Below are 71,874 nucleotides of genomic sequence, written 5' to 3' on the forward strand. Positions count from 1 at the left end.
AATAGTTTAAGTTGTTAGGTGAGGTTTCAGGATATGATTTATATTATTCTCTAACACACCCCCTCAAGTGAAAGCCCTTTGGGCTTGAAACTTGCACAGGCCCACATTACCTTGTGCTTAATATTTTTTATCAAATAAATGGGGATGGTGAGATTCGAACTCGTGACCGCTTGGTCATCAATGTTTTGATACCATGTCAAGGAACCATCTCAACTCAATAGCTTAACCTGTTAGGTGAGGTTTACAGGATATGATTTATATTATTCTCTAACACTCTCTATCTCCTCACCTTTTCCTTTTTTATGCAAATGGATTCTCACATCTTCTGCCGCAATCAGAACATTATAATGAGGAAGGACAACAAATCAGGAAGATTCTCCGTTAAATCTCTATGTGAGCTGTTAAGTCCCACTCATTATCCTAACAATGACTTCTCTTTTGCTGGGATCTGGAAAGGTATAGTCCCTCCTAAAGTGGAGATCTTTTACTGGATGGCTATTATTAAAAGACTCAACACCTGAGGTGTGCTGGTTAGAAGAGGTGTTTTGGATAGCTCAGACTCTAACTGTCCTATTTGTTTAGTTGAGGAAGAGTCGGTTGATCATTTAATTTTACATTGCCAAAAGCATTGGATTATCTGGTCCAAAATCATTAAGTGGTGGGGATTATCATGGTGTTGCCCAAAGAATTTTCCAGGCTTATTCTCTCAGTGGACTTTCATGGTCCATGGTAAATTTCAGAAGAAAGCATGGTTGATGTTGTTTTTCTCAGTGGCGTGGTCCCTTTGGCTTCTTCGAAATGACCTGATCTTTCAACAAAAGTCACCGAACTATGATTCAGTTTTCTTCCTTATCATCACTCGGCTATGCTTATGGTTGTAAGCACTTCATCCTGACTTTCCTTACTCCCCTTCAGACCTGTTAAGATCGGCAGAAGGTCTGATTCGTTGGTCCAATGTTCAGATTACTAGAATTGGTGTGATATGGTCTCCTCCAACCATTGACAGCTTCAAGTGGAACGCGGATGGCTCTTCTCTTGGAAAGCCTGGACTCTCAGGTATAGGTGGTGTCCTGCGAAACCACCATGGTCATCTCCTTGGTATTTTTTCCTTGCCAGTAGGGATACTAGATTCGAACATAGCTGAACTGAGAGCTGTTGTCAAAGTTGTTGAGCTCTCAGCCTCAAATTGTCTTCTTCATCATAAACATATTACTATTGAATCTGATTCTGCCAATGTAATCAGCTGGATGCACAATTCTCATAACAGGCCATGGATGCACCGAGAGCTCTTCTCCACAGTTCAGAGATTGACTAGATTTTTTGGCTCAATTACTTTTTCTCATGTTTACCGTGAGAGCAATAGTCTGGCAGATTGTATGGCTAAGCAGGGAGTGTGAAGATCCAGTGATTTCATTGCTTGGTTTTGATCAATCTCTCAGCTTATGTTTATCAGGCTGCAAAAGGTGCTCCACTTCAAAGGTTCAGATTCACTAGAGAGATGAATTGGAGACTCTTGAGAGTTTCCCCTGGATTTTGTTGTGATGGTTATCTTGTGTAGATTCCAATGTTGCTTTCTTAGGCTATATTTGTTGTTTTGTCCTCTTTGTATGGACCTTGCTTCGTTTGGTAGTTCCTGCAAAATTAATATACTGCAGGCTCTGTAATTTCACATGCCGCCAGGTCATGGCATTCAATGAAATCATATACTTCTCAACAAAAAAAAAAAAAACATTATAATGAGCTCCAAGGTGTTACGATCAGCCTCCACAGCCCAGCTATAACGGGAAATTCTTGATTTTTCAACTTGGAGCAGAGCAGAAGAAACATCTTCTCAAGCTTGTCATCAATGGAAAGTATTGACTCATTTATGCGTAAAGCATAATACAAATTTCCAGTGAATGTATTGCGGGCATTATGATATTCAAGAAGACATCAAGCTTCCACTGACTTCCGGAAGAGGAAGAAGCCATGATCAGATATTTTAAGGGCTAACAAGTTCCAAAAGTTTGATCATGTAGAATCTGACCCCATTTTTTATCGAAGCAAAGCGTCCGAAATAACTATCAACATTTTGCTTTTTCTTGGAAATTCAGATGTTATCAAAGATAATATGAAAAAAGAAGTGATCCATTTTCTTGTGAGGAATTTTGTCGAACACTCCACATGGAACCTTGATCAAGATTAATTAGTAGGTTTTTCTCGGAGGCGATTAATTTCACAATCGGAAAAACTGCCAACAGAAGAAACAAAAACTTTTTTCGTTTTTTTTATAATCATAGTTATTGTTTGCTTAATTTAAAGCTGATTATGCTGTTAAATAGATTGATATGCCTTTTGCTGACTTAATTTGGGATCATGGAAGATCCTTCATGATTTTTTGAGAAACCTAATTGGATTCGCAAACTTTATTGCCACTACGATCATGCTTTTGTTAATGGGGCTGTTCATTGACCAGCAACAAATCTTACCCTCTCATTATCAGAAAATAAAAATATAGAAACTAACATAAATAATCGACTTATGTATTTCTGAAACTTTTTTTTTATTATCTAGCATTTAATATTATATTTAGAACTTATTAGTTTTTTTTTGTTAGTTAATTTACATGTATGCACTATGTTGCTGCGGGTACGATAAAAAAAAATGAATATAAAAAGAATATTTTTTATTAGATTTTAGAAATTATTTTACATTCTTATTAAACTTTATTAAGTAGGTCAGCTTTGAAACTTTCTTATTTGATTCCTTATCTAGCACGGATTTATAATTAAACTGTGTGAGAGTTGACTCAACATGACCTAATCAACTTGGTCGATCTAAAAGCAACTCAATCAACCAATAACAAAAATTTTGAAGATGAAATTGACAAAAAAAAAACATTTTGACCCAACTTCTTACGTAGTCCAGGTTTAAAATTAAAACGTGTAAGAATTGTCCTGACATGACTCAACCGACTTAGCCAGTCCAAAAGTAACCTGGTTGATCATTAAAAAAAATATGAAAATAAAATTGACATAAAAAACCTTTATACTCGACTTCTTGCTTAGTCCGGGTTTAAAATTAAACCAAGTAAAAAAATTTCAGACATGATACAGTCGACTTGGTTAATTCAAAAACAACTCAAAAGATTGTTAAAAAAAATCTAAAGATAAAATTAAAAAACAAAATGATGAAATTTAAAGAAAAACAAAGGGAGGGAAATGAAAAGGAAAAAAAATAGTGTTTCATTGTTTATATAAATATTAAATTAGTGTTTGTGATTGTGGCAATAGTTTTATTTGAAAGTAATTTTTGCTTGTAAATGTATTAAAATAATATTTTTTTATTTTTTAAAATTTACTTTTTATATCAGCACCTCAAAACGAGTTAGAATAATAATAAAAATTAAATTTTCTTAAAAACATTTTTTTAATCTAAAAACAAACACTCTATGAAACTTCGATTAACTTTTACAAGTTTTTTTTTAGCATAGCAAGATAATGTACAAAACCTATCGGCTATTGTTGGATAGGAAGCAGAATAGTTTTGGAACTGAAGATCTGCCCATAATTTTAAATCTTTTATTATAATTTTGAGAAACAAAATAAATATTCCCAATTAAATGCCAATCGTAAATCTAAGACACCACCAAGCATTTAATATTTTTGTTTATAATTAAATATTAATCATGAGGCCATTTGACAAAAAGTGAAAAGTTGTAATCCAGAAACTGAAACTAATTATTATGGGCTGAACAAACAAGTCTCCACCATCTTTTCCGACTAGGAATGCATTAAATGAGTCTCCATTTCAATTGATTGCACGAGAGGCAACTTCCCAAGCATTAAAATTAATAAAGATTCCTTGAAATTTGTTAGCCGAAAGACATTAAATGAACCCACTAACTCTTATAATTGATTTTTCAATATACACAAAAGGTTGAGAAATATTTTTCAACTTTCTCTAAAATTACTTTTGTTGAAACGTTTTTTCTATTGAAGTCCTTTTTCACAGAGTAATTGAATAATATGTTATTTTCTCTTCCAAATGTATTCAACATATGAATCTAGGTTTTTTTTAATAATAAAAATACACTTATAAATTGATTCATTTTGAAATATATGAACAAAATCTAATTTGGCATTGAAAACACTACATACACGCATCCATTTGTATTGTTCACTGTAATTAGAACGGTCAATTAGAACCTAATAATCAGATTTCTTTATATACATTCTCTATTTATTATTTATCAACAAAAAAATTTAGATATATATAAATCATTTCTTAAGTTTCGAATATCTACTAGATATACATTATCTACTCTTATTTATGAATCAATAAAAAAATAAAATAGTTAAAAAATCTAAATATTTTATAAATACTAAGGCATGTATATATCATTTATATTTAAAAAATCTAAATATTTTATAAATATATTTGTATAGTATAAACATATATTTTGAAATAGGTTCAGGTGGATTTTGGATCGGGTTTGATAATATTCATACCATATTCTTTATTTATTGGATTCAAAAAAATACTCACTCATTTAAGTCGGGTCGATATTAATTAGGTCTAGATTGAATAGTGTAATAACATCTTTGTCCATAAAAAAAATTGATTTAGCTCCTCTGGAATTTTATTTTATTTTTAATTTTGCAAACCAGAACAGGTAGCAAAAAGATACAAAGAAATGCAATCAAATTAAGAGAGTTTATAGTTGAGGCCGAAGGAGTTGTTGGGTTGATCTTAGGTAGAAGCAATAATAAGGCGTCAAATCCATATTTAAGTTCCCCACCTGCCTCCTCCTCCTTTTCAAGCACGCTTTGATGACAACCATCTCAAAATCTGATATAAATTTACGGCAGTCGACAAGAGTGGCCATAACAGGATATTGCCCGTGATTCACTACTGTTTTGGATTAATTTTTTTAAAAAATATAGAGAATATTAAGAATAGAAAAAAGATTTAATTTTATTATTAAACTTTATCAAAAGAGTTAATTTTAAAACCACAAACCCAGCTCTTTACTTAACTCAAGTTTTTAATTAAATCTTAACTTAAATTGATCGATTTCATAGGTTTAATATTCTTTTATAAACTTTTTTATTTAATTATATAATAAAAATAGATACTCATAAAATTAAGTACTAATTTAAAAATAGATATGTTTTTTAGACAATTATCCCTATAGAAAGAAATCAAAAATCCATAATGCAGTCTATTCCATACAATATTAAAGGATGAAATAAAAAAATAATAAATTAAAAATAATTAAAAGATATATATATATATATATATATATATATATATATATCTTATCGTCAAACCTGTAAATCGGTTAAGTCATGCTAGTATGTCAAATCTGTGAATTGAGTTATGAACTCCAATGGAATTATCATTTGTTTTTTTAACTATTATTTATTTAATTATATGATAACAAAAATAGACGATTGTGAAATCAAATATCAACCCAACACCAAAATATTTTTTTTAGATGACAATAACCTCATAAAAGACAAAGTGAAACCGATTATAAAACTAAATTCTTAATTAATTTAGTATGGATAAAAAAAACTAATTAAAAAAAGTTCAATTTGTCATACATGTGAACTACGTCAACTAGCAAAACTTGTGAAATAGATCCATGGACTTTATAAAGTTTAATAACATAAATTTTTTCAAAAATTATTTTTTTAACTATATGACAAAAAATAAATAATAAAAACAATCAAGTTCAATTAACTCATAAACAGGGCAACCCGAATTACTCTTACAAACCCGCAAACCGTGTTAGCCTTATAAAAGGATAAAATAAAAATAAAAACAAATTATGAAGTCAAATTATCAACCATCCTAATATTAAAAGATAAAATTGACAAAAATAAATTTTAAAAAAAATCATAACAAAAATTCAAAAAGAAAAAGAAAGAAAAAAAGCAAAACATTATGTATTACTATTGTCATTCATAGTGCAATATGTGTTGGTGAACAGTAGTTTCCTCACACTTTTTAATTTTTATTACTTTATAAAGTTTAATAACATAAATTTTCTATAAATTTATTTTTTAAACTACATGAGAAAAAAATAAACTATAAAAAAAGTCAAGTTGAATTAAAAAAAAAAGACAATCCACCAAACTCGTAAATCAGGCAACCTGAGTTACCTTGGTAAACTTGTAAACTACGCTAACCTCATATAAAGACAAAATAAAAAGAAGCAAATTACAAAGTTAAATTCTCAACAATCTCAATTTTAAAAGATGAAATCAATAGAAATATATTTGAGAAAAAGTTATCGTAATAAAAATTCAAAAACAAAAAACAAAACATTGTGGACTATAATATAATCAAGTTCGATTAGAAAAAAAAAATACCCTACTAAACTCACAAATCGGGACAACCAGAGTTACCTTGTCAAACTCACAAATTATGTCATTGACTCCACAAAGTTTAATAACCTAGTTTTTTAAAATTATTTTTTATTTAACTAAACTTTTTTAAAAATAGACCATACTCAATGCTAGATATTTCTTTGATACCAACTCGATGCTGAAATATTTTTTTGATACATCAATAATTATATAAAAATATAAATTAAAATAAATTATCAACTCTAAATCCTCATAAATACATCATATAATCATAAAAGGATTGAATTAAAAATAAAATCAATAACTTAATGAAAAAAAAGCATCAAAATGCAATCCAAAATGTTAATGGGTGTTGAAAACAATATTTTATCTACATCTTTAACTTTATACTTAATAATAATTAATATTTAATTTAATAAAATATTAATATTTTGTTCATAATTTAAAATGACCAGTCCATTTTTTTTTCCAATAAAACAAAATACAATGCATCTTATTATCAATAAGAGTTGTATTTTTAACAATAAGAGTTGTTAAATTTATTGTATTTTTTAAATAAAAATATATTATCAATAGATTATATTATCAATAAGAGTTGTATTTTTTTGAACCTTAAATTGCAAACCGCAAAAGCTATCATATCAAACACACACCATGTATTTGATAATATAATCTATTGTATTTTTTAAATAAAAATAGATCAAATAATTTTTGTATTTTTAACAAAAAAATATTAAAACCATCAATAATCATATAAAAAAACAGTTCGAGAATAACTTTTAAAAAACAAGTTAAAAATTTATCATTTTCATTGTTTTGAAGTAGAAATAAATGCGAGGGGCTCGTAGTGGTTGTGATTCTTGTGAAAGCCAGTAAGTACCAAGGTCACTGTTTCCTAGGTTAGAAAATAAGGGCACTCTCTCTTGTCGAGTACACTAAATTTATATCAGATTTTGAGATGGTTGTCATCAAAGCGTGTCTGAAAAGGAGGAGCAGGAGACAGGTGGGAAACTTAAATATGGATTTGATGTCTGATTATTCCTTCTACCTAAGATATTGATGGTTTTTTTTTTTTTTTTTAATTTTAGTTTAGAATATAATTTATAGTTTTCTTTTAATTTATATTTAAAATTTAAAAATCATTGTACACCATAAAATTATGAAACCATTATTCACATAATACTCATTCTACATAATAAAATTTAAAATTTAAAAATTATGATTCAACTATTTTTTTTAAATCGAGTTTTAAATTAAATTATGTGATAGTTATCCTGATGTGATCTTATTTATTAGATAAGTCAGAAAAAACATTAACTCAATAATGAAAAAAATAATTAAATAAAAATCTAAAATTAAATGATAAAATTGAAATAAAAAATCTAAAAATAGAGAGTAAAAAAATCTAAAGAAAGTAAGAAACTCATATTAAATGATAAAATTAAAAAAAATAAAAAATAAGCCAAAAAACTTTAATTACTTTAATTACATGATAAAAAATACATAAATTGATTTACTATCAATATAATACTGAAAAATAAAGTTAAATAAAATCTTATATTAGAAAATAAAATAATAAAATAAAAATTTTATATTAAAAAATAAAATTAAAAAAATCCCCAATAACTAACTCTCACAAAGAAAAGGCCATAACATAAACTATTTTTTTTTGCTTTTTACAAATGTCCAACCCAATACTTTATAGTTGTACTGTTGTATTGATAATAAAAATAAAAATAACTAGATTTTTTATTATTTTATTTCTATCATCAAACTGAAATCATTAAATTAAAAATTAAAAATTAATGATGAGATTGGAAACTGTTTCCAAATAATGCAAATCATTTAATTAAAATAATGTTTCCATTTTTATCATATTTTAAACTAGACTATCATTCTATTTAAATTTAATAAAATTTACTTATAAACTAACTAGAAAAAACTATTTAGTTCATTTTATAAAACTAGAAAAAATAATTTATAATTTATTCAATTTAATATATATAACAATCATATTTTTAAAAGAACATGTAAAAATACGGTGAAATTATTTTAAACCATAGATTTAAAACCTTATTTAGATAAACTTGTAAAAGAATTTAAAAAACTTTAAATTTTTTTGAAATCAAAACAACATTTGTTTTAAATAAAAGAAATTCACAAAAAAGTCAAATGATTAGGCTCATAATGACCCGGTCAATCAGGTTTTTGAATGAGTTTTAAAACGTAAAAAATTCAATTGGAATAAAAAAAGGAGTAATAATTCAAATTTAAAAACAAAACATAACATAATCAATTAATTCTTAAAATAAAAAAGGACTGCTAACTAGACACACGTCTCAATCCTCTTTAAGAAAAAGTAACAAGAACCGTAAAAAGCGAAAATGTGGCTTTCTGGACATGTATGATTGTTGTAGTTGATTTGTTTGTTTTAAAAAATTAAAATTTTTTTATTTTAAATTATTTTAATGTAATAATATTAATGATAATTTTTAAAAGATTAAAAAAATTATTATTTTATTATATTAACGAATAAAAAATATTTTAAAAAACAACCGAAATTACTTTCTCGAATAACCTTTTATATATATACACACACGATCACTGGGTTATTGTTCTGCACTGAGTTTGAACTCATCAAGGAAGTGAAAAGCAGAGAGAATGGCAAAATCACCAGAAGTAGAACATCCACATAAGGCTTTTGGCTGGGCTGCCAAAGATAGTTCTGGGGTCCTTTCTCCCTTTCATTTCTCAAGAAGGTTATTGCTTTCTCTTTGCTTATGGTCTTTTTTCCTTTTCTTTTTCTTTTTGTATATGGTTCTTGGTTTTCTTGATTGTATGTACATATGTGTGAGTGAAAAAGATGGTAACTTTGATGGTTTATAGAGGATGTTCAACGTTTTGTGATAATGCCAAGATGAAAAAGATTGAATCTTTAGCATTTAGCACGAAGAGGTACTGAGATTTTGTAGCTTTGGTTAATCATTAGGTGAATAAGAATTTTAAATTGTAAAAATAATAAATAAGTAAAAAAGTAAGTAAATAGAGAGAGAGAGAGAGAGAGATTTAAGGGGTTGAGGTGTTAATTAAAAAATGTTTCTTTTTGGGAAGTGATAAATAAATATTGTTTGAAGAATATCTTTCTGTGAAGAGTGATAGTATATGATGGATCTATTCTAAGTGGTATGTTTTCTTTATTTTTCTCTTCTTTTTTTTAAGTTTGATGCGATCCCTTTGAGGGAAAGCTTATTTTAGCTGGTTGTTTTCATCGCAAAAGACAAATCATGGTGTGCCAAGTCATCTTTCGAAGGGGTGATTCCATGATTTTGGTGGAAAAATCTAACAAATGATGTTTATTCTAATCAATTGGTAATTTCTTTTTGTTAGATTGTATTATGGTGTACCAACTAGAGGGTACCTTTGTAATTTTTCACTGAATTTGGTGCTACAGATTATTCTAATCAATATTGATACTTGGTTCTTTACCAGCTTTGTTTTGTACTGCTTCTAGACTTATACCAGACGAATTTTGGGCACAAAATTTTTCATAAGCAATCCTGTTATTGTTGTTATTTCAAGTTCTTGCTTGTATTATTGGCAGGGACAATGGAGTTGAAGATGTGACCATAAAAATCCTGTACTGTGGAGTTTGCCATTCGGACTTGCACGCTGCCAAGAATGAATGGGGGTTTTCCAGATATCCTTTGGTTCCTGGGTATGATCTTCATATCACATTCACAAAATAGGTTCTACTCGTTCTATCAGCCAAAGCTGATAATTGATTTTGTGCATTGAGAGTGTGATGCAATATTCATTCCCTTTTCAAAAATTTTATTCTTATCGTTATTTGCTGAATCATGCCTGCCCATAATAACTGTTATTTGCACATAAGCCACTAATGCAAAGCCAGATCCTTTTTGTTGTCAAAGTTCTACCGTTTTAAGGATGGTCTTTATGAAGTTCCAAAGAAAATAACACTTATGTTGCTTACCATCTGAAACTGCCTTGAGGCTGTCTTCTGCATCTCTACATTGAGAAATGCTGAAACACTCTCCATGTGAGCATATGCCGAACATCAATTAGTATTGATTGCTTCTAAATGTGTAATGCCCTGGACATGATATTGAACTATTTTGTTACTTGAGAGTTTGTACCTCGGCTGCAGAGAAGGTGCTTAAACAACTTTTAGTCTGACTGAATGCTAACTGCTGGGGACGCTTATCTATACACTAGCAATGCCATTGTTCTGCCAACTGCTAGATGATTTTACTTCGATGCTGTCCCCAAGAATGCCACTCCTAGATTTATAATTGCTGAAATTGAATTCTTTGTTTACCTCATTTTTAGTTCTTTCCATTGAATACATACAGCCAAAGAACTGTTCTGCTGAGTGTTGGATGATTGGCTAAGATATAGTGTGCTGTAAGGATTTTATTCTTAGGTTTATGATTGCAGATACTGAACTTACGCTTAACTTATTTGCAAAATACTCTTAGGACTTAGTAATTTCCTTGTGTCACAAATGGAGTGAAGGATTAAAATCTGACCTTTTATGTATGTGGTGCCTGGTGCACTTTGTGTTGGACATGATGGAGGTATAACAAATTTTGAATTTTTTCTTGTGCTATTTGCATGTTAAGTAATTTGGAAGATAATAAATGCCATTGCTTTTCCGCAGGCATGAAATTGTTGGTATTGTGACAAAAATTGGAAGCAATGTGAAGAAGTTCAAAGTGGACGATCAGGTTGGTGTTGGAGTACTGGTGAACTCCTGTAAGTCATGCGAGTATTGCGACCAGGACTTGGAGAATTACTGCCCTAAAATGATATTTACATACAATGCCCAAAACCATGATGGGACAAAAACTTATGGTGGTTATTCTGATACAATTGTGGTTGACCAGCACTTTGTACTCCGTATTCCTGATAGCATGCCTGCTGATGGGGCTGCACCACTATTATGTGCTGGGATCACAGTGTACAGCCCAATGAAATATTATGGAATGACAGAACCAGGGAAGCATTTGGGAATCGTAGGATTGGGGGGGCTTGGACATGTTGCTGTGAAGATTGGTAAGGCCTTTGGTTTGAAAGTTACAGTCATCAGTTCATCATCAAGAAAGGAGAGCGAAGCACTTGATAGACTTGGTGCTGATTCATTCCTTGTGAGCAGTGACCCTGAGAAAATGAAGGTATGCGGTATCACTCACAAATTAATAACAGATTGAACCACTAAATAATAACACAGTAAAAGTTAAGGTTTAGGGTGACTAATTAATATGACCTGTGTCCTTGTATTTCTTATTTGCAGTTGTTAAAGGTTCTAGAATTTGATTGATGTTTGGTATGCAGTGGATATATATTAACAAATCGGGGCTTGTATTCAATTTGAGTGCAAGTCTAGTTCCACCTTTTGAAATTCATTCCCTCACTGAAGAAAGAAGACTTGTATGAGGATATGAATTTTGCTTATTACTTTGTTTAAATTACCCTCAACATGTCCGTGTTAACATGTGTAGAGGCACACTTGTATTTGTTATTTATAAATTGAACTGTTCCAGCTTACCCTAATAGCTTAAGATTTTAGAGTAGATACCGGTTGCTAACTCAAATCTTTCATGAAGTTTAGACCGATATGTTTACTGCATGGCATTACCATTTACCAGAGATCCTGATGATTTGTGATGCTTTTTTTGCAGGCAGCATTTGGCACTATGGATTACATCATTGACACTGTGTCTGCAGTTCATGCCTTGGCTCCACTTCTTAGTCTGCTGAAGACAAATGGAAAACTTGTTACTTTGGGCTTGCCTGAGAAGCCCCTTGAGCTGCCTATCTTCCCTTTGGTCTTGGGTAAGTTTCTCCATTCCTGATCCCCAAATTCAGGGGATCGCATGTTGATGAGTCAACCTGGTCTGTGCTTTCTGAATTAAGATTAAGTACTTTTGAGTAAATGGAACTTAAGCTGTAACAAACCACCTACAAACCTCATTGTGTTTCTCAGTCACCATAACCTCTAAAACGTAGCCTTACAAACATGACATTGGCTTGAAAATCTGTATTATACTAGTGACCATCTTCTTCTTGCAGGGCGAAAGCTAGTTGGTGGAAGTGATATTGGAGGGGTGAAAGAGACTCAAGAGATGTTGGACTTCTGTGCGAAGCACAATATTACCTCAGATGTTGAGGTGATCCGAATGGATCAAATCAACACAGCCATGGATAGGCTTGCCAAATCGGATGTCAGGTACCGGTTTGTGATTGATGTGGCCAACTCCCTGTCACAATCTCAGTTATGAAGCCCTCGATTCCTCTCTTGGTCTTTCAGCTAAAACCAAGTCACGATATGCTTCGTATACTGTCCCTTCTCTGTTCCGAGGCATGGATAATGGAATAAGGTTTAATAAGGTTTTTAGCACCAGATCTTTTTACATTTTGCGCTCCTTGGAGTGGTAGAACATTTGAAGTTCTGTTGTCTCGGACTTGTGTTTCTGTTTGTTTTAATTATATCTGATCGCCTAGTAATGATTCGATAACAAGCACAAAAAGTTTTTTTTTTTTTTTCCCTTGGATACAATTGGCCATGCAGGTATTTTTAATCTTCATAGTAATGGCATGGCATCCTCAGACACAAAATTGGTAGGGCTTTCATGAGAAGTGTATGGAGGGTAGCTTTGCTCTTAATCAAAGCAGAATTGAACAAGTCTATTGTCTAATGGTAAAAATACAACAAATTGTCAAAAAAATAAAATAAAAAAATAGTGAGTGGATTTGCAACAATAAACTATTACTGCTACTCTACTTAAGGAATCGAACATGTTTATGGTGCTTTAAGAAGCTTCTTGGGTTTTTTCAAACTCTTTTTATGCTTTTTTTTTTTATTTCTATCTTTTAATTTTTGAACTAATTATCATAATTTTTTTCCAAACACCACATCTGATAAAAATAGTGTAAAAAAACAGAGTTTTTAAAAATTAGATAGTATTGTAAGTTAAGTTCTGAAGTTTGGATCTATTTAATATATTTTTATTTTTAAATTAAAAAAATTAGCTTCAAAATGTTTTGAAGCCAGATAATGTTTAACTGGTTGTTAGGGTTGTTTTTTAAACATATTAAGTTAATTAAGTTATAAGTTTATTTTAATGCAAATTAATTTTAAATCTGCATTAAACAAGATTATACAAATTAATTTTAAATCTATATTAAACAAGAAGGTTATATAAGAAGTCAAGTCATTTAATAATAATATTAAATAATTTTTTTAAAAAATCTTATCTATCAATTTTTTTCTTTCAATGAATTTTCTTTTTCGTTTTTGTTCCTTCAATTTTATCTTTAAATTGAACTTATATTTATAATTTGTTAAACATCTTGATATTTAGTTGATATTAAATTTTACGAGTGTTTATTTTTATTATCATGTCATCGAGTAAAAAAAGTTTTTTTTAAAAATTATTAAATCTAATAGAGTCCATGATTTTGGTTGTGAGTTTGATGAATTAAGTCATGATGCCTAGATTAATTTAATATATAATCATTTTAATATTAAAAAAACTATTTTTTTTTTGTAGTTGTATCTTGAATTCCATTTTTCTTAATCTGAATCCTTTTCCTAAAAAAAATCCCTTTTTTTTTGGATTGGATCTATCTACTTGATTAATTTTATATAATATATCAAAACACGCATTATCTGAATTCTATTGAAAGCAAAAATAAAATGTGAATTTTCAGCCACAAAAGCTGAAATTCAAGGCAAATTGGAACCATTAACTATTGACCAAAAACTGAAAAATTCTCAATATTTATGCCTTGAAGATGCATCTTGAAAAATTTTTAAGTCAAAATAAACCTTTTATCAATCACTCGGGTTATCTTTGGACCCTTCAAGATTACTAAGTCACATTGAAACAACTCTTACACGATTAAATTTAAAACTAGGATTAGGTAAAGAGTTGAGTTTTTTAAGTTGACATGTTGGGTCAGGTTTAATAATAATATCAAAGAATTCACTACAGCATGAAAAGTTTAAAAGTTTTTTGACCCAAACCCAACCTGCAATGTACATCTCTCACAAATTATTGTGGATTGAGATAATCAATTTTTTTTTTAAAAAATTTGATTGTCGAACTTTGTTTTTGCATAATTGAACCCTTTTAAACCCAAATTGATGTCCGATTGCTTTTTTTTTTTAATTATTATTTATTTAAAGAAAGAGTTGAATTGAAAGATAGATAACCAAAATGAAAAAGATAGGGAAATAAATGGCAACTTTGATTTTTGGACAAAAAATTTATTTTGGTCCTTTTGTTTTTGTTTAATACGTGATTGGTCGTTTTAGTTGTTAAAAATTTAATTTTGATACCCAATATTATTTCCTTCAAATATAGAAAATTTGAAAATAGTTAAAACATAGAAGACACGTATCTGTGTCTTTTAAAAGACAGAAATTTACTTTAAAATTATTTTAAAAATAGATTTATTTTATGTTTTTGCCTGGCTTTCCAACCAAATATTTTTTTATATTTTATGTATTTATTCTTTTTATCATATGACACTAACGAAACGCATCCAAATTCTCTGAAAGGAAGAGGATGGAAAGGAAAGATGAAAATGAGTTGGAAACATCACTTGCTTTGCGTCTGCTATCCATTATTCCGATGACTCAGGATCCTTCTGCCATTGAAGATTGGCAGCCACACCAAGGAAAAGGATGAGAAAGACTGAGGAGCACGTAATGACATTCAACAATAATGAACATGAGCTTCAGCTGTCAGCTTGATCTACCTTCGGAAACACGTGCGAATGAAAATGATTTGTTGAAGTCGTCTCAACCTAACATATATTAATCCACCCACTAAGTTAAAGCAAACAAATTCAAGATATAATAATTTTATTCTTTTTATTATTATTATTATGTAATGAAAATGATTTGTTTTTTTTAATTGTGCATAAACTAAGACCTTGTTTGTTTTATGAGAAGAGATTTTCTGCAAACTATTTTTCAAACTTTTCTGTGTTTGTTTGTCATTAGAAAAATTGGTTAATGAAAAACACTTTCCAGTCAAAGAAAAATTTGGCTTGGTTTTCAGGATAGTATTTTCCTTTTATTTTAGGCGGAAAACACTTTGCAGAAATTATGAAAAATTTAGAAATGTCATGTTATTTGCTGATTATATCAAATTTGATCCTCAAACTTTTGATTGCTATATATTTTGTTTTGAAACTTTTTTTTCAATTTTATCCCTTAGAATTTGATTTAATTTGATTTTTATATCAACTTTGGTCTTCATTTTTATGATTGTTATTTGATTTTCTTAATTGAATTTTTTTATCTATTAGATTTGGTCATCATTCTTTTAATTGTTATTTATTTTATTTGAAATAATTTATGAAATTATATATTTTTTTAATTTCACCATCTTTCAACTTTTTTATCTGTTAGATTACTTTGATCTCTATTATTTTGATTGTTATTTATTTTATTTGAGATAATTTATGAAATTAGATTTTTTTAAATTTTATTCTCATTTAACCTTTTAATTTGTAAGATTTGTGTCTCATTATTTTAATAAACTTGAAAAAAAAATTAACAATTTATTTTTTAGCTCATTTTTCATGACATAGCCAAACACTGGAAAATATTTTCCAACTTATTTTCCATGATACTACCAAACATCAAAAAATAATTTACTTTTCAGAAACCTATTTTCCAAAAAAACTACTTTTAAAAAAGAATCTATTTTCCAAACGAATCTTACACTTTTAATTATAATTAGAAGAAAAACAACAAACAATGTTAGACATTGCAAAACGAATGCAGTAGCCGAATAAAAATTTCACCCATGTACAGAGGCATTGGTCCAACCGATAAGGAGCCATGGAAAGATCCAATTGAACAACTTTAATAATTGAATGCTATTAATTGTTATCCTATCATTTTCCATGAAAAAACCTCTTAAAAATAAATAATAAAACTAAAACGTATTCTATTTTATTTAGCAAATGCTAGTTTTGTACTCAAGCCATGGGTGGAGTTTTTAAGTTATTTCTTAACACAAGAAAAGAAAATAATTGCTGTTTTCATCTATCAAAATTTTTTTAAATAAAAAAAGTAAAGATGTTGTTTATACTTTATAGAATAAATTAAAAAATATATGGATTGATAAATCAAAAAACAATTGTTAAAACTAATTAAATATTAAAATAACAAGAATTGCTAAAACTAATAGGCCTGACAAAACAGGCCAACCCATACACTTGACCTGTAATGAAAAGGCTTATGCCAATCTCTGTAGAAGAGCATTGCTATGGTGTTGGTATAAACGCCCCAAAAAATCGCCATCAGACGCCGCACGGGGGACGTGCGACATCAGGTGTTATAAAATGACGACTCCACTAGGAACTGTTATTGGATTAAGCTTTGCATTTTGTTTGTCAATTGTTATAATGTTTTTTATGTTGTGTTTATTTGGTTATCGCTTTTTACAGCTTTAGTACACATCCCTATTATCATGCATCACTTAAAGAGCACATACCTTAAAATTTAGGATATGTGGAGAAGTAACGGTACCATAATGACTTTAGCCCTAGTAAGACTCGTGAAACTATCCAACTTTCGCTTGATTGTTTACTCGATAGTGGTCGATACACCAATTTGATACCACTCAGGGCCTCTATCTTTACACTGCTTGTAAACCTCATATTGACCTCTCGAGGACGATCACTAAGCATGCGAAAGTTCCTTTTCAGACTATATAACAACTCACCCCATGCACTTAATGGCCAGAACCTACCTTTTAGGTTGTTCCTTGTGTAATGTCACTAAGGCAAGCCCAACATGTGGCATCTTGAATTCTAAGACCATTGGGTGACAAATGGTCGTCATATAGAAATTTTAAAAGGGTCAGAGTTGTTACAGTTGACAAAAGGAAACTGTCTTGAATTGGAAGCCGAAAGCTTATCAAAAGCTCAAACTTAGACAAGATTAGACAAGGATCCCCCCTGTTGGCATGATGACGATATCAGGTTCTTAAAATCCATGAATAATGACCGTTGTCACATTGAATATGTATTTTTCTTGTTGATAACATCATCACTTTTGCATAATTGCATGATTTTCATTTAGCAGGTTGAAATATAGGTTCCTCATTGAAATGCACCTATAACACTTGACTGCAAAAAAGACAAATGGAAAACGAAAAAGAGCCCAGTTGGAAGCCCAACACCAAAAAAAGTTGGAAAGTCTTAGAGAAGAAGTCGCAAGGCTTACTAGTCTACTTGAACAGGCCTCGGGATCTAAACCCGGAGAACCAACATTTACAACTTAGCCTCTATAGATGCCTACAACTCCTTTCAATTCATAGAATTTGGGGGCAAATAAGGTGCCACCTGAATCTCAATAAGCTATGTATTTCTAATTTGCTTAACTAGCATATCCCATAAGAATGTCATCTTTCATGGACTTTACAGTGAAGAAATCTCAAAAGAATAAGATGGTAAAAGAAAGTGGTCTGAAAAATTTGGCAACCCTAGAGGAAAGGATGAGGGCAATTGAAGGAACTAACCTATATGATCCTATAAAAGCTACTGAGATGTGTTTGGTGCCCAATGTGGTCATTCCCAAAAAGTTTAGAGTGCCAGAATTTATCAAATATATTGGAACTCAATGCCCTATAACTCATCTCAAAGCATACTGCAACAAAATGGCTAAGGTAATTTATGATGAGAAACTGTTGATTCATTTTTTTCAAAATAGCTTGAGTTATGCTACCCTCACTTGATATATGTGGGTGGATAATACCAAGGTGAAAAAAGTGGAAGGATTTATTGATGCCTTCATTAGGCAATATAAGCTCATTACAGACGTGACCTCTGATAGGTTAAGCTTGTAAGCTATGAAGAAGGATAACAAAGAGTCCATAAGGGAATACACCTAAAAATAGCATGAGGTAGCTGCACAGGTTAATCCTTCTTTGTTAGAAAAATAGATGATCAGTTTATTTTCAACCACCTTTAAGGCCCCTTACTTTGAATATTTGGTTAGAAGCTCGACACAACATTTCACTGACCTGGTTGTTATAGCTGAGAGGATTGAAAAGGTCATCGAGTTATGTAAGATTGTTAACTCGATTGAGGAGAAAGGTTTTACTGGAAAAAAGAAGGAACTGAGGTTCACAATATCGAAGGTGGTTACAAAGGCAAGAGAAAAAACTATCAAAACAAAAACACCTACCCCTTCTATAGCTAACTTCTCCATACTGATTCCAGAAATCAACTTTCTTGAAGATAAAGCTACAGTGTCATTAAGCCAAATAATGCTCTACATTTGACCCCAATTGACTATTAGAATGACACCTCTGTTGATGAGTTTGTTGGGGAGGAACGATTGGAAAATTCCAATCAATGGTTGCTAAGTGTTTAGCCTTTTTCATGTATTACATTGCTAGTAATCATAGCTCAAAATGTTGGCATAAGACCTTTGTTGTTGAACTTTTTTAAAAAAGTTTCAATGAAATAGTGGGTTTATCTTTCAATTGTGTCTTTTTCTTTGATTTGCAATCAAATATTATTCATTTTCATAAATCCTGAAAAAGGTTCCCTATAAGAACTCACAAATACACATTTGAAGCCCTACATGATCTCATAGACTCAATTCATTTCTTATACCAAAATCTTTTCCCCTAGTGGAATTTTGAAAAAATTGAACTTGCTTTTTTATTTTAGAAATGATTTGATGTTTATTTAAAACAACATTTTGACATTTTATTTATAGAATGACAATTGACTTAAGCAATTCCTTCATTGAGGTGACCAAATTCTAAACCAAAATGTATGGATAGAAGATGAACAGTCACCCTCACACCATGACTCTTGAGCCAGGTGTTTTAAATGTATACATAATGGTTTGTAGTGAATTCGTTGTTCATGAACTCATGAAATGTATATGTTTGCAAAGACCAAACCATTACACTAGATGAGATTAAAGTCTATTGATTTTAATTGCTTGCATTTGAAGATGAATTGGGAATATTAGGAATTTTTAAACTAAAAGAGGGAGAGAGTATAGCGAAAAATAATTTTTAAACATTTCATATATAATAAGGGCAATATTAGGAAATTTTAAATTATGAAGGTGGAAGGGGAACATGGATGAATTATAAGGGTAAAAATAAAATTTAGTCTGTGAGGTTATGTTTGGCATGGTGTTAATGACACTTAGAATCTACCCTTACAAAATTATGTTTGTTTGTTATATTTATGAATATATTTTTTTTTTTTGGGAAAGGGTCAATTATTAAGAAGGGTAATGCGTATTATGTAAATTGGTGTTTTTAGAATTTAAAATTTACCCTCAAATTTTAATCAATGACCTCTTTTGTCTTAAAATATATATTAAATATTTTTTTTATTTCTCTCTTACCACTTACCACTAATAATTTAATTATTTTCTCTCTTTTCGATAACATTTAATCTTTTAATTTATTAACACATAAAAAAACTTAAAAACGAACTTTTATATCCTTTAAAAGTTGAAACTATTATGTAATAATTACTTCCAATAATCCATCACTATTTTTTAATCTCATGTTGAATTCCCCCTAGATACAGTTTAGCTGGGAAAAGTAGCTGAACGTTCCTTTTCCATTTCCAAAGCATCACCGGACCCATCCCTTTGTTTTCTTCTGTTCTTTTTTATATGAACTGGAGCCCATGGCTAACGTTGAAGAAACCCAAATTGCACTAGCGAGTTTATTTGAAATCTTAGTTGACTTGGATTTTATAAAAAATATAAAAATTAATATAATTAAAACTTGGATTAATCTATAATTTGATTGATCTAATCAAAGTTTGTTTATTTTGAAATTGATATTATTTTAATTTTTTTAAAAATTTAAATAACTCAATAAATTTGTAACCTAAATTTTATATCAAGCCCATTCTTAAGTTGGGGTTTAATATTTGATGACCATGACTTTTGTGTGCATGTCATATAAATACAAAATACAAAAAATGCACAGTAAACTCAACTCAATTCAAGATTTAAGTGATTCTAAGAAAAAATAAAATTTATGTAAAAAAATTAAATGCAAAATTAATACTACTTTAATAGTTTATTTAGCCTTATGGGTAATAATAACCTTTAAACATCCTCTCCTTTTCTCAACTACCCCGTGCGTCTTGACTTTTGAGACGATTACATGCTTTGCCAGTTCTGTGTCTAAGGGAACCGTTAATTGGTATATCCGTCTTTTATAAAAATTTTGAATTTTATGTTTTTAAATTATTTTAATAATTATATTAAAAATAATTTTAAAATATTAATAAAATTTATTTTAATATATTTTCGAATAAAAAACATCAACATCACTACTTGAACTGTTCTAGAAGCACAGAAATAGTCTTCTGAGGACATTTAACTGATGAATTAGACAACTTCCGGTCATTATTATTAGACAACATCCATATTCGACTTATCTTCTTCCCTCCACTACTTTGTCAACATTACCTTATCGTTACTGAACTTCTGAGAAGGATCAAAACGTTAGCTCTTTGTCCAGATCATAATTGTTTTAGCTTTCCTTTGTTGATGTATATTAGGACAACAAAAAAAGAGTGTCCTTGTGTAAATTATCAAAATTTTGGAAGAAAATGGTTTCTTCATCTAATTGTTGGAAGTATGATGTTTTCTTGAGTTTCAGAGGCCAAGAGACCCGTAATACTTTTACAGCCCATCTATATCATGCTCTGTGCAACAAAGGAATCAATGCTTTCATTGATGACAAGCTTGAGAGGGGAGAACACATTACTTCTCAACTCTACCGGGTTATTGAAGACTCAAGGATTTCTCTTCTAATATTCTCTGAAAACTATGCAAGGTCTATTTATTGTTTGGATGAGCTGGTGAAGATACTTGAATGTAAAGAATCAAAGGGGCAAGTTGTTTTTCCTGTGTTTTATAATGTGGATCCTTCAGATGTCGAAGAACAAAATGGAAGTTTCGGAGAGGCCTTGCTTTTCCATGAAACCTATTGGGGGATTGATACAGAGAGGGTGCAGAAATGGAGGGAAGCTCTGACAAAAGCAGCTCAATTGTCTGGATGGCATTTAAACAATGGGTAAATTCTTGTTACTCCTCACGCTTGTTGTTTCCTTCTTCTTTTTTAACTTTTTGTTTAGGTTTGCAATACATCTCCTACTTAGGAAGTTTGGAATTCCCAAAGCTAAACAGCTAGAGTGAATTGAATGATTTAGCAGCTGCAGCTGGTGGTTCTAGTTTGCTTTGTAACATGCCTGATACAACAACGAAAATACTAGAAAACTAATGATGGTTTTTTAAGATAAGATTTATGACAGATAAGTCAGTTGCCATTTAGCCCCATAATGCAAGAATTCAATTTGGAGATTTTAGTTTCATCTTAGGTTCATTTGACATTTTCTGTTATTTCTTATGAACATTGTATGATTGTAAATTGTTTGAACTTTCTTCTTTAGTTGTTAAGACATGGTGTTGTGGTAAAATACGACCATGAACAGAAACAAAATAAAACTTAAGACGTCTATAAATATTGTTTTTAAGAATATTTTCTCACCACAGTGCTATTCTTTAGGATTTAACAAGTTCCTTCTCTATAACAAAAGTCACAGAAACAACCAGACCAAAAACGAAAAGAAATGACAACAAATATTGTAAACATGAGGAACTAATATGGTTTTCGGCACTGTGTGATTATAAGAGTGTAAGGTATATATAGGTTGTTAATATGTAACATATAGGTAGAAAATAAATTAGAGAATTAAAGAATTATTATAACAATTCAAAAAATAAAAAAAGCTGTTAGAAAATTAAAGAGTTGTAGTTATTAAAAAGTTTTGAAATAAAACAGCTATCATGATGTTATGATTGTTAGAAAATTATAGCCGGAAACCAAAGGTTTAAAAAGTGTAAGCGTTGCCTCACACGCAAAGGGAGGCAATTAAAGGTTTTTCTCTTGCTCGACTCAACCTTAAACATGCAAGTTTACTATCATTTTCTTGTTGGTTATTATCAAATTTTATAGTTCACTGTATAAATATTAGACGGAAATCTTATTTTTTTAATGTGAGATAGAAAGTTCTATATATACTTTATGTTCATAAAAAGTTGTTTTTTTTTAATGTAAAATAAAGCTTTTTAAAATAGTCTTCATTATTTACAACAGTAGTTGTAGTTTCATTATTCAGAGAGGTTTTAAGTTCACATTCCCCCCCAAAACTATCAAACTAGTAAAGATGTATATTCTTAATTATGGAACAGGCCATTGAGCCTATTATTGTTTATAGTTTTTTGTTTTTTTTTTTTTTTTTGTGAAATCAGCTTTTCAAGCAATCAATGAAAGACCTATAAATGCTATGTTAAAGATGCACAAATGTTGTTATCTAAGTAGATAGAGTCTGCGAGTAAATAGTATGCAAGGAATTGAAAAACAAATGATGCAAATTGGAGTAAGCAACCTCTGACAGAGTCATTAGAATGTGTAGAAACAACGAAATAGGATTCAGGAAAATCACATTTTTTTTATTTATTTTTTGGCTTTGCCCTGCTTTATTAAATTCTTCTTTTGCCTCACAACTTTCAGGAATGAGGCTAAATTTATTTGGAGAATTGTTGAAAAGGTGTTGTCACAATTGAATCACACATCCTTGCACATTGCTGCATACCAAGTTGGATTGAATAACCATATTGAAGAAATAAATCATATGCTAAATACCAGGTCAGATGGTGTTTGTATGGTAGGACTCTGTGGAATTGGTGGAGTTGGTAAGACAACCATTTCGAAAGCTGTTTACAACTTAATTGCTAATCAATTTGAAGGCAGCTGTTTCCTTTCAAATGTCAGAGAAATCTCAAAGCAACATGGTCTTCTTCGTCTACAAGAGACACTTCTTTATGAGATCCTAGGGGATAAAAATTTAGTCCTGGGAAGTGTTGATAGAGGAATTAATGTGATAAGGGATAGGCTTCGCAATAAAAAGGTGCTTATTGTCATTGATGATGCGGATAATTTAGACCAACTTAAGCAATTAGCTGGAGAGCCTGACTGGTTTGGCTTGGGAAGTAGAGTTATTATAACAACTAGAGATGAACATCTGCTAGTTGCTCATGGAGTGGAAAGATTATATAAGGTGAAGGAATTATGTCCTGATGATGCTCTTATGCTTTTTTCTTGGAATGCCTTTAGGAATCCCCATCCTTCTGAAGATCATTTGGAGGTTTCACTTCGGGCAGTGAGATACGCCCAGGGCCTTCCGCTGGCTCTTGTCGTGTTGGGCTCTTTTCTGTATGGAAGAAGCATACGTGAATGGGAAAGTGAATTGGATAGATTAAAAAAAATTCCCAATAAACAAATTTACGAAGTGCTTAAAATAAGTTTTGATGGACTTGAGTATCATGAGAAGACCATTTTTCTGGACATTGCATGCTTCTTTAAAGGGCAAGAAAAAGATTATGTGATAAAAATACTAGATGCTTGTGATGTCAACCCTGATATTGGCATACAGGTTCTCATAGAGAAGTCTTTGATATATATTGAAAACAATAAGATCCAGATGCACGAATTGCTTCAATCAATGGGTAGGCAAATTGTTCACCAAGAATCTCCTAATATACCTGGAAGACGCAGCAGGCTCTGGTTTCATGAGGATGTTCTCCATGTGCTGACAGAAAATATCGTAAGAAGTATTCTTGTTTCTTCTTCTTTTCCTAACCATGGCATTGAATACAAATCAAAACCTTTAGTTCCTCTTGAACTGTAAGTTTTCCTTATTATTCAATTCAATAACGTTCTAAACTTGGTTTGTTAGGGATCCTGTGAAATTGAAGGCATAATTCTAGACTTGCCTAAAGCAGAAAAGTTGTGCTTGAGTGCTGATACTTTCACAAAGATGAAAAGGCTTAGGATACTTATTGTCCATAATGTACACGTTTTCGGAGTCCTGGAAAATCTACCCAATGAGTTAAGGTGGCTTGAATGGCCTGAATGTCCCATAGAGTCAATGCCATCAACGTTTCATGCTAGGAAACTCGTTGTACTTAACATGCAACGCAGTTGCATCAGACAGTTAGGGGAAGGCTTCATGCTCAAGGTATAATAATGACTAAGATTTTGTTGTGGAATATTGCCATGGGATCTCCTGGATGCTAATTCGTTTTTTATTTTTTTCTACTCTCTCCTCTCTATTTATCTCTGTTGTACAGGATTACAGTTATTTAAAGCATATTGATTTCCGGGATTGTGAATTTTTGACAGAAACACCTGACTTCTCAACCATCCTAAATCTTGAGAGATTGAATCTTGAAGGTTGTACGAGTTTAGTTAAGATCCATAACTCCATTGGATGCCTTGACAAACTTGTTTTCTTGAGCCTTGAATTCTGTTCAAACCTAAAGAGTCTTTCAAGTAGCCTCAGATTAAGATCTTTACAGACACTTCTCCTTACTGGTTGCTCAAAACTTGAGAAGTTCCCAAACATTGAGGACAGAATGACAAGTGTAGAGAGAGTTTGTTTGAATGAGACTGCTATAGAAGAGCTTCCTTCATCAATTGAAAATCTTGTTGGGCTTCAAGTTCTAACTCTATCATTTTGCAGAAACCTTTCTAGCATTCCAAGTAGCATTTATATGTTGCAGCATCTTAAGCATCTGCTTCTTGAAGGGTGCTCAAATCTTAAGAATTTTCCAGAGAATGTGGGGAACGAAAGACAGCCAATCTTTTCCATGGTGTCCTTGAAGTTAAATTATGGCTCAAAGTGGTTTCCAAGGCTAACATGTCTAGATCTAAAGAACTGCAATTTGTTAGAAGTTGATTTCCTCATGAATCCTGATTGCTTTTCCATGTTGAAGGATTTAGATCTATCAGGAAACAGTTTTTTTAGGCTTCCAACAAGCATCTGCAGTTTCAAGAAATTGAGACGCCTTAAATTGGTGAACTGCAAATGGCTTCGAGAAATTCCACAGCTTCCGCCAAGTATCAAGTGTATTGGTGCCCGAGATTGCATATCACTGGAAAGATTTTCACAATTAACAAGGGTATTCAAGATTAGTAAAGCTGAGAGATTAAAAAGGCTTCATGATCTCGACTTCTCCAACTGCCATAAACTTGCTGAGAATCCATTAAGTAGTTTGACAAGTATAGCATTGGCGAATACATCACTTGATGAGGTTTGTCTCCCCGTCCACATACTTTCTGACCTGTATATGCATGTGTGTCTTGTTAGAGAATAAAATAAATTATATCATGAGATCTCACTTAACAGCTTAAGCTTTAGAGTTGAATTGATTCTTTGACATAGTATCAGAGCCTTGATGACCAAGTAGTCTCGAGTTCAAATCTCATCATCCCTATTTATTTGATAAAAATTAAACACAAGGTAATGTGAGTTTATGCAAGTTTCAAGTCCAAAGGGTTTTCACTTGAGGACAGGAGCGGAGGCAAAGGAGGGCAAGTAGGGGCCGGGCCCCCCAAAACATTTTAATTTTTTTTATTAGGTAATAAGTATGAGCTGGAGGTGTTAATTCTCGTGCTTGCAATCTTGCCAAACAGGTTTGCCTTTTAGTTTTTATCTTTGTGTTTGTTATGTGTTCTAGGTGGTTGCATTCCATGTATGGTTCCTTTCATTGATCAAGATACACACACAAATTATTTTACAAGTCATTTATAATAATTTTACTTTATTTTTATGTAAAAATAAAATAAAAATGACATGGCAAAATTTGACTGATAGAATTTTTTTATTTAAAAAAGGTGGCCTTATTAACAGTAATTAAATGTAACTTTATTTTTGATTTTTTATTTATTCTTGACCGACGTGAAAAGAAAAAAAATATAAGGTCATTACCTTGTGTAGCCCTAATATAAATCTTGCAGCCGATAAAAACACAAATAAAAACACAAATCATGAGTAAAATTTTTCTATAAAAAAAATTGAAGCAGAGCCACCAATTAATTTATCTTTCATCAAATAAAACAAGGTAAATTAAATTTAAATCTATTTTTGTTTTATTTTGAGATGTTTGTTAATAATTTGATGAGGTTTTTTTCTATAATTCTACCATTTTTGCTCATTTTGTTTCTCAAATCTGCTAGTTCTACTAATTGTTTTTTGAATTCTTGTTATGGTGATTTTTTTTCTGATTAATTAGATATATTTTATTGGTTTGTTTTGATTATACTAGATTTTTTTTATGTTTTGTTTTAAGCAGAGCCACCAAAATTATCAATTTTTCTCAAGATATATGTTTTGATTTTAGAACATGTCATCCAATCATGTACCCAATCATCCAAAGTTAAAGAACATGTCATCGATTGCTGATTTATGTCAAGGATTGGTTGAAACAAAAAAATCAACAATTTATTCGCTAGTTAACAGCTTGATTCGACTTATTTTGACTCTTCCTGTTTCGACAACAACTACTGAACGAGCTTTTTCAGCGATAAAGATTGTTAAAATAAGACTTCACAATCGGATGGAGGATGATTTTCTTGTAAATTATTTGATTGTCTATATAGAAAAAGAAATTGTTGAAAGATTCACAATTGATATGATAATCGATGATTTCTATTTTATGAAAGAACAATGAGCACAATTAAAATAAATATATAAGAATCATTCTTTATTATTTTTTGCTTTATTTCAAAGTTTATCTAACATAAATAATGCTTCGTTTTAGTTAATGTTTCTTATATACTTTGTATGTTTATATTTGATAGATATAAAGACCAACAACATTAAAGTGATGGATACATTATGAAGATGAAATTAACTTCATTGCTTTGACTCAATTTGATATTACTCCAAACCTTTTACATTATAATAAGGTCATTATATATTTGTAGTAAGTTATTTGAATAAAACTAAATTATGCAGGTTTCGTTTTACAACTCATGTACAATACATTAAAACAAATATTATATCTTGTTATATTAATTTTGGTTCCTCCTAATAAATAATTCTAGCTCCGCCCCTGTTTGAGGAGGTGTGTTACAGAATAAAATAAATCATATCCTAAAACTTCACCTAACAGCTTAAACTTTTGGGTTGAATTGATTATTTCACTTTCTAGCACCAAGTATTTACGTAACCCACTTTTTCAGGACGGTGATGTTCTTGATGCAAATAGTGATGGATTCTGTGAGAACTTCAGAATTGAAGTATTTCTTCCTGGAAGTGAGATTCCAGATTGGATGAGCTATTACAGTGATGAAAGTTACTTGTCATTCTTAGTTCCTTCACATATGTACGGGGAAATAATAGCTGTGGTTCTCTGCACCATTTTAAGTTTAGAGGATGATGTGACTGCGAATATTTCCCGTGAAGTTTTCATCAATGGTCAGACCGTAATTTCTTTTTCGAGACAGTTCTTTTCGTTGGAGTCAGATCACATGTGGCTCTACTATCTTCCATGTCGTATGATCCAGGGATTTAATTCATTGCAGAATGACTGGAGCCGATTTGAGGTTTCATTTAGAATCCTTGGAGCGCCAATGAATGCAACCCTTAAAGGGTGTGGGGTTCATCTTGTGTACAAGAATGGTGAGAAGGTGAATTTTCCAAGCCTGATTTATGGGAATGAAGATGATCATGACACCTCTTTGAGTACATACAACGAAAGTATCAACTTCTCAGAGACGTGTACTTCACTATCACTAGATCTAATGCGAAGCTGCAGTGATGGTGGGGAGTTCGAGGAATACCAGCAATCATCACTTAAATGGCAGCACCAACCTCTCCGCTTAGACTCCAGTGAGGTCCCAACTGTGACCCTTTCTTCTCCAATGGTTCAACTGATTCACCAAGACTCTTTCAACGGCTTAAATGGTTTTTTGAGGAGGAAGAGAAAACTGGAGGAGTGTGAAGATCATGATCCTTCTTCTTCCGGCAACAAGCATCAGAAGTTTAGATTTACTGGTAGTAGCCAAGGCCTATCTTTGACTGATAGAAATGAGTTACACCTTTCGTTGGCTTTATCATTGCAAATCACTGGTGGACCTGTGACTCCTGATCCATCGGGCATTGAATAATTGGAAGAAACCCTCGATAACAACTGTATATCTAAAGTGTTTGGTTAGCATCCCAAGATAGATAGAAGAACCGAAAACAGTTGAAACATAGGAGACAGTTGAAAAATTAGAGAGATGAGAAAGACTGAGGAGCACGTAATGGAATTCAACAATGATGGATGAACAGTTAGAGTTATCCCTTACGTGATCCATGCGACCAACTGTTCTGATAACACAGGAACCTGAGGATGTCGAAGAGATGGAACAATTACAAACACATCATCAAAAAAAGAAGAAGAAGATTTCACAAGAACGTTTTCAATCAAATTAGATTCTCATACATTTGATCCTATCTAAGAATAGTTGAGACTTGAACAATTAAAAACACAAATTAACTTCAATCTTTAATTTCTCATATTTTCTTCATCAACCATCGTACATTTGGTCCTATCTAATTTAACTGGCATGGAATTAGCTTTAACTTTAAGGTTGAATTAATTAAGTAATTTTAAACTTCAATGTCCGAAGTGAAACATTTTAAATTTACAGGGATGAAAATGTAAGAAATGAAAAAGAAATGGCGGAGAAGCTACGTTGAAGTCGTCTCAACCCAACATATAATCCACCCACTAACTTAAAGCAAACAAATTCAAGATATAATAATTTTATTTTATTATTATGTAATGAAAATGATTTGTTTTTTACTGTGCATAAACTAAATAGGCCTTTGATTATAATTAAGAAAAAAAAAAAAACAATGTTAGGCATTGCAAAACATATGCAGTAGCCTAATAAAAATTTCACCCTTGTACAGAGGCACTGGTCCAACCAATAAGGAGCCATGGAAAGATCCAATTGAACAACTTTAATAATTGAATGCTATTGTTATCTTATCATTTTCCATGAAAAACACTCTTAAAAATAAATAATAAAACTAAAACGTTTTATATTTTGTTAGATTTATTTTTTTAGATTGATGTTAAATCATGTTAAGAGAGCAATAAGCTTTGGAGACCTTCATACAAGTTTTGGAACTATTTATCCGACCTTCCGACTTGCCTGTAAAGTTTTAGGTCTTCTAGGAGACGACGAAGAATGGATTACGACTTTTTTTAGGCTGCTGTAACAGCTTCATCTCCACAACTTAGACAATATTTTGTTAGCATCATCCTTTTTTGCGAAGTTGCTAACCCAAAAAGTCTTCTTGATAAAGTTTGGCATTTGATGCATGATGATATTGAATACCAGCTAAGATCCTCCCTTTCAATGCCAATTCTTCGGTTATTCAATGAAGAACTTATGAATTATATGTTGTATGAACTTGAACAACTTTTTAATGCCTCTACAACATCTCTTAAAGATCATAAATTGCTGGTGCCAAATGGTTTTTTAATGAATGAAACTACAAACAAGCTTCTAAGAGAGGAGCTTAAGTACTATGATATCACAGAACTTAGAAATAATCATTTATCTTCTGTTCCTCGATCAGCTAAACCAATGCCAAAAGAGAATCTATGATTTTTCTGTAGAACATGTAATTGCTAAGAAACAAGCTCTTATACTTGTCCATGCATGGACATGGGGTCAAAGAAAACTTTTTTATGGCATACAACTATTAATCGTATTAGATCAGAAGGGTTACTTGTGCTTGTTGTTGCGTCATCTGGCGTTGCTTCTCTTTTACTTCCTGGTGGACGTACAACTCATTCAAGGTTTAAAATTTTCACCAGATCCTTCCTGTCATCCCAAGGGGAACAGAAGAAAATATTACAAATGCTGCTTTAAACAGCTCACCAGTACTTTGGCTAAGTTTTACAATTCTCCTGCTTAAAGAAAATATGTGATTATCAGCTCATGGGCTGAATCCTTTGGAAAAAGAATAGCTCGATTAATTTGCTCAATGGATGCTAATGATTGGTGATGGAAAGTATGTGATTTTCCAATTCCTGATGATGAAGATCTAGTTTTTATCAAAATCCCACAACATCTTCAGCTTGATCATTTAGGTAATCTAATTGCATTTATGGTTTCAGCCATTTATCCAAATATTGAAAGAACTCATCTTGACGCAAACCATTTTATAGAAAAGGCCATAGTAACATAAAAAAACATTACACTTACTGTAATCAATCATTTCATCTTTCTTTTTTTAATTAACGTGAGTGTTCGGGCAGCTTGCGTATACCTCGACTAATCCCACGAGCCCTGAAGTTAACGACCATGTAAACCTCTAGTAGCTATTATATTAGCAACCACATGGTTCAAACTTAAACAATCAATCATTTAATCATTAATATTGCACATGGTGATTATCATATTTATTTCAGCTCTAATTTTGTTAAAATACTTAGTTGACAATTTTTAAACAATGCTATAAAAAAATCTTTTTGTAACAAATAATGCTTATTTTATTCATTGGAAAAAAAATATTTAATCCTGATTATAACAATTCATATCTTTATTTTTTGTAAGTCCACATATAAACTCTCTATTGATACATTATATGATTACAATTTTTCATTGGTTTTCTTTGCTATCAATTGCTTTTTAAAAAGTTTGCCTTTTACACCCCATGTTTTTTTTCTTCTAAAAATAATTCTAGCATTTTAGTGGAGGTGAAGGTAGAGGTAAACGCAAGCTGTAATAATAATAATAAAAAAAGAGATGCAGCTTACTTCAGTTCAAATATAAGTGAGGGTGATTGCCTTGAGATAAGAACTTTTACACATGAGAATCGTCTCATCAACACTGTAATTGACAATGAAATGAATATATATCGACTTTAAGGCAGATGTCAAAATTAGTCACCTTAATTCTCTTACACCTTCTGTTCCATGCTACTACAATCTCATTGATTTTGCGCATGTCCTGACCAGAGGACAAGGATCACAAGTGCGCGCCTACAGGTATTCCTTCAAAATAATTTTGACATATACAATAATTCAAACACTCGTGTACTCCCAGCTTATAATAGTTGCAAAAAAGCTTCATAGATATACTTGGGAGACGAAAAGGAACACAACTAATCGAGAAAGTTTTTGTTCAAGCTAGGTCAATCACTTGAAGATAAAAGAGAATTCATTCTTTAGAATGTAAGGTATATTAAGCATGTAACCTTTTTTTCCCTTCCGAGTTCAATACTTTCATAATCATTATAACCATTTTATTCCTTTTTTAAGAGGTGAGGAGCGTCGTGTTACTTTATGGGGTGACGTTGCTCAAAGCTTCGATGATTCTATCCTTGCCACTGTCGAGTCTCCTGTCATTGCTATTTTCTCAGGATTTTGGGCCATTGAGTTTTGAGGTTTTCTATAATAGATCTATATGGCTACTTCACTGCAACATTCTAATTCTTTACAGAATTGGATATGTTTCTATTAATTCCTTTTTTCATAAAAAAAAAATAGCAAATAACTGTCACTTCTTTTCTCTTTTCAGGCAATGCAAACTTAACAGGCACAACAGCTTCCCTTTAGTATTTCAGCCCAGACATACCAGAGCTTTTACCATATAAACATTAGCATGTTGTCTCATTTTCTAATGAGTATTCATATACACCTCTTTTTATTCCATTATTAACTCTCTGCTTTCTGTTCCATGGTTTTTTCCATTGATTTAGCTATGGCCAAATGCTCGTGAAGATTCAACAATTTCCTCCATCCATGCATGCTGTGTTGTCTTTGGAAGATAAAATCAATGAAAATAGAAAAACAATCAAATAAATTCTATGCATGGATCCATTTGAGCATAAAGTCTCTCCTTTATTTCTTTATTCTTCCTTTCTTATTATCTTACTTGCACACTTACATCAACATTTCCTTCCTTGCAAACTCATCAGCTTCAACAATTTAATGATTTCCATCTATGCCTGCAGAACACACGTTCCACATACAAGGCTTCTATTGCTGACCATGACCTTTTCAATGGATGGTGGTTCGAGAGCTGTCCAAGTTGCAACAAATCACTCTCAGGAACCGGTAACAATCTAAAATGCATAGAACATAGCTCTCCAAGCTCCACTCCTATTCCATGGTGAATACAAAACACCAACCACTACTTTTTTTCAACAAATACAAATTCAATCTTCCTTGGTCTTTTTTCTAATCTTATATATGTTGCTTACTTTCAAAAAACTGCTCCTTTTTGGATTTCATGAGGTACAAGATTAATTGTGTCGTGACAGATGGAAAATATGTCAAACTTTTTGCTTTCTGGCAAACCTGCTGAAAATTTCTTTAAGGCCTCGTCTCATCACTGTCTATGATAGAAAGTTTAGCAATCTTTATATCATCCCCCAACAAATGCTTGAAGTCCTCAACAAAACTGAAATTCTTCAGCTGTGTTTTGGAGCCTATATATTAGCACTAAATAGGTGTGACATCTATGTAAAAAATGTGCTTGATGACAGCTCAGACCAGTCACTAATCAACCTCGCTGCACAAGCTGAAGCAGGACCTTCAGAGGTTTCCCTTCCTATAACAGCAGTTGATACACTGTGTTTAACACCTCCAACACCTACTTTGATAGTTCCTTTCAGTGCTAGCTTTGTTCAAATGCACCCATCTTCTTCATCCTCATTTCATAGCATTACTTCTTGCAAAAAAAAAAAAAACCAGAAAGCTCTCTACCACAAGCGAAGAGAGCTCTGACCTTCACTGATCCACCTGCACAAAATATGTAAGCCTACTTTTCTTACCTAAATTACAATGAAACATCAGGAAAAAAAAGACTAAACATACTATATAGCTTTCTAACCCTTGAAAAAGGAATGTCTAAAGATTTTTACTTTTTGCACCTTCAATTCCTAGAAATCTAAACAAGAATGATTTAGATATATCATTGCTTGCTTCATAAAACTCTAATGATCTTTAATTGCATGCATTTCATTATTCACTTTCAGGTTCTTCAGTTTCTTTATCTATTTAGTTAAGACATGTCTATCACACTAGAACTAATAATGCACGGTTGGCTTTTGTGCTCTTGATCTAAAGTTGTCCCTGCATCACATTTTCGCTACGGATTTCCATCTCACTATGGTGCTTTTCAAGTGTTTACATGGCTTTATCAACAACACTTTCTAGTTCACACACAACCATCTTATCGAATTCATTTTAGCAATTTAATTACATCTGCTGTCGATAAAACCAATGTTATTGGCAGTTTAACATTTAACAAATCACTTGGCAGTTGCTAAGCTTGCATACATGAATATATGGTTAAATAATGAGAAAATATTTAGCACATGACAATGACTTCACAGAACCTTTCATTTTACTATATATGAACTATATATTTTGCACCAGCTTACGCCAGTTCTTAAGATTGCAAAAGACCCCCACAAACGCTACAACGTTGGGCTCAATATTTTAGATTGTTATGACTTAGTTTTTTTACCTTGTAAATTAACAACCACATCAGACTCTATGCATGGTATTCGATTGATGCCTGAAACATCTCATCCACTTTATAGCTTAGTTTTAACCATACTTTTTATCCATCCATTCCACGAACATCACCATTTTCAACTACTGCTTTTTTTTAAAAAAAAGCCAAGTTTACTAATTTCAGCACTCATTCTTAGATTCTTCTTCTATCAAACATTTAGTTTTTGTGCTCCAATTGTCGTCAATATACGTTGATAGATTGACCATTGTTGCAGATGTCGTAGATCTCCAACGACAAAACGATCAACACCAACAATGTTTTGCTTATTATAATATGAGCCTCCTGTGGCTTTTCTCTTGCTGTTGAACCAGATTTTGTTATGAAAACTGCTCTTTTAAAACAGATGCCCCTGGTTTGTTTAGGGTTCATGCAGCCTTTTGTTTTTATCAGCCTTTCAACTCAAACAATGTTTCATTATACTGCAGTTGCTAACTCTGGAATGATAATGCACTGCGTGTTTACATTAAATTAACTCCCTGCATATCCAGTTTATTGAAAAGCTCTATATATCAACTTAAACTATCCATCACATTCTACCATTAAGCAAAAAAACTATAAACGCGTTGGATATCTATCATAGATGCTTACAATGCACACCCCTTAACATTTCACTGTAGACCAGCTAGCTATTCAAAAAATTTCTTTCACTTTGACCCTTTCTAAACCAAATTCAAAGTCAATTGAATTGAATTTATCAACGAAAGCCAAAATATAAAATTGAAAGCCGAAAGAGTAAAATAAAAAACATGTTTTCAAAGTTTTTTTTGTTCCAGGGTTCGATTAATACACTTCCCTATTTAATTTTGTTTGAAAAATTTCTTTTAAATAACAGTTATTTGTTTTTTCATTTTGGTGCAAGGTTTCTTTTGTGGTTTGCTTTATTTTTTTGGATGATTTTTTTTTTAAAATACAAAAAATAAATAATATTTATAATATGTATAGTTTTACAAAACATTTTTTAAAATTTTATTTTATTCAATCAATTTAATATATGTATCTATTTCTATATGACAATTTAAACCTATAAAAATAAATATTCTAATTAACAAATTTATAAAACAAAATCAAGCTTATTTTAATATATTAAATATTATGAAATACATTTTTATCTTTTAATTTTTATTTTTTAAAATTATTAATTATGTTTTTTTAAATCAGTAACACACATAATACTTAATTTATTTAAATATATTTATAAATAAACTTTTTTTATTTTTACTTGAAATTCTTTCAGATGTAAAAAAACATGTCAGAAAACTAGTCTGTACAACGTTTTTTCACTGAAAAATAAAATCTTGCCCGCTGCAAAGCACGGGTTGTAGTGGCTGCGGCAACAAGGCAAGCTCAAGGGTAATAGAGAGAGTTTCCTTTCATTTTCTCTCCGAGCGTCCGAGCATTTATTTGCGATGCATGCAAGTTAAATCCAAGGTAAGGCAACTTCTAGCTATAAGAAAGAAATTAGAATCTTTTTTTGAAGCATTAAAATTATAAAAGTTTAGAGAAAAAACAAAACGTTAATAATCTTGAACTCTTTTAAATAAAGGTTAAATTCCCAAGCCTAGCAATTGTTACATACCGCCATGTAGAGTTCTTCTCTTTGTTAGAACAACGCCTACTCTCCAATAATGGCCTCTCGTCACCCTCTCCGTCTAATCACCCTCCGCTTACGACGAATTGTTAGTACCAGATGGCATGCCACAACTCATGCCTGCCCGGTCTCGCGAGTTTATAAAGCATATATACTTAAAGGTGTTATATTTACAAATTAAATAAGTAATAAAAATTAAAAATATGATAAAACTAATATTACATGAAAAAAAAAAGTTATGTTAGTGATAAAAAACTTAAAGACTGAATAGAATAATTTGTAACAATTCATAGTGTTTTGTAAGAAAAGGTACAGTGTTTTCCTCACATGATTTAGCTTTAATTGTAAAAAAAAAAATTACAAAGTTAAATTCTCAACCACCTTAATATTAAAAAAAAATAAAATCAACAAAGACAATATTAGAAAAAATCATAACAAAAAAAAAACCATGTGGGGAAACACTGTAGCAATTCACGGTGTTTTGTGAAGAAAGCTACAGTACTTTCCCCGCATGATTTAGCTTTATTGTAATTATACTTCTCAACCAGCTTAATATTAAAAAAATAAAATCGACAAAGATAATTTTTGAAAAAGACAGAACAAAAAAAAACCATGTGGGAAAACATTGTAGCAATCCAAATGTTGTAAAGAAAAAAATTATATAGCTAAATTCTCAACCAGCTCAATATTAAAATAATAAAATCGATAAAGATAATTTTAAGAAAACTAATAACAAAAAAACAATAAAAAAAATCATGTGGAAAAACACTGTAACAATCCACAGTGGTTAATGATAATAATAACAGTAACAATAACAATAACAATAATAATAATAATAATTTTTAATTTTATCTATCAAATCAATCTATGGTTGTTTTTCAATATTGATAATATTTTTTTTCAAATTTATTAATTATTTTATTAATAATATTAATTTTAATAAAATAATAATATTTTTAATACAAATAATAATATTTTTAGTATTAAAACTATTAATTATAATAAAAATAATAATAATTGTAACACAAATAATACTATTTTTAATATTAATACTTTTAATTATAATGAAAATAATAATATTTATAACACAAATAATACTATTTTTAATATTAATACTTTTAATTATAATAAAAACAACAATATTTATAATACAAATAATAATATTTAGAAACCTAAGACTATAGAACATTAGGTCCTAACGCAGGACCCAAGAGAATTAAATCCTGACACGAGACCTATGAGAATCGGGTCTGCCGCAGGACCTATCCGCCTTAGATCCTGACGCAGGACCCAATTCTCTTGGGTCCGGACAGTGAACTCATTAGCTTTGGCTCCTCCGCTGGACTCAAGAGAATTGGGTCCTCCGTAGGACCCATTACCCATAATAATAATATTTTTAATATAAATACTATTAATTATAAGAAAAATAATAAAATTTGTAACACAAACAATACTATTTTTAATATTAATACTTTTAATTATATTAAAAATAATAATATTTATAATACAAATAATAATATTTAGAAACCAAAAACTCTAGAACCTTAGGTCCTGACGCCGGACCCAAGAGAATTAGGTCCTCTGTAAGACTCATTAACTTTGGGTCCTGACGCAAGACCCATTACCCTTGGGTCCTGACACCAGATCCAAGAGAATTAGGTCCTCTGCAAGACTCATTAACCTTGGGTCCTGACGCAAGACCCATTACCCTTGGGTCCTGACACCGGACCCAAGAGAATTGGGTCTTGACGCGAGATCCATTAGCCTTGAGTCCATTACCAATGAGTCCAGACCAAGTGGAGCGGGTCTGCAGACCCCATGCATGTTGTATATGCGAGTCTGCAGACCTAGACGCATGGTTTTCAGACCGCTTGCCGGGGTCTGCAATCAGAGACGCGGGTTTGGCATTAGCACCCAGGGCATACAGCCCCGACGCTAGGTGTCTGTAGCCTAGGGCACAACCCCACCCCCCATAGCCTTTGAAACTCTATGTGGCATGGCATGACAGCCCCAACACCAGATGTCTGCAGTTTGGAGCTTGTTACCCCACCATGCCCTACCAAAATTTACACTGACTGTTTTCTCCCAAACCATTCCTTCAATGCTAAATGCATCTCAATGAAAATACAACCCTACTCTACCTCTACAGTCTTTGCAACTCTTTGTGGCAAGGGCAGCTCTGCTACTACATTGCTATAGTGCCATGAATCTTGGTGAAGATGACTTTCGCTAACATCGTTCCAATTCAAAGTACAACAAATTTTGACGAACAAGACTTTTCCCATATAATTTAGCTTATAATTATCTCGTTTGACTTGTCTCCTTGGATGACACCTCCTCTCTTGTTAATAATTATCTTCTCCTATTTTTTTTTCGCTCCGTGGTACAATGAGACATAATAATCAATGATTCAATTTTTCAAGTAATCATGGTTAAAGTTATTCAAATTAATAAAAAAACAAATATGAACATAAAAAAAGATTAAGATTTTCATTAATCATAATATTTTGAAGTATTACTTTAATCTAAATATAAAAAAATTATATATAAATTAAACTAAAAATACTATTTTACTTTTAATAAATATATATATATATATATATATATATATATATATATTTCTTACCATCTCCACCCCTTATGATGAATTGTTAGAGAATTTGGCAGTGTGGTTGCGGTTGCTTTTCAAATAACTTTTCGTGCCGAAATGCATGCCAATGATGTTTTTTTATTTTTAAAAAAATATTTTTAACATCGACATATCAAAACGATCTAAAACATATAAAATATATTAAATTTTAACAAAAAAAAATTTAAATTTTTAAAAATACGATTTGCACCGCGTTTCCAATTATATTCGTATTAGTTGGTCTCCTGGGTTGGTACGGTAACTTATTTGTTCACTTGCAAAAACAAAATCCCTATCAGAAAGAAAAAAAAAACCTCTGATATTTAAATTAATTAATGTAAGTAGAGATGAGTGTGTGGAGCAAAAGAGTAACGCGAGAGGCTAGAAAAATATGTGTGGAGGAGAGCAACAGGTGAAAAGCAATGATTATGGTACTTGTATATTTTGCTTTCAGCAGAATTCTACAAGGAATTTGTAAGGTATTGTGCTTTGGAGAGAAATCAGTCTATCATTCGATTAAAGAAAGTGGCTTTAAATAGCCTTTACAAAGCAACATAAATGGAAGATTTTGTGCAATTAACACCCTGACAACTAGGAATTTATTGCAACTAACACCCTAACAATTAGGGATCTTATTTTAACAAGTCAATTCAACTGAAACTAAAAATAACTTATCATTCCCTCTCTTAAACTAAATGCTTTTAAGTATTTAGTTTATCTGAAACCTCACATACTCTCAGCATCTGTCGCAATTTCTGAAACTGATCTAACTTCAGTGGTTTAGTCATCACATCAGCTACTTGTTCCTTTGTGCCACAGAATTCCAGCTTAATAACACCATCTTTAACCAAGTCCCGTAGAAAGTGGAACCTCACATCTATGTGCTTGCTTCTACCATGCATGACCGGATTTTTTGAAATTTTAATGGCAGAGCTGCTGTCACTCATGATTACAGTGCTTCCTTACTGCTGATAGCCAATTTTCTCTAGTATCCTTCTCATCCATATAGTCTGACATGCACAATTTGCAGCTGCCACAAACTCAGCCTCAGTGGTTGATAACGTGACCAATGGTTGCTTCCTTGATGACCATGCAACAGCTCCTGAGTTCATCAAAAACACATATCCAGATGTGCTTTTTCGATCCTCAATATCTCCTGGATAATCACTATCAGTGAATGCAAGGAGTTCTTCAGCTTCTCCCTTCTTGTAGAATATCCCATAATTCACTGTCCCTTTTAGATATCTCAGTGTTCTCTTGGCTGCTTGCAGGTGTAGTTCAGTAGGCTTAAACATGTAACGACTAATTAAGCTTACACTGAACATAATATCAGGTCTGGTTGTGGTGAGGTACATAAGGCTGCCAACTATCTGCTTGAAATAAGTTTCATTGATTCTGACTCCTCCTTCATCACTATGCAATTTTGAACCTGGTATAATTGGACTACCCACAGCATTGCTATTTTCCATGTTGAACCGTTTTAGAACATCCATTGCATATTTCTTTTGGTAAATATATATGCCATCAACAGTTTGCAAGACTTCTATACCAAGAAAAAATCTCATACCTCCCAAATCAGACATATCAAATTCCCTTAACATGGACTCTTTAAATCTACTCATCATAATATCATCATCACCAGTATATATCAAGTCATCCACATAAATACTTACAATGAGAATCATACCTTTACTGCTGGTTTTAACAAACAATGTTTGTTCACTGTGACATCTCTGAAATCCTTCACTTACAAAGTGTGCTTCAATTCTACTAAACCAAGCTCTTGGAGCTTGTTTTAGTCCATATAAGGCCTTCTGCAATTTATACACTTTGTGCTCATTCCCTTTCTGCTCATACCCCTTTGGCTGCTCTACATAGACATCCTCACTTAATGTTCCATGAAGAAAGGCAGATTTTACGTCTAGTTGGAAAATCTTCCATCCTCGCTGGGCTGCCAAAGCAATGATCATGCGAACTGTGTCCATTCTAGCTACGGGAGCAAAAACCTCAGTATAATCCACTCCTTGTTGCTGGGAATAGCCCTTAGCTACCAGCCTTGCTTTGTATTTGTCTACCCCTCCAAATTCATTGAATTTGGTCTTATAGATCCATTTAACCCCAATCATCTTGGCACCTGCGGGCAGCTCAGTTAGCTTCCATGTTTCATTCCTCTCGATTGACTCCATCTCAGCATCCATTGCCAGCCGCCATTTAGGACTTAGTTGAGCTTCTTCAAAACTGGTTGGATCTGCACATACAACTTGAGCCAAATTAGCTTCAAAGTCCTCATCAGAGAAGGCCTCTCCAGTGACATAGTCATTCAAGTATGATGGGGTTAGTGACATAGTCATTCAAGTATGATGGGGTTCGATGAGGTCTTCTTCCTTCACTGCCATTTGTTTCTGTTGTTGACCTCTCATTGCCAGTACTGTCTGCTCTATTAGCTGCTGTTGACCCCTCATTTCCAGCTGTTGACCCCTCATTTCCAGTGTTATCTGCTTCATTAGCAACATCACTAACATCAGCATTATCTCTCATGCCATTATTTTCAGCATCTTCACTTGTATTAGCATCATCTCCATCATCTCCAGAATCAGTATTTCCAGTATCATCTTCAAATACAGCATCATCACCCCATTCCAGATTCATCAAAACCTGTTCTTCAACACTTTTATCCCATTCCCATTGTTTTTCTTCTTCAAAAATAACATCTCGACTGACTACAATCCTTTTTTAGATAGGATCATATAATCGATATGCTTTAGATTCATCACTAACCCCCAAGAGAATACAAGGAAGACTTTTATCAGTCAACTTAGTTCTTCTAGCATCAGGAATATGGGCATATGATAGACACCCGAACACTCTAAAGTGTTCCACAACAGGTTTTACTCCACACCATGCTTCCTGTGGGGTAATGTCTTTTACAGCCAAGGTGGGACTCCTATTCAATACATATATTGCCCAGGTTACAGCCTCGGGCCAAAAATTCTTTGGGATTTTCTTTTCAGACAGCATGCTTCTTACTAAATTCATTACTGTTCTATTTTTCCGTTCTGCGACTCCATTTTGTTGTGGAGTGTATGCTGCAGTTAACTGTCTCTTAATACCATGTTGTTTGCAAAAATCATCAAACTCTTGTCCATTAAATTCCCCCCCCTCTATCAGTACGCAAACATTTAATGGACAAACCAGTTTCATTCTCAACATGTTTCTTAAAGCATTTAAACATGTTCAAAGTTGCAGACTTCTCACTCAAAAAATATATCCATGCTTTTCTACTGAAATCATCAATAAAACACAATGAATACCTCTTCTTGCTGTTAGAGATTGGAGAAATTGGACCACAAATGTCCGCATGTATCAGCTGCAATCGTTGTGTGGCTCTCCATATGCTTCTCCTCGAAATTGGCCTTCTGTGTTGTTTCCCCAGAATGCAGGCAGTACATGTCACGGTTGATGCAGGTAGTTGTGGAAGACCATGGATCATATTTTTAGCTTGTAGTAATTTTAAGCCTTTATGGCTTAAATGCCCATACCTGCAGTGCCAAAGATGAGCTATGTCTGAAGTTGTTGTCTGAAAACATGTAATCTTCTCCTTCGTGTGCTGAGTATTTGTCAGCAATAAGAACATCCGGTTTGCTGTCATCTCAGACTGTATCACAAGGCCTTTCTGTGGATGATATATATGACATTTTCCTGTCTTGAACAGAATCTCAAAACCTCGCTCTTGTAATTGCCCAATACTTAGGAGACTGTTCTTCAGTTCTGGAACATAGAACACCTCAGTGATGACAAAGCTGTTTCTATTTAGAAGTAATCTCACTCTTCCTTTCCCAAGAACAGACATCTTGGTATTGTTTCCCAACTTCACGGTCTCCCGAAATGACTCATCTATTTCACAGAATGCAGCCTTGTTTCCACTCATATGATTTGAACAGCCTGAATCTAGAAACCAAAGATCTCCTTGAGTTGCCTGGCTCATCTCAACAAATGACATTAAAAGCATTTCTTCGTGCTCATTCAACTGAGCATAATTGGCCTCCTTCTCCCAAGCTGGGCACTCATATTGAAAGTGCCCAAGCTGATGGCACTTGTAGCATTCAACGGTAGCTTTGTTCAAAGCTTGACGACCTCTCCCTCTGCCTCTGCCTCTATAATCACCTCTGCCTCATCCTCGGCTTCCATATCTATCACCTACTGTCACTTTGAATGCCTGTTCCTCACCATGGCTTCTTGAAAATTTTTGTTCATGCACAGTGAGCGAACTTTGCAATTCGTCAATGGTGAGAGTGTCAATATCCTTAGATTCTTCAATTGAAACAACTACATAGTTGAATTTTTCAATTAAAGTTCTAAGGATCTTTTCCACAATAATAGTATCCTTCATCTGTTCTCCATTACTCCTCATTTTGTTCGCTATACTCAGGACACGAGCAAAATATTCAGTAATAGTTTCACTTACTTTCATTTCCAGAACTTCAAAATCTCTTCTTAAAGCTTGAAGAGTGGATCGTTTGACCCTTGCGCTGCCTTCAAACTTCTTTTTCATGGAATCCCAAATCTGTTTTGAGGTTCGCTTCTCCAGGATTTGTTCAAGGATTGTTCTGTCGATGGACTGGAACAAATAATTCTTGACCTTGAGATCCTTCACCATCAAATCATCCAATTGCTTGTGCTGTTCTTCAGATAACACCACGTTGGCCACTGGTTCTGGGTAACCAGTTTCAATCAAGCTCCAATACCCTTTGGAACTCAAAAGGTTTTCCATGAGCATGCTCCAATGGTCATAATGACCATCGAAACGTGGGATAGCTGGTTGTAAAAAACTCTTCTCTTCACTCATCTCGCTTTTCGCTCTGTGTTTGGGTCTCTCAAGAGAAAACAACTGCTGTGTTTTCTTCTTCTCGCTCTGTGTTTAGATCGCTCAAATGGTCTCTCTTTTCTCTCTGTGTCTGGATCTCTCAAGGAAGAACAACTGCTTGTGTTTTTTTTCTTTCGGCTAGGGCAAGCTCTGATACCAATTTGTAAGGTATTGTGCTTTGGAGAGAAATCAGTCTATCATTCGATTAAAGAAAGTGGCTTTAAATAGCCTTTACAAAGCAACAGAAATGGAAGATTTTGTGCAATTAACACCCTGACAACTAGGAATTTATTGCAACTAACACCCTAACAATTAGGGATCTTATTTTAACAAGTCAATTCAACTGAAACTAAAAATAACTTATCAGAATTAACTATTGAAAATTGAATGTTCAATCTATCATATTTAATTTAAGATATTTATAAACTTTAATCTGTAATGATTATGAGTATTTGAAAAATTGAGGTATTAGTTATTGTATGTTAATGTACCATTGACGGAGAGGATAGATAGTGTACGGAAGAGACAATGGGGGAAGATGATTATTTACAAGAGAGGAGGTGCCGTCAAGGAGACAAGTTAAAGGAGATGACTATCGCGAGATTGTGAGTGTTATACAAATCCAGTCATTGTAAGCACATCAAGTGTTAGTGAATTCACCACATTCAACACCCAAGGTTTTTTTTTTATTATTATTATTAACATGTTATTCAAGTTAGCTTACGTGTACCTCGATTAATCTTATAGATCCTGAAGTTAATGATCATGTAAACTTTCAGTGACCTTAAGTTTTGTAAAACTCGAACTGGTGATCTCTGAAAATCAAATCTAAAACTTAACCAATTAAACTACACCCCTCAGAATTAAAAAACAATTCTTATTCAATCCCGAAAGTTTTACACTTTATCAATGATAATTGAGAATTATCCTCATAAAAAAATCACCTGATAATGTGTTTTGTGCTGTGAACCAAATGCTATCTAAAAAAAATAAAAATAAAAGTTGAATTAATAATCTTGAATGATTAAATTTTGAAAAGGAATGGTAGGACACTCCTTGAACACTCTCTCTTTTAATGTACCTTATCGTATTTAACTTTTTAAAGAGTTACAGGCAACCGTTCTCTTTTGTTGTTCTTTCTTTTTAAGACTTTTTTTTTTTTTTTTGTCATTTGTGAAGATAGTAATAACTCATGGGAGAACATAGATTTAATAAAATTAGATTGCTATTATTACTATCTTGTTACCAACTCCAATCCCAATTAATCATTATTATTATTATTATTATTATTTTCATTATAATTTCACCTCAACTACTATCATTAATTTTAGGATATATAAGATTAGTCGAGATACACATAAACTAACCCGAATATCCACATTACCAACTCCAATCTAAATTAATTATTATTATTATTTTTATCATAATTTCACCACAACTACCATCTCATCACCCCAACACTACTACCATTATTAACATTATAATCATTATCACAATTAATATTATTATCTTTATATTATTTTATTATCACCCTAATTTTACACAAGTACTTATTAGATATTATAAAAAAAAGTGTATTCAAAATTTTATACAAAATAAATACTTTTATTAAATATATATATATATATATATATATATATATATATATGAATTAACAATATCTAAATGGTGTGGGGGAATCACTGTTCCCCCACACCTAAATCACTGTGGATTATAACAGTAATTTACTGTGCTTTTTTTCTTCTTTTTTTTTTGTATTTTTTCATTTTTTTTCCAACTTTCCCTCTTTTTTTTCCAACTTTGTTTTTTTTCTTTTTTATTTCCATTTAATTTTTTTAAAAAAAAATTATCTTTGTTGATTTTACTTTTTAAATATTGATATGGTTAAAAATTCCGCTTTGTAATTTTTTTCCTTTAAAATACTGTGGATTGCTACGATGTTTTCCCACATAGTTTTTCTATTTTATTTTTTTATTTTTTTCAAAATTATATTTATCAATTTTTTTTATATTGAACTGATTGAGAATTTAGTTTTGTAATTTTTTCTTTTAAACATTGTTGATTGCTACAATATTTCTCTGCATGATTTTTTTTGTTTTTGTTTTTTTTTTATGATTTTCTCTAAAATTATCTTTTTCTTATTTTATTTTTTAATATTAAGCTGGTTAAAAATTATAGTTACAATATGTGAGGAAATCAATGTACCTTTCCTCGCAAATTACTGTAGATTGCTACAGTGTTTTTTCTCATATGGTTTTTTTTTTCTGTTTTGTTATATTTTTCTCTAAAATTGTCTTTGTCAATTTTATTTTTTAAATATTAAGCTAAGAATTGCAATTACAAGTAAATATAAGTTTTTCCTCACAAAACACTATGGATTGATACAGTTTTTTCTCACATGGTTTTTTCCAGTTTCTTTTGTGTTTTCTTTTTTTGTAATATTTTTTTCAAAAATTATCTTTGTTGATTTTTTTTAATATTGAGTTGGTTAGAATTTAACTTTGTAATAAAACTTAATCATGTGGGGAAAGCATTGTAGCTTTCCTCACAAAACATTGTTGAAAATTACAATTACAAGTCATTACAAATAAGGTTAAATCATGTGGGGAAGCACTGTAGCTTTCATCATAAAATACTATGAATTACTACAGTATTTCCAACATGATTTTTTCCCCCTTTTTTGTGTTTTTTTTAATATTTTTTTTCCTAAAATTGTCTCTGTCGATTTGATTTTTTTAATATTGAGTTGATTAAGAATTTAGTTTTATAATTTTTTTTCTTTAAAACACTGTGAATTATTGCAGTGTTTTCCCATATTATTTTATTATTATTTTTTCCAAAATTATCTTTGTCCATTTTTTTTTAATATTAAGTTGGTTAAGAATTATAATTAAAATAAAGCTAAATCATATTGGGAAAGTGTAGTAGTTTTTCTCACAAAACACTATGGATTGCTACAATATTTCTCTAAACGGTTTTTTATTTTATTTTATTGAGGAAAACACTGTATTTTTCCCCACAAAACATTGTCAATTGCTACAACGTTTTTTCTCATGGGTTTTTTTCCTTCCAGAATTATCTTTGTTCGTTTTTTTTTAATATTAAGTTGGTAGAGAATTTAGCTTTATATTTTTTTTTGCTTTTTATTAACAGAAAAGCTAAATCATATGGTGAAAGTACTGTATCTTTCCTTCCAAAACACTTTGGATTGCTACAAATTATTTTTTTCAGTCTCTAAGTTTTGATCACCAACACAACTTTTTTTTCCGTCATAAAATATCGGCTCCATCATACATTTAGTTTCTATTATCTATCTAGCGCTGGTTCACAATTATAACACTATTAAATATATTTGTTTTATAAACTCGCGGCAGCGCGCGGACATGCATCTCGTATAACTAACCAAACACATGTATTATCTAAACAAAAATTTACATTTTTACATTTTTTTTAAAATTTATGATGTAATAAATTAATAATCTATCAAAATTAAGCCTACTTTATTTACATTTTACTGTAAAATTTCCCCCAAAATAAAACACACACAAAAGAAACCCCAAACAAACAAAAGCCAAACCTCTCTCCTTCTCCACGAAACCTCCCCCTCCCTCCCTCTCTCGCTCCGGTGACCCCCTCCTCCTGCGCTCCGGGGTCGCCACCCAAAATTCTAACCCCCCAGAATTCTATCCCCTCAATTATAATCATCAACCATGTCAGAAATCCCAAACACAGATCCAGAAGGCATAGATTCAGTCCGTATGACATGGAACAACTGGCCCAGAACCAAAGTCGAAGCATCCAAATGCGTTATCCCTTTAGCCGCATCAATCTCCCCTATACGTCCACACTCAGAAATCCCTACTCTCACTTACCCTCCTCTCCGTTGCAAAACCTGCACATCCATCATGAATTGCTTCTCGCGTGTCGATTTCACCGCTAAGATCTGGATCTGTCCTTTCTGCTACCAACGCAACCATTTTCCTCCCCACTATTCCATGATCTCCGAGACCAATCTCCCAGCTGAGTTGTATAGCCAGTATACGACGATAGAGTATACTTTAGGTGATAAGAATCATAACCCAGTTGGGGAAATTGATGCTAAGTCTGCGTTTGTGTTTGTTTTGGATACTTGTATGATTGAGGAAGAATTTGAGTATGTGAAATCGGAGGTTAAGAGGGCAATTGGGTTGTTACCGGAGAATGCAATGGTGGGTTTTGTGTCTTTTGGGACACAAGTGCAAGTTCATGAATTGGGGTTTAGTGATATGTCGAAAGTTTATGTTTTTAGAGGGACTAAAGAGATTAGTAAAGATCAGGTTATGGAGCAGTTAGGTATTGGTGTTGCTGGCAGGAGGAATGTTCCTGGTGCTGGTGTTGGTGGGTATCAGCAGCAGAAGGGGATGCATGTGCAGAATTCAGGTGTGACCCGGTTTTTATTGCCGGCATCTGACTGTGAATTTACGCTCAATTCGGTGCGTTATGATAGCGTTTTTTAATTTGATATGTAGATTGTTTGTAGTTTTAGGAAAATTGGGGCTTGATTTGGTTACGATTTGGGATGTGACTTGTTTGTTGATCAAGGAAAATTGGAATTTTATTGCTTGGTGATTGAAGAAAATTGTGATTTTTTTTTTGTTTTTTCTGTCTATTTTTTATTTGAGATGTAGATTTTGTGTTGTTAATTGAGGAAAAACGGTTTTTTTGGTCATCTTTAGCTCTTGGATGAGTTGCAAACGGATCAATGGCCGGTGGCACCAGGAACTCGGGCATCAAGGTGTACTGGAGTAGCATTGAGTGTTGCAGCTGGATTGCTTGGAGCTTGTTTGCCTGGTACTGGAGCTAGAATTGTAGCTTTAGTTGGTGGTCCTTGCACTGAAGGGCCAGGCACGGTAATGCCTTTTGAACTTGATCTAGATCTTTTGATTTTCCCTTCAATTTTTTATTATTTTCATTGAGTTGATTGCTTTCAATGTATTCTTAAATCTGATCAATGCATGCTAATCAAATATCAATGTGCATCACTCATTGCCTGATGGTTTCACATTATTTATTGGTGATATGTTTTCAGATTGAGTTATGGATCTCTTTTGTTTCTTTTCGTGCGGAAAAGGAACTCCTTTTTAACATCAAATCTATTGCCTAATGTCCAAGAAGGATGCTTTTTTTTCTTTCTCCATGATGTTTTTTTGTTATGTGGTATTTCACTAAACGTTGGATCATAAGTCAAACTACGATAGATTTATAATGATGATGGTGGCGCCAGTGCACGGTTTGATTGCATAACTTATTAGCTCTCTCTTTCTCCCCCCCCCCCCCCCCCCCCCACCATTCCCCAGTGTTCATGACTATTGCTAGGATCACACTGTACGGTCTAAAGTTAAAACCTCTTATGGATGCCGTGTTGGATCGACATTTAGTGGTTGCTATACTTACTATCCTACATATTGATTTTGTTACACATGGAAGAACAATCCATGTTCCCCATGACATTTTAAAATGCATAGATCAGATGCCATTCCAGGTTCTGTGTTTGGCCTCAATACATTTCTATGCTGTGTTATCTCTATGAAGCAATCTCTTGGTGCTAGATTGAAGTGAGAATAGCTTATTGAGATGTGGGTTTTATTTTTCAAATCGAAATTTGCTAGTTTTTGTTTCATCATTTCTTGGTGATTATGAAGATGCTGATCATTTTGAAGTTCTGCAGATTATATCAAAAGACTTGTCTGATCCTGTACGTTCCCACAAGGATCTTGATAAGGATGCAGCACCATATTTTAAGAAAGCAGTCAAATTTTATGATAGTCTTGCAAAGCAGCTTGTCAGTCAGGGTCATGTTTTGGACCTTTTTGCATCTGCTTTGGATCAGGTATTTCTTGTTCATGCTTTAAATCTTATAAAGACATCTACAATTCGTTGCCTCACTAATGTAAAGTTGGCCCACTAACGTACAGTGGAAGAAAAATATAACAATTGGAAGAGAGTGCTTATCAGAACAATTGATAAACTACAAATATTGTTTTTCCCCATTTTCCCCATTCATTCAAGTGTTTTCTTAATGAATCCATTTCTGCTTACATTAAATGCAAAGCAAGATTTATTGAAAAGAAGAAGCTACAAGCTCTTTAATTTTCGAAAAAGAAAAGACATATATGGCAGTGTCTTCACTTATCATTTTGACCTGTGACTGCTGCATTTCTCAGGTTGGGGTTGCAGAAATGAAAGTTGCGGTAGAAAGAACTGGTGGTCTTGTTGTTCTCTCAGAAAGTTTTGGACATTCTGTGTTTAAGGACTCCTTCAAGCGTGTATTTGAAAATGGAGAACATTCTCTTGGCCTCTGTTTTAAGTGAGTCATCATTGTAAAACAAATTGTTGTTGTTATGGAATTGATGTTTGATCTTGCTTACTCTGAAGTCTGAACAGATAGATGCATGACGTGCTTTGTTTTCCCCTTAGTCAGTTAGCTTCCGCATGTACTTTTTCATTTCCTGGACTATGTTTAGGCTGTGATATGATTTCTCTTATATATTTGCAGTGGAACACTAGAGATTAACTGTTCAAAGGACATCAAAATTCAGGGGATTATTGGACCTTGCACCTCTATGGAGAAGGTTGAACCATCTACAGCCATTGATTTTTTGTTTTCTTTATTTTGTTTTTGGATCTTATGCAGGCAAAAAATGTGATTTTGTTCTTTTCTCTCCATTAAATTAAAGCTAGATTGGTTTTGATACTAATTATTACTAGAGCCTTGCAGAAAGGACCTAGTGTTGCTGATACTGTCATTGGTGAAGGGAATACAACGGCTTGGAAGATGTGTGGCCTTGATAAGAGTACTTGTCTGACTGTCTTCTTTGATCTTTCATCGAGTGAAAAGTCAAATAATCCTGGAGCTATGAATCCACAGTTATACTTACAGTTTCTCACAAGGTATGTGGTGGAGAGTGTCCTCTGTCTTCTTTCTTTTCTTCTCTATGCTATGCCCACTTCTTTTTTTGACAGCATCCATCTGGTGATCACATACTGTACATTTTTGTTTTATTGCAGTTATCAAAATCCCGAGGGTCTTATGTTGCTCCGGGTTACAACCGTCACTCGAAGATGGGTAGATAGTGCTGCTAACTCTGAGGTTGGTTATGTTCTATAGATATAGCAGATTTGTTGTGTGAGGTTATGTTCAGTTGTTGAGGTGCCTCCTTGTTTGCTTGATTGAAAATAAAAATAGTACCATTTTGTTGTCTTGTTTAGGATATACAATCTGTCAGCTTCTTTGCTTTAGTTAGATATGCCCTATAGAATCCAGGTGATGCAGATTTAAACTTTGATTATGCAGTCCTTTGATTCCTTTAGAATTTGTAAAATGTTTCCCTCGGTCAAGAGCCTGTATCTTTAGATGTATGGTGTCTGGTCTCTCAAATGCTAAGTTTCTTCGTGTATCTTGCACTGTTTATTAAAATGGATCAACTGAGGAATTAGTGCTTATATGGATGATTTTTTCCACACTTGCAGGAATTAGTTCAAGGTTTTGACCAAGAGACTGCAGCTGTGGTAATGGCGAGATTAACATCTCTGAAAATGGAGGCAGAGGTACTTCCAAAATTTCTTTGTTTTACATTTCTTATTTGGTTTTTCATTTACTGCATATGCTGTTCTTACCTAAACTTCTCTTTTTCTTAAATATCCAATTGGCCATGGTAATGTTGTTGATCCTGTTTGTTGTCAGTTTGGTACTGTTCCATGTCTGCCTAAATAAGTACAAGGAATTAACTAGTTTTGTATTTGAATTTTTTCCCAAGGATTACCTATTGTTTCAATATTTATATGCCCTCGTTTCAGCAGATGCTTTCTTGTAATGCCATCTTCGCTACCATCCTTTATTTACAGTTTTCTTGGTGCTAATTGTGTCCCACTTTGTAAAAGCAGCAATTCATTGTTGATTCCTTTGCAATTTTTTTGTATGTAGCTCCTAAGATATTATTTCCTAACTCACTCTTGCTGGGGTTTCTCTCACAGGAAGGATTTGATGCCACTAGGTGGTTAGACCGAAATCTCATTCGTGTCTGTTCCAGATTTGGTGAATATCGGAAGGATGATCCAACATCCTTTACATTGAACTCGTTTTTCTCTTTCTTCCCTCAGTTTCTGTTTAATCTGCGAAGATCGCAATTTGTACAGGTAACTAATTGACATTGAGTCCATCTGCTATTCTGATTCTCATTTTTGTTTTATGCTTAATTGAAGTATTTTCACATGTGTGCCTTTTAAGGGTTTGTTATATGTTCCTTTATTTGATTTCATCAGGTTTTCAATAACAGCCCCGATGAGACAGCTTATTTCCGCATGTTGTTAAACCGTGAAAACATTACCAATGCCGCTGTCATGATTCAACCATCTCTCATATCATATTCATTCAACTCACTGCCTCAACCTGCATTATTGGATGTCGCTTCTATTGGTGCTGATCGTATTCTCTTACTTGATTCATACTTCAGTGTTGTCATATTTCATGGAATGACAATAGCTCAGTGGCGTAACTTGGGTTACCAGAATCAGCCAGAGCACCAGGTATGCTGCTCGTTGCTTTGTGGTACCTTCACAGTGGCCTAAATTTGAGATGAACTTAGAACCCTAAGCTATTTATTCTGCAATGGCATGTAAGCCATATATCATGTATTTTGATTACCCTTTGGCTCTTATGGGATTTTGAGTCCTTAGGAGCGACATTGACAGTTATACGAGTGTTCATTGCTTGAGGATCTCCCAGATGTGAGTTTTGCTGTTAATTATTGACATGATAATGAAAATCTTGCTCCTGTATATACTAAACCTCTCATCTCAGAGAGGATGTTTTGAAATTAAAACTAGCTAGATGTATAGAAGATGCTGGGATATGAATCCCTCCATAAATTTACTTTTTGATATAAATGTCTGCAAATTTTCTTTTGTTTCGCATCATACTTGTCATGTGCAAAACTAGGAGAAAATGTCAAGATGTGTTTTCTATGAGTGCATGGGTGATGAACACAGATGTAATCATGTTGATTTTTCCTTTAAATTTCTTGGCTAGTTTTATTTTTTAAAAACTTTTTTGATCAAATTGGATTGTTCAATTTCAATATGGCTAGAATTTTACCAGTGGACCTTCAGTCTAATTGGTGCCTCCTAGTAAGGAGGTCCTGAATTTTGAGTTACAGAACTGTTGAATTAAAGAAATCAAGAGGAATTCAAGAACTGTTGGGTTACAAGTGGCATTTTGTATGGATTTTCTTAATGTATTGTTAATTATTTATACCCCCAGGTTTTTAGTAGAATTATGAAGCACTTAAACTCATGTTTTAGCTATTCTTTCCTTAAGTAGTGCCCTAAAGCCAATTCTGTGGGAGGTACTGTGCAGATATGGGAATGTCTTCGGTTCCTTCTTTTGTTAACTCTCATTGTAACTGTAACACTTCCTTTCTCCGCAGGCATTTGCACAACTATTGCAAGCACCCAAAGAAGATGCCCAAATGATCATTCATGATCGTTTCCCTGTTCCTAGATTGGTTGTATGTGATCAGCATGGATCCCAGGTTAGTTTTTTCTTGCTCCCCCTCCTTTTCTTCAAAAATTAATTCATTGCCCAAAGAGCAATAAAATACCATGATATGTAGTTTTGTTAACTTCATATTGGATGCCTTGAATGGACTGCTGCATTTAGTGCACTGGAAGGTTTGTTATTTCATAAAACTCACTCTTCCTTTTCTCATGTCACACTGAGCAGGCAAGGTTCTTATTGGCAAAATTGAACCCATCAGCTACATACAATAATGCCAATGAGATGGCAGCTGGGTCGGACATAATATTCACAGATGATGTGAGCCTTCAAGTCTTCTTTGAGCATCTTCAGAGGTTAGCTGTGCAGTCTTGACAGTTCTACTATAGGTTTTCACTGTGGAGAAATTCCCTTGAGTGTGAGATCTGTATACCTTTGTTTATCCTTCCTCTCCATTCCATTCTCTCCCTTTCTTTCCATTGTTTTAAGCACAGAAGATGGAACCCCATGTTATTCAAAAATAATGAGAGCTTATCATTCTTTGGGGGTGCCGGGAGGTATTTGGTCACTTGAAACAATAAGGAACACGAAGTTCAGTTAAGTTCTAGAGAAAGGAGAGGATGCTGGAATTGAGAGCAGGAGGGATCCTTTTTTCAGTACTGGGGCCGATGAAAAACATACTTTGACAGAACTTTTATTGTTTCTTATATTCTTATGTCTTCTCTCAGGTCAAATGTGTTTTGTATTGAGATTTTAAGTTATATACTGAAATGGGATTGATGCTCCTAGGTTGAAAGGTTCAGGAACTGGACGTTTCATTTTTGTTTTGCTCTAAGAAATACACAATTTCCATACCCTCCCTCCCTCCCTCTTTCTGTCTCTGCGTTTTGTAACTATACAATTGTTGTGCTATGACGTTAGGTTTCTTTGGGCAGCTGGACCTTAAAAAATTGCAGGAAGATTCTTCCATAGCATGTATGTTTTGAGTCACCGCAGAATGGGAGGAGAAAGTGTGAAGAGAATCAACCTTGGGGAGAAATCCTTTCATTTAGTTTTCTATTTTTCAAGACAAACAAGAGAGCTGTGTTTCATACAACGTGTGTTTTTATTCGCAGGTTAATCACTGAAATTTTAGTGTTTCAAGTTTTTCAACTTCAGAAGTTTTTTCTTTTTCTTTCTATAGCCTAATTTAGATGAAATGTAAAATGCAGAGAAAATATATGCATAATTTAAGTTTTTGGTAATTTTTATTTTGATTTAAAAGTTAAAGAGATAATTATTGGTTTGGGGGGTGGGGGGGGGGGGGGGGGGGGGGGGGGGGGGTTGGTGATGGTTTTTAACCATGATTTTGCTTGAAAAGGTAGATCATGTTTAAGAGAGAAATTATTTCTTGGATTTTATTTTTTACAAGTTAACAAATTAAATTGACAAAAATCTGCATCACACTTTTATAGAGTTGGAATGCACCTGGACTCTTATTTTTTTAGAAGTGAAAGATATTTGCTCAAGGTGCTCTCAAAAACAAAGTGGCGGGCAATAAGAAGTTTTCCGCATAGTTTTCCCCTTACTCGGTCTAATTTTATGCATGCGGGTATACCATTTTTTTATTTTTTTGGTTAATTGCTCATATTAAAATTTACTATATAAATATTAAAACATTTTATTTTTTAATATGAGATTCAAAACTCATTAGTATTTATATTTTATATTCACAAAAAAAATTGTGTTTTTACAATGTAGGATAATATATCTTTTTAGTTTAAATACTTGTAAATTTAAAGTAAATTTATATATATATAGTTGAAAAGAAAATAAAATAAAATAATGCCTCCAAAATGATTTTTAAAGTAAATTTCTGTATTAATAAGAAGTATATAGAAACATATCTTTTTTATCTTATTATTTTTATATTTTTATTCCAAAATAGTATCAAAATGCTACTTTACAACCCACAAATTAGGGGTGAGTAAAAAAACTGAAAAACTGATTAAACCGAGAAAACCGGAAAAAAATAACCGAAAAAACCGAACCGTAAAAAAAACCGATTAAAATTTTAAAAAAACCGGCCGGTTCGGTTCGGTTTTAGTTTTATAAGCAAAAAACCAAGAAAACCGAGCCGAACCGAATCCAAACCGAAAAAACCGAGCCAAACCTGAAAAAAACCGAGCCAAACCGAAAAAACCGAGCCAAAACCGGAAAAACCGAGCCAAACCGGTTTGAACCGGTTTTTGTCCTAAAAAACCAAACCGAACAGAAACCGGTCGGTTTGAACCGGTTTCGGTTTTTTTTAAAAAAAAAATTTCGGTGTGGTTACTTTTTTTGAAAAAAACCGAACCAAACCGAAAATGATCACCCCTACCCACAATGCTTCCATCCATGCCAAGTTATCCTAACTTTACTTCATTCTCAGGTGTAGTCTTTAATTGTGCCGCTAAATATTAAGAACCCTTAATCATCTAATCTGCTCTCCTATTTAATATGTGGAGGTTCAGGAAATGATAAATGTTTGGATTTGGATTTGGATTTAGATGAAAAATAAATAAATAAAAACTATTTGTTATCTCCATGTCTACCATCCATCTCCTCCTTTTTCTCTTGAAGTTGGCCTTTCAATCTCATAAATACCCTGTAATTTAGTGTAATATTATTGTAGATGCTTTAAATTATAAATTATCCAATTATAGAAAAAATGAATTATCCATATTTTCAATTACACTACGAATCTTTCTTTTGTGTGTGTATATATATATTGTCATATTCTTCAATTTTTGAAGTACATAATATATTTGAATTTTTGTTTCGCGTTGTTTTTCATCAATTTTTATATTTGCGGTGAAACAAACACAATAAGGTATTTGGTAACAAACCAAACTGTGTTTTGTATTGCAGGGCCTACTAAAAAATTAAGTTTGAAACACAGTTTTTATGAAGCAGTTTTTACATATTTTTATAACTGAATTTCATAAAATCCTATTTGTTTTTGCGTTTCAAGAGCGCTTTTGAAAAAAATTTGAATTTTTTTATTTTTTTCATTGCTTCAAATTGATATGTTTTTTTATGTTTTCAGATCATTTTGATGTGCTGATATAAAAAATAATTTTTAAAAAATAAATAAAAAATATTATTTTGATATATTTCCAAATAAAAAAACACTTTGAAAAGCAACTGCAACCACACTTACACCAAATATTTTATACATGTTTTTTTGCTACACAAAAACTTCAACCATAATTTTTACCAAACACATATATAAATCCAACTAACCATATATATCTAATCATATTTTTTTAAAATTTATTTTTTAAAATCACAACCACAAAAATTATCTCAAAAACAACCACAGTCTTATATCAGCAGCAGCAAGAGGCTGTTATTTCAATCTTCAAATTGAGGGCCATGGGCTGAAATCACTAGCCAGAAAGCACTATCAAAGTTGAAATTTAGTCCTCCTTAGCAGAGGACACAGCAGGAAGTTCTCCACAGTCATAGTGCACAAGTCTACCAACCCAGCCAAAAACGTACTTATAAAATACTCTATCCCTCAAGAACTTCATCCACCATTTTGATCCACCTTGCTGCACCCACCCTGATAAATACGACCCTATGACCAGCCCAACAGCGCGCCACCTCCTTTCCTTGACATAATCATTTATGGCTTTAGCCATGTCTCCTGGAACAACCAGTCCTCCATTTTTTATGACTGAATTGCCGATGTGCCTGCCCAATACCACAGCATCTTCTAGTGCTAAACCACCACCTTGTCCTAGGTCAGGTGTCATGGGGTGCATAGCATCACCCGCCACTGTGATATTTCCCTTGTTAAAATTCCCAAATATGATGCCCCATGGATGCCTAAACATCAACGGTGCCCATGTTATTGTCGAAAGATCGGCATGGCGGACCACGTCTAGGTATACCGAGGGAAAACTCTCTGTATGCTTCTCAAGTACTTGTCTTTGTATTTGCTCTGGATCTCTTGTCATGTTTTCCTCTGAAATGAAAGTTACTTCATAAATTTCCACTGAAATGATCTGGCTTGAGCCAACATTTGTGCTGGCTAGCTAAAATGAGAAAGAAAAAAGGTTTAAGAGTGCTGACCTTTGCAGGTTAAAAACCAGTAAAATTCCCTATCATTTAGAGGAACAAAACCAGCCCTTTTGCCCTCATCCACAAACTGCTGAGCTTCTTGCTTAAATCCGTAGCCTTGAGGAAAAATTGCCAAACCGCGCACCGCTGATCGCCCTGAATGGACTGGTTCTGCCAGTCCTAACCAACGTGCTACTACTGAGTGCAGCCCATCGCAGCCTATCAGAACCTTAGACTTGATTATAGTCCCATCTTCCAAATGCACTACAGCAATGGAAGCACCACCTCCTTGTTCTTCACTTTCAATGGCAGCTAGCTTGGACGAGAACCGAATTGAGTCAGCTAGCAATTCCTCTGCCAGTGCCTCTAACAACGCTTTACGGTGAACTGCCCTAGGTCCATGTCCTGCAGGGAAGAGGACTTGTTGAACATCTCCAGTACTTACATTGGTTACATGTACCCTAAATTATGAGAGAAAAAAAGCAGACCAGAAGTTAATCGATCATACAAAGTATATATGTCGTAAAATTCAAAATCAAGAAAAGAAAAGAATTGATGTATACACTGAAACAATTTATTACTTGAATAAAGGATCGTAAATGCGGGTGAGCTTGTGAGAAACACCAAGAGCATCAAGGGCAAGCCAAGCATTTGGAAACAGGGATATGGCTGCACCGGTGGACCTTAGCCCTTGTGATCTCTCTAACACCAAAGCTCGAACCCCGACTCTTTTCAAAGCCACTGCTGTTGCCAACCCTGCAATGCCTGCTCCGACTATCACCACATCCTCTGTCATTTCCATCTCTCCCTTCATCTATGTCTTTGTGCATAGCAAGATGGGTATTTATATCCCTACGTGCTTGGATTGCCCTTGGCCGACATGCATTCATTCCGTATCACGCAAGTAATATCATTTTGAATTGTCAGCGCTCCTAATATGAGAAGATTCCAGTAACATTTTGAAGTTGACAGCTTCTATTTGTATAATATTATTTTGAATCTTGAATCACAGGTCAGCCGATCAATTCTGTCCATTAGAAGGAAATCTACAAATAAAAATTGGTTGTAGGGTTTTTTTTTTTTTTAAAAAAAAAAGCAAACGTCAAAATGAAATCCTATAACCATGACACCTGAACTATAACATCACATTTCGTTTGAACATAATTATTAGGCCCGACTCCAACTGATGGGTTGATTCAGATCTTTAACCGGGTTTGAAGGAGACCACCCTATTAAAGACCCTTTTCTAAAGAATCCAAAGAGGTTAATCTAAAAATAATTAGGCTAACATATGTTCTTTTTTTATTTTTATTTACGTGGGTGTCCGGGCCAGCTTGCGCGCACCACGACTAATCCCACGGCCCACTGAACACCCTGCAAACCCAGTGGGCATGTAAAGCACCGCGAGGGTGACAGGCGTGCACATGAGGACTCGAACCCAGGAGCAGCAGGAGGAGACAAGCCCCTCCTACCGCCAGGCCAAGACCCTCAGTGCGGCTAACATATGTTCTTTGACCGGAAGATGTTGGTATTCCTCAAAAATTAATAATTTTTTCTCTTACCAAACAGAAAAATCAATCCATAAAAACCTATCCCCCACGCACTTTTATAGAGTCTGAATACACCTAGACTCACATATTTCTTTTAGAGTTGAAAAATATTTGCTTTTGTGGGTGTTACCCAGGATAAAGTAATTTTTTTTCTTAACAAAGAAAAAATTTAATTCAGAGGTGGAAAAGTGGGTGTTTCACGTAGATAGTAGGGGTAATTATTTTCGGTTCAGTTTTTATAAAAAAAAATAAGCAAACTGAATTTTTTTTAAAAAAACCGAAACCAGTTCAAACCGACCGGTTTCGGTTCGGTTCGGTTTTTTAGAACAAAACCAGTCAAACCGGTTTGGCTCGGTTTTTTCGGTTTGCTCGGTTTTTTCCGGTTTGGCTCGGTTTTTTCCTGGTTTGGCTCGGTTTTTTCCCGGTTTGGGTTCGGTTCAGTTTTTTCGGTTTTAGGCTTATAAAACCGGAACCGAACCGGTCGGTTTTTTTAAAATTTTAATCGGTTTTTTTTCACGGTTCGGTTTTTTTGGTTATTTTTTTTCTAGTTTTCTCGGTCTTTCGGTTTTTTTGCTCAACCCTAATAGATAGCCTCGTGTAAAGGAGAGCAAATTTTATGAGTGTTTATATTCTTGGTTTTATTAGTTATTAGTCATTAACTATATAAATATTAGAAGAATATTTTATTTTTTCAATATGGAATCGGAAACTTATTATTATATATATTCTATATTTATAAAAAGAAAGTTGTATTTTTCTAATGTGGGATAATAAATCTTTTTTATTTAAATACTTCAACTTAAAAGCAAAAGATAATATCTTTTGACTATGAGATAAAAAATCTTTTAAAGTTTATTAATTATTTAGAGCATATATAACCTACATCTACATGGATTGTTTTTTAACTTTTTCATGTGAGATATTAAAACCTCAATATTTTTTTATTTTTCTGGGTTGACCCGAGTCCCAGCCCCTTAAAGTTTTTTTTTTAATTGATTTTTTTTAATTTCATCCTTTAACATTATGTTGATTGGGAATTAATTGGACTTTATAATTTATTTTAATTTTTTTTATATGGGTTTTATCATAGTTTAATAATCCGAAATATAGATTTGACAGATTAACTCAGGTTAATCTATCACTATGTAAAGTGAACAATATGCCCTTAACATGAAACTTGTAATAATTTTATTATTTTTATTTATTTAATAAAAATAAATTATAAAATAATATAAATTTGTATAAATTTTAAACTTAAAAAACTTTAAAATATATTAAAAAACAATATAAATTTATAGCCCTGGAGTTCTCGAAGTCTGACCTTGACCCAGCTGGGTATGCATATGACGTATCTGACAAGTAAGAATGTGAGGGAGAAGACATTGAAGGCGGCTTCCTTTGGGAGACGTGTTTTTACCTCCTGATGTTTTAAAATTCTTCCACTTTGGAAGTGTTTTTTAGATTCCAGTATCATTTTCAAATTGACAACTTCCATTTCTGCCATTGCACATCTGAGCCAAGCAATTTTTGTTATGATTATTATCCATATTCATATTTGGAAACGTTATATTTTTTTTCTACTACTAACGTAAAGATTAGAATAGATAATCATAAAACTCTAAGGGGTATAGCTCAACTGGTTATGTTCTAAGTTTGTTCTCTATAGATCACCAGTTTGAGTCTTATAAATTTCAGGATCACTGGAGGCTTACATGATCATTAATTTTAAGACCCGGACATCCATGTTAATAATAATAATAAAAAAAAAAAGAAATCAAAAAAGGAGGGAGGAAATCTTCCCTTTACAAGAACTGCTCTCTTAATTGTTGCAATTTGCATGGGTATAATAAGGCTTGTAAGCCTATCTGTGTGCACAAAGTCAAAACCTTAATGGTGTTTGGTTTTAAGACTTAAAAGGCCCACTATTGACTTGGATAAATAATGGGCTTGTTGCAATTATTTTGGATATTAATGGGCCATTGCTTTCTATGCAGAAAAATCACTCAAATCAGTTTTATCAAAGAGTGAAAATGACATGAGTTAAAATATAAAAACAAGGTTTCATTCAAATGTACCAGGCTAATTTTCTATTAAAATATATAATCCAAACAGAAATAATTGTAAAAAAATTTATTGAGTTAAAAAAAATGATTGAGCAATAATCATCTGATTTCTAGTTATAAAATTTAGATTAATGATGTATTGATTTAGAACTCGACCAACTGAAATGTACATGAGTTTTGGTTAAAAAAATAGAAATAACTCGGTCTGATCTAGTAAAAAACTAGAGTCAATACATGACCCGATTATCCTGGAAAAAAAATCAATCAAAACTCATTAATGTTTTTAAAAAGTAAATTATTTAAAATAATATTGTTTTAATTTTTATTTTTTTGAAAAAATTAAAGAGTCACCCGTAATCTATATTCCAAAGTTAACATTCGAGTGGAATTTTATAACTTTCATAAATAATACTTGGTGATTCTCATATCTAGTCAAGTATGGCTCCTATTCTTGCTGTAAAGCTTCGTGGTCTATGAACGATGATTGAAGCATTCTCAAGGAGGAGTAAGATTTTATTTGAAGCAAGTATCTTATTCATTTCCAGTACAAGAACTTCCAGTTCTGTATGGTGAGGCTTCTGCTTTACGATGAAACTATAAGCATAAGTGTAATGACCATCAATTATTCTTGTATAATATATTTAATCCAAACATTTTGGGTGGGCTTTGATTTTTCTACAAAGGAGAATCGGATTTTAGATTTGATTGACAACCTACCTCTTGGATATTCTTTCATGTAGTGGTATCTTGAACAGGAGAAAAATAATTAATTATAAATGCTAAAACGCTTGTTCAAATTATATTTTAATTACTTGTTTATTAATTTGTCCTAGCTTGCTGTTCAAAATATATCTAAAATCCCCTCGCAGCACATCCATGTGGGATGTGGAGCATTGCAATTTTTTCCTTCTTGAAATTCTACTAAATCGTATCATAAATTTACAATCACATTTTACGATTAAGATCTAGATGATAAAATGGAGTTCTTATGCTAGTTAGGGTTGGCTTTCACATCATTTTGTCAAACCCATGCATCAAATAAAGATTTAAGACGGGTTTGATAATGCAGGGTAGAAAATGATTTTAAAAAATATTAAAATAGTTTTTTATATTAACATATTAAAATCTTTAAAAAATACTAAACTAGGTAAGTTTATACCAGCTCTGAGGTTTATGGGACTTGAATTGGTAATTTCTGGAGAACAAAACCAAAACTTGACTAAATCTATTTTTTCTTTTTATAAAATGTGGGGTTGAAGCAAAGGGTACAGTCTCCTACAACGCAATCGTCTTTTTAATAACCGCCTCCCTACAATCCCCGACACCAGAATCCACTCCTCGCACCGAATCACAATAATCACTCATCGATGTCGGCACATCACCATCACATTCCACGTTCCTCTCACATTCACTAGCCATGTCAACATTCTGTTTTTGCTTCTTTACGGTCCAAGTTTCATGTGGTTTCTCCACCTTCAGCTTGAGGGGATGTATTATGATATGTGATGTAATATAGAAAATATTGTATTTTTCTATATATATTTATCCTGCGCAGCACGCTACACAGTAACTATTGTATGTTGTCCTAATTATATATACAGAAGAGATGGCTACAGATTATGTATGCCCTTCAATCAATTACAGTTTATGCTTCAACTATCTATTTTTTTTCTTTTTATAAAATGTGGGGTTGGAGAAGAGGGTTTTTTATTTTATTTTAAGAATTAATAAATATGAATGCTATTTGATAACATAAACCATCATAAATTTATGTTAAGTCACGGTACGTAATGAAATTTAGAGGACTGTAATCGTTGCTCTTTCAATCAAACGTTAGGAGAGAGAGGCAACATATTTTATCAAGACAAAGACAACAACACTTGTTTACATGTCTGTGTAAAGACAACGGAGAAATCGCCAAAGAGATAGATTTGACCTTATAGGCCAATCAAAAGTTTCGGCTATGGTGGAGAGCACCTTTTACGTAGAAAATTACAAGGCTCAATGAGCTGAATGAATGGTGCCTCCTCGCATGTGTTCTTGCTGAAAACTATCTCTATAGCTTAAGCATTTCAAGGCTTTACACATTTTCCTGCATTTTTATAATGTCAAACAAATTCAAAGAGAAGAATAATATCTCCATTTATAGTATTTAATCAGTGGATTCCAGATCATGCACGATTATATATATATATATATATATATATATATATATATATATATATATATATATATTCTTTTATTAAGAGTGATTATTTTCGGTTCGGTTTGATTTTTATCAAAAAAAGTAACTAAACCGGTTTTTTTAAACCGAAACCGGTTCAAACCGACAGGTTTTGGTTCGGTTCGATTATTTTAGAACAAAAACCTATTCAAACTGACCAGTTTTGGTTTGGCTCGGTTTTTTTCTTTTTGGGTTCAGTTCGGTTTTTTCGGTTTCAGACTTATAAAACCAAAACCAAACCGGTCGGTTTTTTTAAAATTATAATAAATTTAATTGATTTTTTTTACAATTCAGTTTTTTCAGTTATTTTTTTAATTTTCTCAATTTAATCAATTTTTCAGTTTTTTTAACAACACCTATCTCCTATCGTTTTCTATATTGTATTAGAAATTTACGTTCTAAATTCAAATTTTGATTGAATATATAATATATAAAATAGAAAGGGCAGATCAAGGGTTTTTGGTCAACGTAAATTCAAAATTGATTAAATTTAACTTATTTTAGATAATTATTATTTTTAATCATTATAAAAAAAAACTATGTAGATAAAAATTATATAAATTTTGATTTATCTAGTTTAGATCTATACTTGAACTGAATAATATATCAAAATATATATTAAATTACATAAACTTCTTCAATATACCTTTCATGAATATAAACAGATTAAGTACAATGGAGCACTAATTATTAATCCCATATAACATATAACCATGACCCCATAAAAAAAATGAAAAAAAATTAGAATCTTCTTTAGTTGTCTATGCTATCTCCATCTATTATATTTTAATTACCTGGTTAGGAGTACTTGTTCGATATGATTGAATTACTGTCTTGCCAGTTTTTAAATATTTTTTTGTTTTAAATTAATTTTTTTATATTTTTAATCATTTCAAGATTATCAAAAATAAAATTTAATAAATAAAAAAATTATTTTAATGCATTTCTAAGAAAAAAACACTTTGAAAAACAACCTCTACTAGTGTTCCAAACACTCCGGAGTGTGGTAAATGTTGTTTTTCAAAGTATTTTTTTACTTTGAAATGCATTAAAATAATATTAATTTTATTTTTTAAAATTTATTTTTAATATCAGCACGTCAAAATAATTTAAAAACAAAAAAAAATTAATTTGAACCTAAAATATTTCATTTTTTTTATAAAATATAGTTGGACCACAATATCAAACATACCTAATACGCAAACTAAGCATAATTAAACTTACCAGCTTTTTAAATTTTGAGATATCAATACAAGTGGATTTGTTATCTATATTAATGTTTTAAATCTGAATTAAAAAGCAAATTATTAGCAAACAAGATTTCTTCATATATGGGATGGTATCAAACAAAAAGGCAACTGGATTGAGACGCAGTCATGATCATGATCATGTTTTTAATACCATTTATCTGTTTAAAAACTTGACCCCACTCCCTCCACGGGTTGATTTGTCAACTAGGTGATTTGATATCTAGGTCCATCGGGTTTTAATAGCTAGGTTAGAATTTGTTAATTTTTATTTTATTTTTTAAATTATTATTATTATTTATTTATTATATATATAAAAAAATAGAATTTGTTCCGGCTTTAAAAACTATAATTTCATATAATTTAAAATGTCATTTTACATTTTTCGTCGACACGAGTGGGAACAAACCGAAATAACTGGCTTGTTTCACCAATTGTTCTTTTCCATTAAAAACTCTTTTATTGATTTTTTTACTACTTCACTCATAATATTTATTACATTTGATCCAACTTAATTATGTATTATCTTTTTTATTAAATACCGGTACTTGATATTTAAAAAAATTAATCCATTAATTCAATAATAACATTTTTTTTCTTTTCAAAAGATATTGAATATTTTAAAGTGATTTAACTATACATACTCTATATTATATGTTTATGTGTGCATATATTAAGTATAAAGCTAAAAAATGCGGGGAAGATATTGAATATTTTAAAGTGATTTAACTTTATATTATTTTTTTTTCACATCCATTAGCATTATGGATTACTATTATAATTTATATTTTTTTCTTTATTTTCACCTTTTTTTTCTTTGGTTATTGATTTTTTTAACTTAGTTTTTATATTATATGTTTATTGAGATTTAAAGCTAATAATTTATTTTAATTTATCTTTTATATGGTTATTACGGTATTAAAAAAATATCTCAACATCAAGCTGATATAAAAAAATATCATAGCAATGCGATATAGTCTGTTTCTTAAAAAGTTTAGTCCGATTCACAACGGAGCGTAATCAAGTTTGCTATTACATATTCTAAAATATGTATTAATTTAATAATATCATATATGATAAATATTTATTTGGTCTAGTAGCTAGGTGTTATATAATACAAATATAAAAATAGATATTTTATATATTTTAAAACAAAATTAGAAATATAAAATTGAAATGAACCCATAATAAAACTTTTTATAACAATTAAAAATGAGGTAATGGTATTGAAGATTCTAGTGGCATCACCCATCCTATGGGTACAAGGTGAAAACCGGTTCATCATTATTGAAAGCAAAAGAAAGCACAATTCTCTCTCTATCCATCCACTAGAAACCAAAGTTGGCTTTTTTTTAAGAGGAGGAGACCAGAACCAGATCATAGAATGGCATACGTCAGCAGAACCCGAAATCAAAAGGACAGATATAAAATAAGAGGAAAAAAAAAAACAACCATCTTTATTTTACAAAGAATATACCATAGTTTGTCTCAACAACCCAAATAAAAAAATTGATCTAAAATCTTAGCTGATTATTTTTAAGAAAATAAAAATTGATTTAATAAATCTTATTTAACTTTTTTTTAAAAAAATATTGTTTTAATTAATACATATCAATTCAAGTTAATTTTCAAATTTATGTTTGATATTGTAATGTAGAATAATTTTTTTAAAAAAATTTTACTTGCAGACATTATAATTTTTTTTAATTTTTTATATGAATGAATTAAAATGATTAAAAATATTAAATTATTAATTCTTTTAAATAAATCACATTTTTATAGAGGGTTCAAAAACGGAATTGGCATGGTCAGATTAATAATTTTGCTTTATTTTTTTTTTAATATTAAAACCATGTTATTTTAAGTGTAAAAAAAGGAAATTCCTTTATGCCATTAATCATTCACAACTCAAAAAACAAACACAACAATACTATAGAAGTTTCTCCTCTAACCCAACCCAACTTTCTTTCTGTTTAACTCTTCCTTCTAAAGCTCAAATCTTTTTCCACTTCCATTGATAAAAAGACAAGCTTTTGTTGTTTGAAAGCTCATTATTTGATGAAGAAAATCTTGGTGAAACTTTTTGTTACAAGTTTTGAGGTTTAGATCAAAATGGGTTTTGTTTACAACAAATTTTTTGTTATTTTCTTGTCCAAATTTTCTGTTTTGTATCCTAATCTTGTCTAGATCTGTTGATGGTGTGTTCAGTTTTTTTCTGTTACTAGAAACAAGAAAGCCCATTTGTCTATATTTTTGGCAGGTCATAGTGATATAAATATATATTAAGACAGACTTTCTTGAATTTTGAAGAATTAAAGTTTGATCTTGAGAGAGGGGGAGCAAGAAAGGATGGATATTGATGATTTTAGATCAATATTGGAGAGTTCAGGTGTTGACGTTTGGAATTTTATTGATACAGCAATTGATGTGGCTTCTTTGGATTTTGGGTCTGAATTGAAGAGAAGGAGAGATGATATTGTGGCGAGATTATTTGCAGCATCAAGCTCATGTAGTAGATGTAGGGACCGGAGTTTTGATGATATTGACATTAACAATACTGCTAATGGGAATGGAATGAAGGATCTTGCAGAGAAAGAGAGTAGCCATGAAGAAGAGAAAGGGAGAAGGGTGTATGCAGATTCTCCAGTAACACCAAGGTCCGTTAATGGTGATGGTGATGATGAGGAACTGGATCCGTTTGGAGGGTTGTTTGATGATGAGCCGAAGAAGATTTTGGATATCAAGCAACAGCTTGAAGATCTTGACCAGGTTTTGATTTATTTTTTTTGCTGCTTTTTAGTTGGGGGGTGTTTGGTTTGACTTTGGTTTCTTTTTGTGTTATGGTTTAGCCTGAAGATTCTTTGGTTGATTTGCTTCAAAGTTTAGCAGATATGGATATCACATTTCAGGCACTTAAGGTGATTGTTTGAACAATTTTTCAACTTCTATTGTTGCTGTGTTTGTTCTTGTTGGTGAATTCTTGTTGCTAATTTTCTGGTTACTGTTTAATGGTGTTTAGGAGACTGATATTGGAAGGCATGTGAATCGATTGCGAAAGCATCCATCTAATGATGTTAAGAGATTAGTGAAGCAACTTGTCAGGTATTGAAGATACTAAGTTGTAGAAAATATGAGTTTCTGGCAGTTTCTTGTATTATCTGCTTGAATGAAGTAGCAGTTAAAATGTTTTTCCTCTTGTGGACTTGGTGATTGTGTCCAGAAAATGGAAAGAAATTGTAGATGACTGGGTGAGGTTGAATCCACACGGAGAGCGTGCATCCTCTGGTTTAATGGGTAACATTCATCATCATTCACAAATTTTCTTTTCTGGGAAAAACTGGTTATAAAGTGGAATAGAGAATTAAAATTGAAGGGATTAATGAGTTACAAATGGAAGTTAACGAGCTTGTTTCTGCAGCTTACGGGGACTCACCTCAGCAGAAGATTCCCCAGAATGGTCGTCACCAGGTGAAAGACAATCTTTCCTTGTGCCATTGAAAAGTTTTTGAAAGTGCCAAAAATTCTCCCTTCTGTTTCCTTTCTAAGATTCTGTTTTTTCAGGTTCCTGATTTTGCATACTCTCCCAATCCTCACAGTGAGTGAAGAATCAGTTTCAAAGTTGGATTTGGTTTATATTTCATTGTCTTTTTGCCTTTGATTAATCTGTTGTCTGTTTCCCTTCTATTTGCTAATGTCTTATGTAGATGGGAGTTCTGGATCAGATAGGAATAATTCTGAACCAGAAAGAAAACCGAAACTGGCTCCTCCTCGAAATGAAGCTCTGACCAAACCTATTAAAAAATCAGTTCCTGCATCTTCATCTGCTCCTCACAATGTACAGGTATCAAGCTTATGCATTTATGTTTGCCTAAAAGAAGCAGAACAAGAGCATCCCAAATAGCAAATTTATATAGTTTACCTGTTCTGAAGATCACACAGTCATTGAGATCACCATTTCACTGATTTTTTCAAGGACTTGATATCTATGGTTTTGTAGAGACAAAGAGAACAACCGAAAGAGAACAAATTTGATGCTGATCAAAAGTTTGCCTCGGCAAGTAAAAGGCTTCAAGCGAATTATAAGGAAGCTGAAAATGGTTTGATTTCTGCTCCTTGTTTTCTGTGTGAATTTGGTTTTCTGAAGTTCACATTCTACAATGTTACTCATTGGTAATTGGTGTCATGCTGCTTTGCTTTGTGAAGCCAAAAAACAAAGAACAATTCAAGTGATGGACATTCACGAGATACCGAAACCCAAGAATAAGAATACCTTCTTTGCAAAGAACAGAGGTGGTGGCTCTCATCAAGGGAGGCACTGGTGATTTTTGGCAAAGAGATCACACAATGACCTCCATACTTGAAATCTAAGGACCTGTGGGGGGCACTGGAAAGCCTGAGTCCATTTTATCCTTTTATATTGTTTCTTTAAGAGGGGAAAACCTCTAATTTTTTTCTTATGATAAGAAAAAACCCTTAATATAGCTCATTGGAAAATAGGTTTTTGAGGTTCTCATTTGAAAACAAAAGGAAAGCAATATTCCTTAATTTGCCCTCATCCCCCATCATAGAAAGAACCCTTCAAGGAGCTCATAAGAAAATAGACTACTGTTGAGGTTCTCATCGACAAACTGCCATGTGAGTGATGAGACTAGTTGGCCTAGTTGGACATTGTTTTTTCGGCATAGATAAAGTTTTTCTAAGGTTTGTCTGGATTCTTCCATCATTATCTTGAGCTTAACAAGGAAATTGTTTACATCTCCTAGATGATACAGTGACACCAAATGCTTACTTAAGATAATGGTAATTAAAGGTCAAGGACTTTGGTAGGTCCAAGATGGTGGGGATTAGGTTGTTGATGATGGGGGAGGAAAGGTTTGCACCAGCCATTATCCTATTATTAATGGGTTTCTTGAAAAAGAATGGATGGGGGAATGCTAGTCAAATTGCCTTAACAGGCTGCCCATAGCTCTTGTTGGAGACTGCTTTCCTTCAACACCTGGACTGCTATGCTTTGGTGGGTTTCAATTCCTTTTTTGAAAATCTGTTATATGAATTAGCTTTTTCTTCTTTTTTTTAACTGTTTTTTAGCAGAAAAGTTAAGGCTTCATAGCTGTTTCCCAGCCACCAAGTAAAGTCACCAAGCTTGTAATGACAGGGTTGATCTTAGTCAAATTGCCTTAACTGGCTGTCCATCAAATAAGGTCATCAAGCTTGTAATGATACGCGGCAACCTTGTAATTTACCAAAAACATGGGTATGATTAAAAAGAAGGAAAAGAAGTCATGATATCATCTTATTTTTCACAATAATATATATCCAAAAATTGAAGAACATGAAATTCCCCTACCTTTTCAAAATAAAATAAAATTATGGGATCCGACTTTGAGACTTTATACTCATTAGGAATACTTTAAATGCATGAAAATATTTCTAAATTGCTAGTCCATGAATCATATACCTAGGTTCCAATACGGGATCATTTTTGTTGAATCTTTTAGTCCTTGGATCTTGATTATTATTGTAACTTAATCCTTCATGTTTGAAAATCGATAATTTAATCCTTTAACTCTCATGGAGTATTGTATTGTTAAAATAAAAATGATTTGGTTTCTCTCTGGATCCTCACTATATATTTTTTTTAATAGAAATTTAAATTGATAAAGGGCACATTTGGAATTTAAAGGAACTCTTAATAAGAGTTGAGGGACTGAGTTATCTATTTTTCAAACACAAAGGATTAAATTATAATCATGTTTAGAATCGAGGGATTAATGAATAATTTACTTGTTTCTTTTTCATCAATACCAACTTCAACTATTGTATACAGTAGAGCATGAGGTAATAAGGCTTATTTTTCATATATTTTTTTTCAATTTTGAAGAGGATTAAATTGACTAGACTCCCACTCATCAAAATCTAGCAATGTTACTAATATGTAAAGAAAATTAAATTGAGTCTTTTGGATAATGTTTGATGACAGAGACTTTTTAGGAATAGTTCTTTATTGTGCTCGTTGATGCTGATTGATTGCAAGATCATGTAAAACAACAGGAGCAGGGCACAGAAAGCACTGAATATGGCTGTGTTTACATCGTTCCTGCTGCTTTCATCATTTGAAAACAAATCAATTACGTAGTTATTACAACCAGCTTGGCAGGTGCTAGAGAAAAATTAACTTAAATCAAACTAGTTTAACCTAATTAAGATCAACCAACAATTCAATCAATTCAGTCAAAATCATGTTCAATTTATTATTATTTTTTTAAATGATATCAATTTGATTTTTTTTAAGAAATTAAAATTATTAATTTAGGCCTTGTTTGTTTCAAGGAAAATGAATTCCTGAAATTCATTTTCCTTACTTTCCCATGTTTGGCAACATTACGAAAAAGTAGTCAATGAAAACTTAATTCCAGTCAACAAAAAAACACCGTTTTATCAAAGGAAAGTATTTTCCTCCTGATAAAGAAAGGAAAACACATTTTTTTTTTTTTCAATACACCTATTTTCACAAATCACGATCTCTCCCTGCTCGTTCGTGCTCTCTGTTTTTCTTTGTGTTCGTCTGTTCGGAGGGGAAGGGGGGAAGGTGGTGCAACCGGAGACGAGGCTAACACTCTGTTTCTGTCTCGTTTGCTTCTCCAGTCGTCCCCTGGTTTTCTCTGTGTTCTCCCTTGGGTTCTGTCTCTGGTTTTCTTATGATTTTTCTCTAGTTCCCGTCGCTGTGTTTTTTCTCTGTTCTTCCCCTCTTTGCCTCTGTTCTGCTCTGCCTTTTATAGAGCCAGAGAGCTTGCCCCTCTAACCAGTCCCTGTTACAGTCCTGCATTTACAGGACTGTTAATCAATCCACGAGCGGGATCGTGGGCAAAAGAAGTGGTCCATGATCGGATCGAATTGCTGCCGTTTTCCCTGTTGAATAGGTTTTCTCCGCGCGAAATGGAAGGGATAATGAACAGCTCTTCAAAACGGTGCCATTTGTGTCCTTGGGAATGACTATTTTTCACTTTGGTCCCTGAACTTCCGACATTTATCAATTAGGTCCCTGATTCCATTAATTAAATAATTCCAAGTCCAATTAAGTCCCCAAACTTCTAAATTAAAAATTAATTCATTAATAAATTATTTTCCAGTTCATTTTCCATAACATAACCAAACACTGGAAAGTATTTTCCAGTTCATTTTCCATAACACTACCAAATATCGGAAAATACTTTCCCGGAATTCACTTTCCAGGAATTCACTTTCCAAAAAGAAACAACTTTCCTGCAAACAAACGGAGCCTTAGATTAACCTGCCTGCCTAACTTGTAATCTTTCAAGTTTCAACCCAACTGAGTTTAACTTTTATCAATACCGTCAAATTTTTTGCCTCATCACTTCCACTCATCGACTGTTGTTACTCAGGAGTGCAACACAACAACTACAAGACAGAAGAGAAGACCACTGCTCTCCTACTGTATTGGCCATTGAAGTGAGTGATTATAGATTGGTCCTAACTAGTCTATCCACATGCATGGAGCTGATCTGTTAAGAAGGTCTTTGGCCCTTGGTTAAAGGGTGCTTAAGCTACCAAGGTAATCTAACCAACTTTACTGGTATGGCAAGCACGTTGAAACATGAAAAATCTGGTATAATCTTTACCATATGTGATACATGCTCATGAAGGAGTTGAATCGGAGAAACCAAGCTACTTCATCAAAGCACAAGGAGAAAGAAGAATATTTACTAACAATTAACAGAAAGTTAGGTAGAAGAAAATCATAGGTGAAACCCTGTTAATCGACCTGGAAAGAAAAACAAGGAACGCAAGTATAAAAGTAAATGAAACTAACGGGCCACAAGCATAGACTTTGACCGGAGATGTATCTAGTGTGGATGGGAATAATTCCTCATTGACAAAAAGATCTATAAAGCAAAAGTATATTCATGGTAGCCATCTCAATTCTCAATCTGGAACAAAACCATATATACTGACTGCGTCAATAGGACAAAGCCTCAAGGTTCCTTGCATGTAGATTACATCTGTGCAAGCTTAGAATATAAAATAGATATATACATTAAAGGTGATTCAAAGGTATTATCTCCCCACCTATAATTATTTCCCGCGAGCACAAAAAATAATTGATCATCTCCGGGGCACCAGTTATCCAACCTTGGTAATAAAACACTTGCTGAAAAATGGAGCTAAAGCATAAACAAACCCAGGGAGTGTCTAGAATTCGCAGCTAAATACTGAAAAAAGGAATCTCACCTT

At 32.5% G+C, this 71,874-nt stretch overlaps 7 protein-coding genes across 7 annotated transcripts in view; 4 read left to right on the plus strand and 3 right to left on the minus strand.

Moving 5' to 3' along the window:
- Positions 1–8,947: 8,947 nt before the first annotated feature.
- On the plus strand, positions 8,948–12,904 carry LOC7465014 (probable cinnamyl alcohol dehydrogenase 9). The gene is made up of 5 exons (XM_002300175.4): positions 8,948–9,115; positions 9,958–10,071; positions 11,035–11,548; positions 12,056–12,209; positions 12,447–12,904. Exons 1-5 carry the CDS (start codon positions 9,018–9,020, stop codon positions 12,653–12,655), a joined length of 1,089 nt encoding a protein of 362 aa, XP_002300211.1. The 5' UTR covers positions 8,948–9,017; the 3' UTR covers positions 12,656–12,904.
- A 7,903-nt stretch (positions 12,905–20,807) lies between these two features.
- Positions 20,808–28,808, plus strand: LOC7465012 (TMV resistance protein N). Its single transcript, XM_024609553.2, has 5 exons — positions 20,808–21,472; positions 22,973–24,065; positions 24,198–24,479; positions 24,592–25,554; positions 27,488–28,808. The coding sequence occupies exons 1-5, from the start codon at positions 21,006–21,008 to the stop codon at positions 28,412–28,414; spliced, it is 3,732 nt and encodes a 1,243-aa protein (XP_024465321.2). The 5' UTR covers positions 20,808–21,005; the 3' UTR covers positions 28,415–28,808.
- Positions 28,809–42,221: 13,413 nt separating this feature from the next.
- Positions 42,222–43,281, minus strand: LOC127904167 (uncharacterized). Its single transcript, XM_052446293.1, has one exon. It carries the CDS (start codon positions 42,899–42,901, stop codon positions 42,227–42,229), a length of 675 nt encoding a protein of 224 aa, XP_052302253.1. The 5' UTR covers positions 42,902–43,281; the 3' UTR covers positions 42,222–42,226.
- A 3,180-nt stretch (positions 43,282–46,461) lies between these two features.
- LOC7492035 (protein transport protein SEC23) lies at positions 46,462–53,305 on the plus strand. Its single transcript, XM_002300172.4, has 12 exons — positions 46,462–47,391; positions 47,635–47,808; positions 48,627–48,788; positions 49,123–49,265; positions 49,455–49,530; positions 49,677–49,849; positions 49,967–50,048; positions 50,429–50,506; positions 50,933–51,094; positions 51,221–51,484; positions 52,384–52,488; positions 52,680–53,305. Exons 1-12 carry the CDS (start codon positions 46,630–46,632, stop codon positions 52,824–52,826), a joined length of 2,328 nt encoding a protein of 775 aa, XP_002300208.1. The 5' UTR covers positions 46,462–46,629; the 3' UTR covers positions 52,827–53,305.
- A 2,301-nt stretch (positions 53,306–55,606) lies between these two features.
- LOC7465011 (monooxygenase 2) lies at positions 55,607–57,364 on the minus strand. The gene is made up of 3 exons (XM_002298684.4): positions 57,119–57,364; positions 56,550–56,998; positions 55,607–56,442 (listed from the first exon to the last, which is right to left on the minus strand). The coding sequence occupies exons 1-3, from the start codon at positions 57,349–57,351 to the stop codon at positions 55,892–55,894; spliced, it is 1,233 nt and encodes a 410-aa protein (XP_002298720.3). The 5' UTR covers positions 57,352–57,364; the 3' UTR covers positions 55,607–55,891.
- Positions 57,365–65,508: 8,144 nt separating this feature from the next.
- On the plus strand, positions 65,509–68,344 carry LOC7492034 (probable mediator of RNA polymerase II transcription subunit 26c). The gene is made up of 9 exons (XM_002300171.4): positions 65,509–66,390; positions 66,471–66,539; positions 66,641–66,723; positions 66,842–66,915; positions 67,040–67,089; positions 67,183–67,216; positions 67,326–67,462; positions 67,619–67,718; positions 67,825–68,344. The coding sequence occupies exons 1-9, from the start codon at positions 65,971–65,973 to the stop codon at positions 67,941–67,943; spliced, it is 1,086 nt and encodes a 361-aa protein (XP_002300207.1). The 5' UTR covers positions 65,509–65,970; the 3' UTR covers positions 67,944–68,344.
- Positions 68,345–71,526: 3,182 nt separating this feature from the next.
- LOC18108015 (uncharacterized) overlaps positions 71,527–71,874 on the minus strand; it is a 5,432-nt gene continuing 5,084 nt past the window's right edge. The window contains exon 3 of the mRNA XM_006370862.3: positions 71,527–71,874. This exon is cut by the window's right edge and continues 1,188 nt beyond it. The gene's annotated coding sequence lies outside the window, so the exon portion shown is untranslated.

Source organism: Populus trichocarpa, chromosome 1 (genome assembly GCF_000002775.5).
Source record: "Populus trichocarpa isolate Nisqually-1 chromosome 1, P.trichocarpa_v4.1, whole genome shotgun sequence".
Taxonomy (NCBI): domain Eukaryota; kingdom Viridiplantae; phylum Streptophyta; class Magnoliopsida; order Malpighiales; family Salicaceae; genus Populus; species Populus trichocarpa.

Coding starts and splice junctions, on each gene's coding strand:
- LOC127904167 (XM_052446293.1), bottom strand. CDS start 42,901: ATGAGTGAAGAGAAGAGTTTTTTACAACCAGCTATCCCACGTTTCGAT.
- LOC7492034 (XM_002300171.4), top strand. CDS start 65,971: ATGGATATTGATGATTTTAGATCAATATTGGAGAGTTCAGGTGTTGAC. Junction 66,724..66,841: donor TTAGTGAAGCAACTTGTCAG/GTATTGAAGATA, acceptor GATTGTGTCCAG/AAAATGGAAAGAAATTGTAG. Junction 67,090..67,182: donor CCCAGAATGGTCGTCACCAG/GTGAAAGACAAT, acceptor CTGTTTTTTCAG/GTTCCTGATTTTGCATACTC.
- LOC7465014 (XM_002300175.4), top strand. CDS start 9,018: ATGGCAAAATCACCAGAAGTAGAACATCCACATAAGGCTTTTGGCTGG. Junction 9,116..9,957: donor CCCTTTCATTTCTCAAGAAG/GTTATTGCTTTC, acceptor TATTATTGGCAG/GGACAATGGAGTTGAAGATG. Junction 12,210..12,446: donor TATCTTCCCTTTGGTCTTGG/GTAAGTTTCTCC, acceptor TTCTTCTTGCAG/GGCGAAAGCTAGTTGGTGGA.
- LOC7465012 (XM_024609553.2), top strand. CDS start 21,006: ATGGTTTCTTCATCTAATTGTTGGAAGTATGATGTTTTCTTGAGTTTC. Junction 21,473..22,972: donor GGATGGCATTTAAACAATGG/GTAAATTCTTGT, acceptor CACAACTTTCAG/GAATGAGGCTAAATTTATTT. Junction 25,555..27,487: donor CGAATACATCACTTGATGAG/GTTTGTCTCCCC, acceptor CCACTTTTTCAG/GACGGTGATGTTCTTGATGC.
- LOC7465011 (XM_002298684.4), bottom strand. CDS start 57,351: ATGAAGGGAGAGATGGAAATGACAGAGGATGTGGTGATAGTCGGAGCA. Junction 56,999..57,118: donor ATTTACGATCCTTTATTCAA/GTAATAAATTGT, acceptor CTCATAATTTAG/GGTACATGTAACCAATGTAA. Junction 56,443..56,549: donor CTGGTTTTTAACCTGCAAAG/GTCAGCACTCTT, acceptor CTTTCATTTCAG/AGGAAAACATGACAAGAGAT.
- LOC7492035 (XM_002300172.4), top strand. CDS start 46,630: ATGTCAGAAATCCCAAACACAGATCCAGAAGGCATAGATTCAGTCCGT. Junction 47,809..48,626: donor GCACTGAAGGGCCAGGCACG/GTAATGCCTTTT, acceptor GAAGTTCTGCAG/ATTATATCAAAAGACTTGTC. Junction 49,531..49,676: donor CTTGCACCTCTATGGAGAAG/GTTGAACCATCT, acceptor AGAGCCTTGCAG/AAAGGACCTAGTGTTGCTGA.